The sequence below is a fragment of the Hyalella azteca genome, unplaced genomic scaffold (genome assembly GCF_000764305.2).
Source record: "Hyalella azteca isolate HAZT.00-mixed unplaced genomic scaffold, Hazt_2.0.2 contig12180, whole genome shotgun sequence".
NCBI classification, from domain to species: domain Eukaryota; kingdom Metazoa; phylum Arthropoda; class Malacostraca; order Amphipoda; family Hyalellidae; genus Hyalella; species Hyalella azteca.
The window spans coordinates 1-63,359 of NW_025942144.1; the positions used below are offsets into that span (position 1 = coordinate 1).

Genomic DNA, 63,359 nt, shown 5'->3' on the forward strand with positions numbered 1-63,359 from the left:
GACCTTTGAAAATACCATGTGACTAAACTAATTAAAAATGAACTCGAAAGAATTATGAATGTTCGCGTTTAGAAAGGTGCAGGCATGATTACAAACAAGTTAAAAGTTATGTTGAATTATTTGAAAATATGCAATCTGCTAAAACTGAGAAACATTAATTGGTCCATGACGATTATTTTTCGGTATCTCAGATACTATCTTACTCTAGAATCGAGAAACGAATCGACAGAAAACAAAATCAGCAGTGAAAGCAGTACATCGGTCGAATACATTTGGCCAAAAATGAAGCGCGTTCAATATAACTCGGATCGAAGGAGTCGTCTTCTAAGAAAGTCCAACAGGAAACTAAATTTCCCTTGTGTCCTGAAAATGATCACTCGAAGCCTCTGCACACACCAAGTGCACTTTTCGCTTGAGACCGCCAACTAGCTCGACATCTGGGGACATCTTGGTGTGACGAAACCGGACAAACTACCAAATGAATTCAAGTAACAAAAAGTGTCTCGTAAACGAAGAAGGGAAAGACTGTTTGACACAGGTTTGCGGACTGCCTGTCCGCTTACCTGTGGCTGCCGTCCATTTCGTAATTACGTGCCGTAACCGTCAACGTTCGTAACGTCATTACGTGCCGTAAAGAAATATTTGCCAGGACCCCAACAGAGTGTCCCTCAAGAAACAAAAAAAAGAAATTGTGTCACGGCGGCAGTAAAATCGAGATCTTTCAAGTGATAACGAAAACATTTTGGAACCAGTGGAAGAGCAATATAAAAAACGCAATAATTTGGACGACGCTAACGCAATGACTACAAAAAAGTAGAAAACTGCAACTCCTGCTCCAGAGAAAGTCGTTATGAAGACCGGTTACGCCATCAATTACGCCATCAATTCTGGACCGGTTACGCCATCAATTCTGGACAAAGCAAAATTAAAAAATGATCTTCATGATTCTGGCATTGAAAGCAGTAGCTCAGAAGTGATGCCACAAGAAGCCCCCAGGAAGAAGCAGCTAGAGAAAGAAACTGTCGTTCCTCCGCATGTGTTACAGGAAGCTGCTGATGAAATAGTGCGTGATGTTGAAGATGAAGGAGATGATATTTTTGAGCCCCGTCACATGAGAGACAATGACCATGACAAAGACGATGGTCATATTGGAATTCACTCATACCGGCATCTTACTGAGAGCCTCGGTAGTTCTGACACCTTACCATCAATTGACAGCCCCTGCAGGAAAGACACCGCTCGCCACACCCTGCAGCAGACGGTGTAGCACGAGCTCGTGCATGATCATGATGGACGTGAAGAACGTGAAGAGATCATTGAGAGACAGGAAATGGTCTTGTCATCAGACCAAATGGGAGAGCCTGGGATGCGAAAAATCTTCTATAAATTCAAAAAAGAAGGCGGAAAAATTTCGAGTGATGATATGTGAAAACGGTTTTTAACGGAAGAATTGGAAACCTGAAACAATAATTGTGATCGTTCCTTGTCAATGTTTGTTACTTGTCTTGTAGTGGAGTGATATTTTGACTTACTAAATTGCCTAAATTTTAATAAGTGGGGCTATGAGGAGAACCGTGTGAGTGCATTAATTTTAAGTTGAATAACCCCTTGAGACCTAAATTCGTGCAAAAAAATAAAAGTTTCGAATGTCTCTTGAGTGTTTGTATCCTTTACTTAGTCGGATTTATCATGTTTATCATTTATTGTTTATTTATTCACTGTGCTATCTTCATTTGTTAGAAAGCTAGATTTATTTCAATGGTCGATGTACGTGGAAACCAATATCGAGTAAATTAATGTGTGATTGGCAGCAATAACACTGGCTATAAAAATAGCATCTAGATCTATTATTATTATTGACAACATTGAAATTTTTTGGATTGGAAAGTAATAGCAAATTAAATTTATGTCCAGAGGTGAGCGTCACTTTAAACGCAACAGGAATGGACCTCGCGCGCCTCGTGTTCATTACCCAACAACCATGGATATGAGTAATTATTCGCAACCACAGATATTGCTATTATATTATCACCACTGAAATGAATAGCTAGTGTAGTTCAAATTGTATGAATTTCTTAATACTTATATCATAAGTCTACTTAAATAAAAATTTAATCATGCATTTATAAGAAAAAAATCGATGCTAATTCAGCAAATCGTCATTGAAAACATTTAAGAGACCAGCTACGTCATCAATTAGCGAGACAAATTTTACAATGTATGTATGATCAGAAGAGAAAAAAATAAATAAACACGAAACTACAAAGCCAAGCTAACAAGAAAATGACAACGGGACATAAAAACCTATTGACTCACAATAACAAGAGGATAAAAACTGTACGCGCATTTAAGCCAAAGTTCAGCTTTAAAATAAACAACGATTTTTAAATTCTTAAATCCGAACTTTCAGTGGAACCTAGTTTCTTGAAATCATTCTCAGCCACAGCCACGTCGCACTGTTAAGCATGACGGCGCGTAGTATAGACTGAAAAGGCTCCAGAATAACAGTTCAATAATTTTAGCAACTATCTGATCGTTTTGTATTCTAAAAATTTTAAAGTAACGATGAAGCTGGACTCTGCAACATATTTCTAAAGGGATGATAATTTATTGTGGCTTATTAGAACATAAATTTGCATTTTAATTTTATTGACAATTCGCTTATTTTCGTACAGGAGTAATGACAGAGGCCGCCATGAGAAGGTGGGTGAGGCAGAAATAAGTGCGTCAGAAGTTTTATTTTCATTTGATTGGGTTTAGGAAGCAAGTATTTTTTCTGAAGTTCCTTTTTTGGAAGCCTCATGAAAAATTTTTCGGCTGCTGAATTTTATACAAGCGAGTCATTCGATTATCTTTGCATTCTCGCCTTACTCGTACAATTATACCACAACCAATGCAAAATTTTATTCTATATTTATGGAAGTGTATGGCAAAAAATTGCATGCAAAGACTGAAAACACGTCAAGTTACAATGGCTTCACGACAAATTTATTTGCGTGTTTTTGCGATCGAAGGGACCGGACGAGGTATGACTCCCAGTAATAACTGAAGAGATGTACGAGGATCAATACACCGGCAAGTGAGAACTCGCGACGTCAATCTTTCGTGCGGTATCGGATTGCGGTAATCTTTGTGCGGTATCTGATTGCGGTAATCTTCCGCGCGGTATCTGATTGCGGTAATTTTTCGTGCGGTATCGGATTGCGGTAATCTTTCGTGCGGTATCGGATTGCGGTAATTTTTGTGCGGTATCGGATTGCGGTAATCTTTCGTGCGGTATCTGATTGCGGTAATCTTTCGCGCGGTATCTGATTGCGGTAATCTTTCGCGCGGTATCTGATTGCGGTAATTTTTTGTGCGGTATCGGATTGCGGTAATCTTTCGTGCGGTATCGGATTGGGGGTGCAATCTCAGCAATTAATGTAGTCATCATAGCGTTGCCTACGATAATTGAACGATTGCACCTCTTGCCGGAACATTGTCTTTGTCATGCAGATTTTTGAGTTATGGTTTAAATTAGATTTTTCAAGAGTTTGTTATCCAAAAGGCTGTTTCATTTCCTTATAACATTGGAGAGGCATTCTGATATCAATACGATTACTGCATTATACTGTGCATTCGAAGCAGCAACTGAGTTTGATCTTTTTTTTGCATATTTGGATTTGCTTCTTAAAGACTTTGGCAGCGTGAGGCAAGTCGATAATTGCGCATTTAATGTTTTGAAATTTTTGAAGCTTCGCCAAAGATTCCTCGTAAATTTTGAGTGAAATCCTGAATTTATTTGAGGATGAGTTGATATTCCATAACGGCAGCTAAAAATTCGAAGCATTTTCAACGAAAAGTGTATGCTGCTCCTCTACTTTGTTTACTTTTGAAAATATTTGCCAATTCTATTCAACCATAGATTTGTAGATTTAGCACTAAATTCATCCTTGAAAGTACATTTCAGTGATATCAAAATTACTTCAGAAAATTACTGAGCACGGTTTTCTGTCACTATAACGAACTCGAGAATTAAATTAGTTTCCGTTTATTAACTAACCCGTTATTAAAAATAATGGCAGAGTCACCTCGGGAAATTGAGACAACACAAACAGCTAGAGCGCTACGAAATTTGTATGAAAAAAAGTTTTATCGCTAAGCTAAATTATTAATCGGCGATTATTGTTTTATGAATAGGGCAACTATTTAAGTCAAAGAAAACGTCACGTAAATTCTTCGTCAAGTCTTCGTCGAAAATGTTGCGGGAACTGCTCCATCATCTGTCTCCATAAACTAGCAGTTTAGGTAAAATAGTGATATTGTGACAATAATACCAGTTAGCTCAGTACTAATACAAAGGTCCGCAAAATTTTTAGATCTAATTATAGCTCTTTCGAACCCGAAACTCACTGCTCCAATCTTGTTGTTCATAACCACCAAACGACGTCACTGATTTCGACTCGAATTGTCAAAGCTTGGCATAGGCTTGAACCTCAGCAGGTGATGTCAATCACTCGGCCATCCCACCGATACCAATAATTGTACAATAATGAGTCAGTTAACCTCGATGTAGCTCCTGCCGCCTCTCGAAATGCAAACGAGCTGTGGGCATAATTCTTTCTGCCCAAGCTGATAAAAAAATAATACTGATGTAAAAAGAAGGTTATGGATGAGCTTTGATAAAATGGCCAACTTCTGCAAATAACATGTGGTCGTACGAATGAGTCTTGGCTAGGAGCGAATAAACAATAAACGAAACTGACCAACTTTGACCAGTTTCGAAATTGATCTACTGGCGAATGCTTGAGGCACTCCCCCAAAAATTTAATACATTTGATCTTCTTAGTGCTTTCCTAAATTTGAAAGCAGAGCACCCAGCTATCGCACGTTATAAAAACCTTTTTTGTATCATTAGTGTTCAAAGTTGAGCATTTTCTATGGCTATTTATGCAACAAAAGTTTTCGTTCATGTTCAGCTGACTCAACTGTCAAAGTTTGGCATAGGCTTGAATCTGCGTAGGCTCGAACTGTCAAAGCTTGGCAAAGGCTTGGACCTCAGCAGGTGATGTCAATCACTCGGCCATCCCACCGATACCAATAATTGTCCAATAATGAGTCAGTTAACCTCGATGTAGCTCCTACCGCCTCTCGAAATGCAAAGGAGCTGTAGGCATTAATTCCGTCTGCCCAAGCTGATAAATAAAATAATACTGATGTAAAAAGAAGGTTTTAATGAGTTTTAATAAAATGGCCAACTTCTGCGAATGACATGTGGTCGTACGAATGAGTCTTGGCTAGGAGCGAATAAATAATAAACGAAACTGACCAACTATGACCAGTTTCGAAATTAATCTACTGGTGAATGCTTGAGGCACTCCCCCAAAATTTAATACATTTTATCTTCCTAGTGTTTTCCTGAATTTGAAAGTAGAGCACACAGCCATACCGGGTTATAAAAGCCTTGCATGAATCATCAGTGTTCAAAGTTGAGCATTTTCTATGGCTATTTATGCAACAAAAGTTTTCGTTCATGTTCAGCTGACTCTAAAGTTGCAATAACTTTCAAAAATGCTCTATATATCAGTTATTTATACATACGAAGCAACTTGCTATATTGGTAGCTCGGATACGTATTCAACACAACGCTGTAAGCCAGCACCACTGTTTGGTTACGACCGACTCTTCCGGCAGCAGATGTGCGACTGGGACACTTGTTGCGCTGGGACTTTACTTTCGAAAAAAGTTAAGAGATCGTAAGTTCATCAGCCAATCATTGACGGCCTTTCAAGCAAAATCCACCAATCATAGACAAGAAAATAGAGCGTAAGTACTTACGTTCACTTAGCGAGTTTTGAAAGTATGGCCCCTGGAGTCTGGACAGGTAGAGACATGAGCGCGGCAAGCATCTTACATGTTACTGTTGCAATCCATCTAGTTTCTAGCGAAGCAGTAAGCAGTCTCTTCCATTAGATCTAAATTAAAATTTGTTTGCCAAGTACCTACATCAATTAAAATATTTATAGCATTTGTAGTACACAAATGCACTCTAGCGAAGCGGTCCACTGTCTCTTACATTAGATCTAAATTAAAATTTATTTGCCAAGTAACTACACAAATCAAAATATTTATAACATTTGTAGTATACAAATGCACTTGAATCTCTTTTGCACGTTTCTGCATTGCTTCTACAAGGAATCTTCTTCGAGATTGCATTGAAGTTCTAAAACTGAGAATAAAAACTGGAGAATAACTAAGAAAATACTTTAGGTTTTACTGAAGTACATAGTAAATATCACAGAAATATCTAGCAATTCATAAATAACGTAAAATTAATAGCCGCAATCATGGACCGTAAATACAGACTAAATTGCAACAAAATAAAGGATTGCACTTCTGCAGAAATTTTCTTTATTCCACAACATTTTTGATGCTCGATCTATTAATCACTTATGAAGCCAATAGCCAATGTTTCAAAACAAATGTTAGGGGAATAAACATTTTAATCGTAGTTTGCATTAATAACGCGCTTGCATTAATAATATTCAATTTTTTCTTCGACAAACTGAACTGAATTTTGCATCCCGTGAAGCTCTAATACGGGATTTTGAAGACCTGCTGATATTTATCGGAGGATTTGAACCCTACAGCGACTTTGTCTACGTTTAATCGTCGATTTTTGACGAATTTCCGACGGTCACTCATTGTCGACTTATGCGCAATTTGTTCGACAAATTGCGTTCAATAAACGAACTCTTAAACTCTAATGTATTTAGATTAATCCTTGAACTCTCCTTGCGGTTCAATTCGGCTCCATATAAATATTCCATTAAACAGAAATCTTTTCAACCCGAGTTAACCATGATTTTTACTGTCTTATACTTAGTAAATCTTTGATTGTAGAAGATTCTCAAAAAAATACAAAGAAACACCCGAGTTAACCATGATTTTTACTGTCTTACTTAGTAAATCTTTGATTGTAGAAGATTATCAAATAAATTTTGCAAATAAATACAAAGAAATTTTCTCTGAAGACAGCCAATTTATAAATAGTTTACACAAAAAATATACGACCGGTCATGACAGTAAATAGTTAGAACCGATGATGAGTGGAACGACATGTCTGACGATCGGCTGGAGGAAAGACGAAAAAACTTCGAGATTGGTAAGTGAGAAAATCCACTTACAGTATAATGAAAAAAGTCATTATGAACCTTCAACAAAGTGGGAAGATGGGCAGACACGGAAACGGACGGAAGGTTACGTGTTCGGACGGAATACGTGTTTTATCACTGCTATATGTGCCGTACGATTATACTTATAGCGTAATGCAACGATGATATGTACATATATGTTCACGGCTAAAACAAAACTTGCAAAATAGATCATATGCTCTGACACATGTTGGATTACAGACATTGATTAACAAACTTTAGAACTAACCAACTAAGAACTTGATAATTATATTTATTAAGTTCAGTGAATAGTGCATAAGGCCCTGTAAAAATATTATGTAGGTATTTTAACTGAGGGCTGATAAATACATGTGCGTAATATGCACGCTCTTCCCTGCAGAGTTCACAAGGAGAAATTTGCCCTCGCTGCCCGTGCTGGCGAATTTTTTCACCCATTAATGTTACATAAATAAGTAACATAAATTAAATTTCGTAAATATCGTACTAAATACAAACCCTTCACTGTTCAAGTGAATGAGTCACAATGTAATTAAAAATTTCCTCCCGTCATGATTTTGAAATATTCAGCCAAAAATTCTTCATCAGAGATTGTAAATGATTTAAGCTATTCGTACATTAGGGACGAAAGTACAGAAAACTCTGGATATTTGGTAACGGAATGTTTCGATTCAGCATAAATTCGCTTTAACAGGCAAATGGCCATAAAATGCCAAGTGGTGAGTGCGTTGCTTCCAATGCACGCTAGCAATGAATCACAGCATGAAATCTGGGATTGATCTCAGTGCTGAAACTTCAGGCCCACTCGATCCAAAGGCATGGGGCAAGCGTCATGCGCTCACCTTAATGAATGTTTAACTTCTAATTGATTCATATGAAATTTTTGAGAAAATTCTTTACGGGTTTGCAAACAAAATAACTTCATGCATGATTGACTTTAACGTGGAAGTTTTGCTTCTAACTGAAATATAATGGCAATTTATTCGGCTGCATTCGGTAACGCTATTGTGCATTTCAAGAGTGCAAAAACATTCTAACCCTCAAAAATATCGTGGCCAAAGTTGATATAGAGCTTGTACATTTTTTCTGGTGTTCTTTACCATGTGCACACTTTCATTGATCCAAACGCAGGTTACATTAAAATAAACAATAACTCAAACGCTTGTTTTGCACATTATACGGATTGCAAGGTGTAAGATGCACAGTATTTCATGGCGCTACTTTTAGTTAACAAATNCTCTAACCTAACAATACCTAACGTTAACACAAAACAACGATTTTTCAACACATATGATTGCACATCTAAAATGCTTTATTGAACGTTATGATTCACGCCTCAGCGCTGGAAAACCGGGCATTCAAAGGTCAGCGGACACCAAATTTCAGTTTATAAACTCATCCAGGAGGAAAAAATGTCACTAAAATGTTGCGATTTAAGGTATAAAATAACAATTTGGATTGTAGTTTACAAAAAAGGAAATGCAATCAAATGAAAAATAAGTTAAAGCGAAGAAAAAATACTAAAGAATAGAAAATCATAAAAATATGATGTTCGAAAGGAGAAAACGAAGAGGTAGTGAGAGCATAAGAAAGAAAATTTTTATCAAAGTATGGCAAGTAAATGTAGCGTCACTCAATCTGCCTGCTGTTTCAGTTATGTTTGTAGTTGGGTGTTTCATTATGGTTGAAAAAATTATGGATAAAGACAAAGAAACAGAATTGCATTTGAAATAGCCAAATAAAACGAAGGAGTGTAGCCAGCGACCAGCGTTCTTATTTTCGGTTGGTCCTTGGCGGTCTGCTGCGGTCGACGGGTGGGCGGCGGCGCCCCCCGGAGTCGTGGTCCCGAGCGTAGCCCGTGCGGGGTACAGACTGCGACCGAGCCTTCGCGCGCCTGAAATTTAAATTACATTTGCTAATACATTCCATTTTGATAATTTATACAAAAACCTTCCAACTTATTATATGACAAACTAATTTTTGTAGGTGACGTTTCAGGAAGATTTTTAGCCATAATTTCACAATTCGTCAAATTCATGTTTGACTGACTCTCAGCTTAGCTGCAATTAAGGGTAACGAGCGACATAGGAAGTTCGTTATAATTAAAATTCATGTTCGACTCTCAGCTTAGCTGCAATTAATGGTAACGAGCGACATAGGAAGTTTGTTATAATTAATTCATGCTCTACTCTCAGCTTAGCTACAATTAAGGGTAACGAACGACATAGGAAATTCGTTATAATTAATTCATGTTCTACTCTCAGCTCAGCGGGAATTAAGGACAACGAGGGCATTGGCCTTCACGCCGCCGACCTGCGCGCGTCCGACGGCGTCTTCGTGCGCGGCGTCTTCTCGTCGCCGGCGCCGAAGTCTTCACTCTGGCGGCGGCTGAGCTCCTTGGCGGCACGAGTCCTGAAGCTCCCGCCGCTCCCGCCACTACCACCGCCTTTACCGCGGCTGCTTCCACCGCCGCTACCGCCGCTGCTGCTGCCGGCACCACCAGTGCCTCGGCTGCCAGCTGAGCTCACCGTCAGATCGTTCAGGCTGGCGGCAAACCATACATTTTATAAGAATAAATTGATGTCCAGGGCGTATACTTTTGAAAAAGTTAAGAGATCGTAAGTTCATCAGCCAATCATTGACAGCTTTTCAATCAAAATTCACCAATCATAGACAAGAAAATAGGGCGTAAGTACTTACGTTCACTTAGCGAGTTTTGAAAGTGTGGCCCCAGGAACCGAAATATTAAAGCACGCTTAATTAAGTATATTTAATGGCCTAAGTGCAGTTAAGGGTCAATTTCTCGTCTGTGATTGGTGGGCTAAACTGTTGAAGCCGTCAGTGATTGGCTTAGGGAGTTAAGGACTCCTTACCGTTACTGACCATACGGTCGTGCATAATTTTTAAAAAGATTCTGACTATTAAATGATTCGTCAACTAATAGCACGAGCTGAAGAACAATAATCACCTTCACAGAGGGTTATGTATTAGGGTGTGGAGTGCACTGCACAGGAATGATGACCCTGCTTGATTTAATATTCATCATTTTCAGAATCATGACTACTTGAATTGTGATTTTAGTAGCGCTTCCTGTTCGAATATGTAGTCAGTAGCCAACCAAAAATCGATCAAAATTTGTTTCTGCGAATTTCACTTAGTATAGTAGTAGTATAGTATCTTCGGCATTGAAGAATAGGCCTGGATAGGCCTGTCGCCGATTCTTGTACTTTTTTTGGCTAGACTGGCCTCTTGATCAAATCTTTTCAACGGACGGTTGATTTAAAATCGCTTCCAGATTTCAGTTGTTCCGTAGGATACGAGGCATTTTAAGACTGAGGACTTCATCGAAAGTTAATGCCTAAGCGCCACTTCAGATGCCTAGGATAAAATAACGATTCAGTTGCGCCTTAATAATGACACTAATAAAGATTGACTTAAATGCACCGTTTCTCTCACCTCTTACCGATGCGTCGCCTCTCCAGCTCTCTGTTAACGGCGTCCGGCACCCCGCGACCTCCGCTGCTCTCTCCACGAGACGGCGTCTGTTGGTAGAAGACGACTAGTTAACAAATTTAGAGACAAAAAAATAAAGGATGTGTTTAAAATGTGTATTCATGTTTAAAATCTATTAGATACAATTTTATAATCTCAATTTATATTTTCTCAAGTGAGATCTGCAAGTCATTATTTTTTTTTGAGTCTTAAGTCTCCAATTCTGCAGTGCGCAAAGACGTGATCTCATACCTTGCGGTGGTTGCTGATGGTGAAAAGGTTGACCCAGACTGACCTTATTATCGTCACTTATAGTGAGCGGGTTGACCCAGACTGACCTTATTATCGTCACTTATAGTGAGCGGGTTGACCCAGACTGGCCTTATTATCGTCGCTGATAGTGAGCGTGTTGACCCAGACTGGCCTTATTATCGTCGCTGATAGTGAGCGTGTTGACCCAGACTGGCCTTATTATCGTCGCTGATAGTGAGCGGGTTGACCCAGACTGGCCTTATTATCGTCGCTGATAGTGAGCGTGTTGACCCAGACTGACCTTATTATCGTCACTTATAGTGAGCGGGTTGACCCAGACTGACCTTATTATCATCACTGATAGTGAGCGGGTTGACCCAGACTGACCTTATTGTCGTCGCTGATAGTGAGCGGGTTGACCCAGACATCGGCCCCTCGGGCCGCCCCCTCCCCAGGCCCGCCCCCCGCCAGACGGGCTCTGCTTCAGAGTGAGAAGGTTTGAGTGAAGCCTTCCTTGCATGCTAACAATTCTCAGGAATTATAGGTATGGAAAAATTTAGTCATGATTAGGTATATATATTTATTTATCATGGGTGAACGAAAGAAAGAGTTCTTTGTGTACCAATGTTTTTTCGTTGTATTCAAATATTCATGTAAAATTTATCATTGTGAAAGTTTATTACAATTAAATAGAAAGAAGTGTTTTGGTTTTATTACGTATTAGACACTCAATTTCTTATATAGTCTGCTGATAATTTTAGATTTGGCAGTATAGTCGGTAAATTTATCAACACAGACTATCAATAATAACCTATTGTTGATTTAGCCAAGTCTCCAACTTGTAGCACATGTAACAGCTCACATGGCAATGTCTTGCTTCTTATAGTTTAAGTAGTTACATAGGTTATTAATTAGTTGAGTAAGAGTGAAAAGGGTATGTATCAAATACTACACACGATAAATTCAATAAAATCCTGCTCGAGACAGATATCAGCTCATAATTCCTGAAACAAAAGCTAAGCCTCAAACACCATAAGCTCAAAATTTTAACTCACTCAACTACACAAAATCTCTTAAAATCAAAGTGTAAAGAATCAATTGCTATCTATAATAAAATTGGTAGCAAAGAATGAAAATCATGCACTAAAATTATCAACTACACCAAAAGCACGAAGAAAATACCTTGGGGGAAAGGCGTCAAAAATTAACAAGCAGACGTTCTAAACACCACAAGAAGAACGAGCGTGCGACACAAGAAAGTTCGGATGCGCACAACAGCAAGCGGCAATGTTGAATAAAGTTCAATGTGTATGCGAAGGAATCTACAATTGAATGATCCAAATAATCAGATGAGCGTCATTGATCAGCGGCAACGATCATTATTGCTTGACGTATTAAAAATGTCTCAAACCAGATATGGGACCATTCCCTCTGTGACTCAGTAGTTCAAAGGTTAAATACAGAGTATGAATCACATGGAATCAGAATATGTTAACTGAGAGTGAATGAACAATTATATCCTATGAAAATATTACGGAAAATGTTACTTGATCATACTCGTAATTTGATAAGCATCAGACACTGATCACACGAACCTCAAAGTTTACTAAAGTTTCCCACAAAATGTACGAAAATGTCCTACAAAACGCAAATCAAAACGAGTTTACAAAAAGGGAAAATTAACTCACAGAATGTTGCTTAAAGTTTACTATTGTGGATTTGAACATAAAAAACCCAATGTGATAAAAAATCTGAGAATATAATTCTAAATGCAGTTTCATCAAGGTAAAAAGTATTTATAAATTAACAAAGACATAGTAATATATTTGAGTGAGAAAGAGGTATAGACGAGGGATGGCTAGTAAGTTATATGATAGCTTTTAATTTAACTCGGACGAAGAATTTAGCTTATTTTTAATTAGGAAAAAGAGAAGTGCAACAATTGAAAAGTCCAAATATAAAATCATAATACAGCATGCAAGAATGAAAGGATCAGATAAAATTGGATTTTAAAAAGAGCTCGCAAAATATTTAATAGATGCAAATCGTCAAAAAATTTAGGAAATTTTTCATTTACTCGGGCTGGCTGAAAATTTTTTCAAGACATCACAACTTTGAGGAACTAGAAATTATGATCATTCATGATCAAGCATGATCATTCATGATCAAGCATGATCAAACATGATCAAGCATGATCAAGCATGATCAAGCATGATCAAGCATGATCAAGCATGATCAAGCATGATCAAGCATGATCAAGCATGATCAAGCATGATCCAGCATGATCATTCATGATCAAGCATGATCAAGCATGATCCAGCATGATCATTCATGATCAAGCATGATCGAAATCTCGTATACGGCGGTACGCTGACAGAAATATTCAATGGGAGAGCTAAAAGTGAACCAGAATTCGAAAGAAACCAAGAATTTTTTTAGCCCGTCAGAGTTTGATTGCTTTGAAGTTTAACAAATTTTTAACTAATATTACTGTGGTCCAACTCAATAATGAGTTTCAATAAAGAATTTGTCTAGAGATTGATTGACCGGAGAAGGTTCAGATTCCACTGAATAAGTTACATATTTTAGAGTTGTCAGACCATCATAGGAATACGATGATTTCAAGACATTATAGGATCACCGAGCTGCATTTATGATGAAGACAACAGTATCCTATAACAGGGAGGATTGTCATTGAGACAAAGCGTCGTTTATTTAAGATGCCTGCACACGGGGATAATTTTAGAAGAAATTTCCAGTGGCTAATAGTATCCGCTTCTAGTTTTATCGGCCAGTGGGCGTATACACGAGGCAACTTTTAGCTTACAGTGTTTTTTCATCGGTACCCGCCAGAGCGTCGTTAGGAGCAGTCGAGTGAAGTCCGCACTTGGTGAAAAAATTTGGAACATGACTATGACAATGAGTTTTAGGACGCTTATGAAGAAGCAGTTGATGCAGTTGTTTTACTCCAGCTGAGGTCGCAAAAAACTTTGTCAATCAACATAGACTGTGGGTGGAGACCGAGAAGGATATAGAGATGACTTAGGAGCAACATCGATTTTGTTTCGTGCACAGTTACTCACGGCCCATTCAGCCCAGCTAGCTACCTGCAAGCGCATATAAGTTAAACTTTTTTGACTTCATGCGTGCGCGGCCGCTCACTACTCGCCCCTGAGGCTGGGGGCAATTAGGATCTCTACACACAAGAAAATTAGCCCCAAAATTACTTTCGGATAACATTAACCGGAACTTCTAGCCGCTAATATTATCCCCGTGTACAAGTACCTTACCCAGTTAGAATTTTGAGCCGAGACCGGCGCCGGGTTTAGCCGGGCTGGTCGCGCTTTAGCAGGAATAATTTTAGAAGAAATTTCCAGTGGCTAATAGTATCCGCTTCTAGTTTTATCGGCCAGTGGGCGTATACACGAGGCAACTTTTAGCTTACAGTGTTTTTTCATCGGTACCCGCCAGAGCGTCGTTAGGAGCAGTCGAGTGAAGTCCGCACTTGGTGAAAAAATTTGGAACATGACTATGACAATGAGTTTTAGGACGCTTATGAAGAAGCAGTTGATGCAGTTGTTTTACTCCAGCTGAGGTCGCAAAAAACTTTGTCAATCAACATAGACTGTGGGTGGAGACCGAGAAGGATATAGAGATGACTTAGGAGCAACATCGATTTTGTTTCGTGCACAGTTACTCACGGCCCATTCAGCCCAGCTAGCTACCTGCAAGCGCATATAAGTTAAACTTTTTTGACTTCATGCGTGCGCGGCCGCTCACTACTCGCCCCTGAGGCTGGGGGCAATTAGGATCTCTACACACAAGAAAATTAGCCCCAAAATTACTTTCGGATAACATTAACCGGAACTTCTAGCCGCTAATATTATCCCCGTGTACAAGTACCTTAAGCATTTAACGTCTGTTTGTAGATGTCACTCAAATGGCCCAATAATCACAATACAAGAGTGACCGCAGTAATCATATACCGGTAACACGTCTGAGACTCGCTTGGTTTAAAATTAATTTTCTATAACGTATAACATAGGATTTTAGTTTTTATAACTGGTAAAGCTCTATAATACTTTATCGCAAATACATAAGCATAGAGACAAAATTGGGTTTAATGAAAGAACCGAAGAGAATTAGGGTGGCTGTACAAGGTTTAGAAGCTACTGTTACGTAGGAAGCAGGATAAACAAGTTGTCATGAGAACTGCTCTGTACCTATAGGGCAACTTGGCGCTATCGATGGCTGGTGACACTCGGAACAGATGAGAAACTGGGGGAGGGTGTCGCGCGATACGCCTGGGGGAGCTGAGAGTGGGAGTCCACAACATGTTAAATGAAGTCGTATGTAACGAGGAGAATTACGAAGACAGTGGAAGGGGAAGAGAATGATAGTAGCTTAAAACTAGGAGAAATACATGATCAAATGTAAAAAAAAGAATAAAGGAAAGTGTAGGAGGACCATGTAAATTTTATAACACGAGCGTACGGAAAACGTGTTGGTAGCTGGAACCGAATTCATCTTTTAAACCGAAATCATAAAACAAAATATTTTGGAAACAAATATGTTATCCAGTAATGGGCATCGAGGGTCATGGTCATTCGACTAGCAAATGGAGAGTCTCAGAAATACAGCGAGAGATACAATCCTAGTGCGAGATAAATTCTATAAAATAAGATTTAAGATGAATCACAGATAATGTGACCTATGCTCATGTGTTTGGTAGGAAGATAAGGCAGAAGAGATGCTCGAAATGGTACCAGGAGATCAACGATGAGCCTCAAAGAGACAAAAAATAAATATTCAGACGTGAGTTTCACACGAGTAACAATAAGTTGTGAGTAACAAATACATGAAATACACGCAGTTTGACTGAAACTATGTTCGACAGTCAAGTCGAGTAAACTTTGTCACTCAAAATTATTTTGCTCCACTCGGTCGTAAAAATTGAGTTCAGTCACACAAGAACATATCAGGGGACCTGGACTGCAACACACCCACAACTTCACTGTTGCGTTGTTCAATCTTCCTCCAGGTTCTGATCTCTATAGCCTGCCTATTGCTGCTGCGGGTCTTAACACAAGATCAGCCCTGAATTAAAGCCATATTAACAGCACAATCCGACGAGTTCAAGCACTCGTTATAAATCAAGCATTTCCATAATATTTAAATAACCCAGCACATAATTATAAATCCCTAATTAAGTTCACACAGTGCAATAAGATCATCGAATTCTTCATGTCCTGTGCCCACACATTACTTCGATCAACGCTAAACTTATATTTTCATATGGGAATAATTGTGATCATGTCCTGTGCCCACATACTACTTCGATCAAAGCTAAACTTATATTTTCATATGGGAATAATTGTGATTACCTCGACAAGTCCTCAAGTTTCTTGAGCAGCCGCTCGTTTTCTTTAGAGACGAGTTCCTGGTCTCTGACCAACAGAGTTGACAGCTCCTGCAACAAAACGTACACAAGAACGCGAGTGTGGTGTCGTTCGAACAATGCATAGTGACGGTAATAATTTGTAGAGAACATACAAAGAGTTAACAAGTTTGGACAAATTTACTACGGAAAAATTATACAAGACTTTTGCTAGGGAAATCTTTTTACATTGTGGAAGAAACCGATGCCGAAGAGATCCGTTATTCTGGCCCCTAACATTTATGCAGTATTACACATTCTTCACCTCATTGTTTATAGCTGTGGGCCTCCTTCAGTTTAGAGAAGACCGGAAGAATGGTTTATCCGTAAGAGGTACATAATTTTAGAACTAATATACAATCATCTTTACCCTTACAGACAAGTTTCAGCTTGAACTTGACCGACTAACGGACGTTTTCGTGGGTAATGGTCCAAAACTATTCATGCTTCCTACCTAACATAGCAAACGACAAATGCTATAGTTAAATGTAGTTAACTATAGCATTAAATGTCTATTAAATAACATTAAATGTATAAATTATATATTAAATGTCATTCCGATACCCTCGAGGTCATTCACTACAATATTCATGGTGATCCTCATATATGATTTTACATCCCGTCAATCAATTTTGAACAATCTCTCAATTTGAGATAGGTGCCTAACATGTCAGACATTTTATTGCTTTTAAACTGCTTCTAGGTGGTTCCACCATTATTAAAAATTTCGATATTGTTTAAAATTATTCTTGCTTCCCATTGGTCTCACCTCGAGTTCTTTGATCTCTTTCCTGGCCTCATCGTGAGCCTCCATGTAGTGCTGCACGAGCCCCACCAGCTCGCCAGGCTCCAGCTGCTCCAGTTTCTCCTTATCCAGCTTGAAGGAGGCGCGTCGTGACAGCGCCTGGGATTGCGAGCCTGCAACGTACGTTAGGAAGTCTCAGCCTAAATAAGGAGCTGCCCCACGATATGAACCAAAGTAAGACAGTCGCCTGCAACGTACGTTAGGAAGTCTCAGCCTACTAAGGAGCTGCCCCACGATATGAACCAAAGTAAGACAGTCGCCTGCAACGTACGTTAGGAAGTTAGGAAGTCTCAGCCTAACTAAGGAGCTGCCCCACGATATGTGTGTGCGATAAACCAAAGGAAGACAGTTGATTAATTTTTGAAGATGACAACCTACTGAAGCGATGAAAATTTTCTGATGAAGAACGTATAAAAATAGATTGAGTTTCGAGTAAAATCTCAGAGAATTTGATAGAATAAAACAACAATAGTTGTAACCTTGAGAATCAGAAACTACATTCCTAATTTTATATATATTTTTCAAATACTCAGAGTTTTGAGACCCTCAGCGTAACATTTTGGTTCAGACCTTTAATTATTTGTCCATTTTCTTACAACCGAAGTTTATGCGTCATTTCACTCCTTAGCGATAGTTCTGATGTGCTTTTGGAGCGAAATATTTCAGTAAGTTAGTTTCATGTTCCAACCATCAGTAATGCAATCTGAATTATTATTGGTATTATCTTGACTCAAAATGCTTGCTTTAAATTATATGTTTCAGTGCTTAATATTCGTGATTTACACAAAGAAAAATTACGTTGTCAGAAGTCTTTCTGTGAAACAATAGTAAACTAGGTTTTGGAAATTTCGCTTAAGACTTGGGCGAAATACCGTAATACATAATAAAATTAAAATTTTTAGGAAAAATTAGGAATTAGGATGAATATTGATTGTTTTTGGAATTCAAACGGTGCAGACTCGTACATTGTGCAGCCCTGTAAACTCGGCAGAGCCTTTGACATTAATAAATCTTGTCACAACCAAGCCATAATTTCGTTATTAAAGTACGACTAAACTGAATCTTTAACCTAAAGTTAAACTCAAATAAGTATTTTGCGTCAGAACTCTCATGGAGACAAGAAGCTGTGACTGTGAAGCACTGACCTTTGGTCCCGCTGGCAGGTTCAAGCCCCGGGGCGCCGCCCCCCGCGGTGGCAGAGCTGGGGTACACCACGGGGACTCCATCTACACCGAGCGGCATCTCACCTTCACATGAAGCTTAATATCATCGAACAAATTAATTCAAGAGTTTATCATTGGTTATGGGAGTAAGAAAGTTAAGCCCAATGAGAGTTTATCATTGGTTATGTAAGCAAGAAAGTTAAGCCCAATAGTTTGCTCATAAAATTTTATTGTTGAATTTCGAAACAAATTTCATTCTATGAAATACAATGATTATAATTTAATATTACCCTTCCAAAAATATTATTGATTCAATAACATTTTAGTTATAATGATGTTCATTTGATCAGCAATAAAAGGATTTTAAAATATCACAGAACGTTGATCAATATTGACGAACCATTTTTAGCGGCGAGGTCGAGCAGCAGCCGCAGGTGTTGGTTCTCCTCCTGCAGCAGCTGCACGTCCTTCCTCAGGTTCATGATTAGCTTCTCTTTTGGCTCCTGAGAATAAATAAATAATTCTAATATTTTTGTATACTTTAGAAGCAAATAAATTTTCAGAGTTCTTAGTATATTAACAGTAAATATTGAAGACATGCGTGAACGAATACAACGTAAATTTCTTTTAGCCATTGATGTTATGAACAAAAATAAAGATGCATTCGAACTTTATTTAAGCGATCTTAATTGTGAAAAGTGACAAGAAATCAAAAGTTTGTGAAATTTGTATGATAATATTTTTGTGCTTATTATGTCATACGTAGTCGACGCAGTGAATTTACAGTTATTGTGGCAGCGCCGTAGGAATAGCTAGAGTATAAAACTCCTTCATAACTAAATATGTTATATATTACATTAATAAATTCCAAAATTAGTGTAAGAAACATCGAAATGTTTACATTATAAAAAATTTTGAACTAGTTGAATATTCTTTTAACGAATTTTTTTTAATTCATCAAATGCATTTAGAATAACTTATGAACAGCATAAGTATAAGTTCGGTCGTGCATTGAATTCGTATGAAAGTATTGGGATTCCCATTTAGCGCTCTCTCTCACGACGTGCAAAGATCCAGCAAATTTGCTCATTGTAATAAATTAATGCGATGCCCTGAAAGTATAACAAAAATTGTCGAGTCTCCTTAACCGTTATACAATCATGTTGGTACAACTAAAAATAAAATAATAATGTCAAGTAATGTGCTGCATTTACGTAATTCCTTTGATTGTGTTGAGCAGTAACCAAACTGAGTTGAAATCGGTCGAATAGGTTCAGAAAGATTTGTTGAAAAAGATTCATGAGGGTAATTAAATAATAAAATTTACACTTGGATTTATAATGGTAAATTTAAATCAGAACAATCAGTGACTGATATCGATTTGACATAATGATACCCGTGTGATTACAATGAGGAATAGTGATGAATACCAGCGCACATGAACTGTTATGTGCTCCTATGTTTTGCAGATGATGGTGGGCTTCAAGGGCATTATTCATTTACTGATGGAGATCTCCACTCACCATTACAATGAAGAGCTTCATGCGTGTTAAAAAAGTCGTAATGTCATGATGATTCTCACCATTATGATGAAGAGCTTCATGCGTGTTACAAAAGTCGTAATGTCATGATGATTCTCACCATTATGATGAAGAGCTTCATGTGTGTTACAAAAGTCGTAATGTTATGATGATTCTCACCATTATGATGATGGGCTTCGTACGTATTCGCTTGGCGCGCGCCGCATAGCGCAATGTGTTGATTGTCTCGCTGATGTTCGATCGCGCCGGCGACACGCACGCTATCTGCCCACCAAAGATTATTTTGAATGTCAGAGGTAAATGCATGAGTAATGTTTAAATGCACGAGGAATGTGTCTAATTTATTTATTATTTTTTTGTTAGTAATATGCAGCTGAAGCTGGAATATCAAGGTAAAGTCTACACAAATTTTAGAGGCGTTGTTTAATGACTTGATTGAAAAGAACAGATCTATTTTTATTTTAAACTGACGCAAGCTTAATTTGCATGAAACGAATCTGAATAACTGATTTATACCATGTAAATAAAGTGAATAATTTTTAAATTTTCAGCTGAAATAATCAAGGCTTTGGTATGAAAATAACAGTTTATTCTATCCCCGCAAAATTTGATTGCACAGATGACGTAACAAAGACATTTAGTATAAAAATAACAGTTTATTCTATCCCTGCAAAATTTGATTGCACAGATGACGTAACAAAGACATTTAGNGTATGGGATGTGACCGTCGCGCTTACGTGGGTCAGACAGCGCAGAGATGCATGTCCCTGGCAAGCCAATATACTTTTAGCTGACACGACTTATGAAGAGCTGTTGCCTTCAGTAAATACATTAAGAAACGATAAAAAAGAAATTCAACTAACGTAAAAATCGAGCAAAGTGTAAGAGAAATTCATTTGGCTGAGTTTAAGGCTATGTAACTGTTAGATACGCTTTGAAAAAGCAAACATAATCAGAATGTACGACTTGATAGATGAAATTTCATCAGTAAACTCATGAAGAAAAAAAAGAAAGCCTATTCCGCGCTTTCAAAAACAGCATAAGGATTGCATGTCATCAACAAAATCCACGGATAATAAAACTAAAATTCAATTACTTTGATGCAAATTCCAAGCAAAAAAATGTGATATAATTAATGTTCATATATGTTTGTTGATTTGATCAAAAGCTCCATTATAATCAATAAAGAATAGAAAATATTCAGGAAAGTTTGAAAATATTTTTCAGAACCACCGAACGGAGCAAGAAAATTTAAAATTTCCTGTTCAATGTAAATTTACTGTGTTCGATCCTGCATGAATACGAGATAAAGAAACTCCCAAATATTTGGTCATATTAAAAGCACAGTCAGGAACTTCACGCTGTGTTTACTTCTTGGCCAGAATGGAAGCTGAAAACAATTACCAAAACGACGGCCATCGAATGAGTGTTAGCTAACTCATGAATAACTCTAAACCTTAAAAGAACATTGAGCATAAGTGCATAGGAATCGCTGACTGCAATGTTCTGCATGAGAAAAACACAAATAAAAGAAATTAGAGTAAAGGAAAAAAAAATTTGATGAAATGAGTTCTGTACATTAGTACAGTAAATTAGTAACTGTCCAGCACGAAAATACCAATGCAAGTTTTGATCACTCGACACCTAAAAAAAGTCATACGACAAATCTACAGATGCAAAGTACGAAAACTTATTGCGATTACGCTTAACTAATAAAATTATGTTAAATACAAAGACTTACATTAAGTATTTTCTTTACATTTTGAGCCACAGTGTTTCACCTCGTGAGGGAGAGCGAAACAGTAACGGTTTTGTCATTGATAACGAGTTATAAACTGTGACATGACAAATTATAGCTAACTTCAATTGGCACTTCATCTGCTAACAAGACATCAATCCACGATGAAAACATTGCCAGTCTTCCGCGCCTGAGACGGACAAGTTATTTGTATCTGCCAATGCTATTCGTACGTATAATCCTCCAACGGAACGAAGAAAGATCGAGTCTAGCGCAGTAAACAGAGACAGGCCCTGTGGTCGATAATGCCAAAAGAGGTGCAAAGAAGACTTGCAGTCGCATTTTATTGACTGCAAATAAACTAAACTAAATGATAATGCGACAACCTTTGTGAAATTTAAACATATTTTCCGCTCAAAACTCACCAAGAACCATTAAGCTTTTATTAATGTTATTCGCCTCCTCGAGAGTCTTGCCCTCAGAAAGCGTCTTCTTTGTCATCTCAGAGCCCGCCAAGTCGACGAAGTTCACCTTGCCCGACTTTGTTATGAAGACGCCGTCGTCAGCCTGGAGATTAAATTTTAAATCTGAATGGAACAATATCTCTGTTCGAAAAATCCATATATGGTATAATGTTGATAATTAGATATTGCTAGGAATTTTTCCCCGCTTTACGATCACTGAAAATTTTTTTAGTGCGCTCCAGTAGTAATAGATGTTTTTTTTCATTCATTACTTAAGTTCAAAAAATGGTTTTGGTCAAGAATTTCTCGAAGAAAAATCGATATTCTTGTAAGAATTTATCTCGAATATATGAATTTTTATATCCGATTACGTTGTTACAACAATATTCCAAACAATTTTTTTGACCGTATTAACAACAAAGTAATAGTGGTCAAAAATTTCCCGCTGAAAAATCTATATTCACGTAAGAATTTATCTCGAATATATGAATTTTTATATCCGATTACGTTGTTAGAACAATATTCCAAAAAATTTTTTGACCGTATTAACAACAAAGTAATATTAAGAATCATCAGCATGATTTTTTCCCGTAGGATTCACTCATAACTAACAGAGTTTTATACGGGTCCGCACCTTTTGTTCGGTTTTTTGACCTAACAAAGTGCGTCGTAGTGCGACGAAAGTAATATTAAGAATCAACCGTATGATTTTTACCCCTATAATTCAGTCAGAATTGACAGAATTTTATACGGGTCCGTACCTTTTGTTCGGAGTTGATGGTGACGGTGAGGATGGTGTGGCTACGGGAGCTGTACTCGTTCATGTTGTGGGAGGCTACAGCACGATTCCGTAAACCTGAGTTCATAATAAAGACGCTTATAAATTAATTATATTATGATGAGGTTTCCGCAAATGATGCATACATGATAAAGATGGAGCTGTCTAAGTAATAATTATAGCAGATAAACAAAGCTGTAAAGAATTTTACTGAACATACTTCTCCCGTATGCATAAGGTTGGGACCTTTTAGGTAGGACCAGAGTTAATGAGCTCGGACAAAATTCATTTTGGACCAAACTTGACCGAGGTTGTTCAGCAATTTGGTATGTTATCATTTACTTATGTTATGATCCTTTTCTTGCTTGTTAACCTTGGCTATTTTCTCTATATTGTTTATAATCTCGAATAACCTCAATATGTTTTCAAATTGTTCATTCTTTGTTTTCATAAACCGTTACAATCCACAACTGAGTTTTCATTCTGAACGATCCCCTGAACAGAGCCATATTCTTTATAAAAGCGATTTGAAAACATTAGTTAGTTCTCTATGATGATCAGCGATGATGAATGCAGGACAACGACTGAAAATGACTTTGTAAAAATGACGATTCGTGGATAAAGTTAACAAACCTGAAATCAATCATTTCGCTTAGTTGCGTTTCCTATTTAAAATAATTATAATATCAAAACAATTACCAACTAACAAGCAAACATCGTCTTCAAGTGTCGACGTAAGCGTACCTTCTTCCAGCACAGCGAGCAGATCGTCCAGTTCGGAGCACTCGATGCTGAAGAGATTCTCGACGAAGAAACCGCGACGCTTCTTGGACCAGCGGACCTGCAGTGGCTTGTTGTTCGTCCCGATGTTGAGCAGGTCTATCACCTGGAGGCCGGACATGTTACGTGTAATTAACTTTAATGATGGAAGAACTCGAAATCCAAAAATCGACAATCGATAAAAAAAATTGCGCTGTTGGAGCATGTTACTCAGCATACTCCTTCGTGATTAGATGATACTGACTATACTCCATTAGTACTTTACATGCAACGGAAGGCGTTTATCTTCTTTTGAAAATAGAGTAATAATGAATTTAACCTATTTAGAATGTTAATACTATTCTGAATACTATTTCATACCTACTTATTTTTGTATAATATCTCTAAGAATAGGAGAAAACGCTAGTCAACTCGAATTCAAATATTTTCATGCTCCTTATGTTACCTTTTCGTTGTAAATTTCGAGGTATGATGCCTGTATGGTGAACTCTTGCTCCGGCCGTGCTTCGAGTTGATTGAAGAGATACACGAAGGAGCGAAATATGAGACCATGGTCTTCCGACAGCAAGTCAGGCTCTTTGTCGAACTGCTCACGAAAAACAGGTTTTTTCGTAAGATCTCGCATTAAACTTCAGTAGTTATCAATTTAATTAATTATTAAAACTAAAACCAATTGGTAATTTCAGAGTAGGGAGGCTCTAAGTAGTCCTTGAGTCCTAAAAAAGGGACGTAGGATGAGGCTTTATAGAATACGGAAGACGAGAGCACGTCAGTGACCATGACACTATATAATATGTGTCATGCATCCACGCTGTTACACGTAGTCAAGATAGGCGTAACTATGAATTATTTAATTCTGAACATGATCTGCATTATTAAGTACGGTTAAATGTAGGTACATTCTCTTCAATACTTTGACATTCCCTGCTAATTTTCTAATATTACATGAACGTTAACATATACTGTTACTACATAATATAAAATGTTACACTGACTAATATTAATTATTTTATGCGCATTCATATAATTACTTCATTCTTTTATACTTATGTTTTACTTCATGCCTTTTTTTATTTGTTTGATTTAATACATAGTTTGTGCTATGTATTAAATTAAACAAATAAAAAAAGGCATGCATGAAGTAAAACTTGTCCTAAATGCCAATTCTCACATAACAGGCCAATTTGAGTTCAGATGCACGGAATGGTTAACGGATTGTTGGAGGGAAGTGAAATCTTGCATTGACGTCAACTTTTTTAGAAGATGAAACCTCTCACTGCCTGCCGTTGACCATAGCAAGCACTTATCGATTTCTTTAAGCTTGTATTCCCTCCCAATGCGAGAAACTTTGCAGCGAACCGCCGTCTATTGCCTATGATTTTGATATAGGTTTATCATTAACTTGCACGAGTGGATGATCTACCTAAACATTTTGCCAATGTAATAAAAGGTGGAGGTAAATTTCCTGAAACTGTCCAATTATCACTTCTAAGCAGTTGTGTTAAATTCTAACACTTTTAAGCCGCTGTGTTAAATGACCACCAATAACCGACATTAATATCACGATTATTGTTGTAGAGGTCTTGAATTAAACGTACTATCCTAATGACATTGTCTCACCAGATGCGGAGGTCCAGTGAGAGTGTGTGTTTTGCCAGAGCCCGTCTGTCCGTAGCAGAAGACCGTGCATGAGAAGCCGTCTAGCGCCATGTCCAAGACGCGCGTGATGCCCGAGTGCTCCAGAATGTCGGCTTGCACGGCCTCCATCTCAAACACGACGTTGTACGTGAACATCTTGGGCTTCTGGATCACTTGACCGTTCACGCCGTCCATGTTGATCTGACCAAGGATTAATAGCAATCAAATCTTAAACACGACGTTGTACGTCGTGTGGCTTCTGGATCGCTTGACCGTTCACTCCGTCCATGTTGATCTGACCAAGGATTAATAGCAATCAAATATTGATGGCGTCTCGCCATGTGGGTACGTTATGGCCCATGATCCAAATATTGAAAAACAATGTACGCAACGACGAAAATTTAATTAAGTCTTGAAAGATCCGTCTGCCCAATTTTCATTTTATGTTATTTATGCATGCAGCCCACGCGGATCTGAAAAAGAACATGTGAAGTAAACCTATACGGGCAAAATTTTATGATGGATTCCTCAATATACCGATCAGTATTCGTTGACGAGAAATGAAAAGCAGGTTATGTTGATAAAAACGATGTGTATCGCTATTTTCTAATTAATGTATCAATAACAAGGAGTTAGTGACATTTTAGTGCACACCGCGAATTTCAGAAGAGTTTGTGTCCGATCTGATTTGGTGTTTCGTGAAAATATATATAGGCAAATCTCTGGTTTACATTTCACGGTACAATCCGGCTCATTTTATGCAATGTTTTTCTGCGATAATACTGAATAGATTTGATGTAGTTGAACAAAGAGCCCATCGTTGTTGTAGCCTTGCAATAGGAGCATTAGCTTCTAAAAGTTCCTACCGCCTGTGAGCTCGGCAGTTGTCAATAGCTATTCTTTGACACTCATTAGCTCGTTACTACAGAAGTAACAATGTAACCTCCAAAAGTTCACAGGGTACGCAATAGTGAGTGGTCGAGTTGTATGCGTATGCAAGAGACAACCTACCGTAGCACCATCATCGATCGCGTGTGTAGAGTGAGCATACGAATATATGAAATAAGCAAGCAGCGATAGAAGCAGCACACACTGAACAACAGCAGCGTGTGACGTCAAGAGCAACAGCTCGCCGAGCATGAAGTAAGTAATATATGAAGTAAGCAAGCAGCGATAGAAGCAGCACACACTGAACAACAGCAGCGTGTGACGTCAAGAGCAACAGCATCGATTGCTAGTGACTCGATCGCGCGGTGTTTGAGCAACGCTGCCTTGGGAACCGCAGCACGGCTTGCAGCCAGCGCGCCTCTTCCATTCATGTGCTTAGAGTGAACGCGCATGTATATTTAATTTAGCGTCGTGGATGATTCATTTATTTAACTTTCAGTTCTTTATTAATATGAATTAGTATCGAATCTTTATTTAGCTGGAGAGAGACACGATGTGAATCAAACAAGAATATTTAAATTTGCACCTTAGAAATAATTTTTAGGTACTGGTTTTATGGAAGTCATGAAACCACAACCTTAAGCTATACAAACCAGCTTATTTAGTAGTCTAAATGAGAATGATTTTACTTCCCACAGCAAAAAGTAACAGAAATAGAAGAAAAATGTTAACGTATCACAACGATTTATTTTTTATGCGTATAGAAGCCCGAAGACTACCCATAAAGTGCATGTAAACGGACGCTCAGAACGTGACACCGATAACTCCAGGCGGCCCAGATTATTTGCAATCAATAAAGCAGCATCGTTCTTCTGATTGTAGACACGACTGCTAGTTTGAGACACAATGCCTGACGTTTATGCTAAAAATTCTTTCATTAAAAGATTGCTTCCTAAGATTTTTAGACTTAGAATTTAATATACATGTCATCAGAATCAAAAAAGTTCATGTAAGGGTCAATAACCGCTATGATTTTTGCGGTCTTAAATTTAGGGGTCATTCTGAGGTATTGGATAAGTCAAAATTTTCAAATTCTAATGAGAAATAACGATTTTGAGCTGATGATTCCCTGTAAAATAACTTCCATAAAACAAAATTATGCTAATGCATGTAAATTAAAAAAAGAATATTCTCATACCCGCATTTTCCATGGTACAAAGAATATCAATTTTACTCTAGTTTCAACGCATTAAAAAAATATTTTGCGAGTTTCAAATTCAACTTATGTATATTAATTTAAAATTCTAATTGACATTTTCAGTTCAGTCCGTCCCCTTCAGTTCGGCAATGCCTTACTATTTTCTCACTTATAAATTTTCAAGTCCAGGTAACATCCATAATTCACGAGTATTGTGAATACGCGTCCGAACATTTCAAACATTTTTATGGCGTCAAGCTCCCAATACACACACAAAAAACATTGAACACTATTTAAAAGATCAGCTTGAGAATATAGCTAAAAAATCTCAAATTCTCAAAAATCTCAAAAAAAAATCAGCTTGAGAATATAGTTAATAAAAAAATAAAAGATCAGCTTGAGAATATGACACGAGATAAGTTATAATGCGCAGAAAGAAGGTTGCTATGGTCCACACATGTGAAAACATATAACATGAAACATTCATTAATCCATTAGCGAGACATTAAATAAAGAATATGCTTCAGTAAAATTTGTTTAAAGTATCAAATGAACTTTCTAATTCCTTGTGAAAAGAGAGATTACAAGAGAACCTTACTGCTCCTCTAAATGCGTACACATTAGGGCCTATACTTTAAAAAAAAGTTAAGAGATCGTAAGTTCATCAGCCAATCATTGACGGCATTTCAAGCAAAATCCACCAATCATAGACAAGAAAATAGAGCGTAAGTACTTACGTTCACTTAGCGAGTTTTGAAAGTATNTGACTACGACGTGACCCACCTGACTACGACGTGACCCACCTGACTACGACGTGACCCACCTGACGACGACGTGACCCACCTGACGACGACGTTGATGCTGTCGCAGTCATCGGCCTCTTCGTCACACAGAGAGCCTCGGGAGCCCAGGTCCCGGGACCGGGTCATCGTCTGCGACAGGTCCAGAGAACTCGCCGACCCGCCGAGGCTGGGAACAAATAAGTTCATTTTTCATTTGCCTCATTTAAGACAAAAAAATTTTTTACTCTAAAAAGTGTTTTAATAAGTTCATTTTTCGTTTACCTCATTTAAGATAAAAGTATATTTTACTCTAAAAGTGTTTTAATAAGTTCACTTTTCATTTGCCTCATTTAAGACAAAAGTATATTTTACTCTGAAAAGTGTTTTAATAAGTTCATTTTTCGTTTACCTCATTTAATCAAGACAAAAGTATATTATACTCTAAAAAGTGTTTTAAACTTTCATTTAAAAGTATAGAAATGCCACAGAGTTAGTTTAGTCAGTTAGTTAGTTTAGTAGCACATAAGTTCATTTTTCATTTGCCTCATTTAATTAAGACAAAAGTATTTTTTACTCTAAAAGTGTTTTAAACTTTCATTTAAAAGTATGGAAATGCCAGAGGGATAAAACAAATTATTTAAAGGAATTATCATTTCTAGGCATGAAGAATCAAGTACAATTAAATCATCATCTCGACTAATTATAAAGAGTAGTGCGCATTAAAGGTTTTTGAAACAAAAATCAAACTTAATCTGTTGGCTGACGTTACATATCCCTTTATATTCTTGCTCGTGTTTGTTGGAATGTCAACCGTTCATGCTCAGTTCATTTCATTAATGAGTCTCTGCTGTTGAATTCGATTAAAACTCATTTAGACTCAATTATTGTTAATATTAGCATGCCTAATATTATATTATTTGCACTTGCCTTCTAATTTAGAAGACAGTATGCGGGAAAACAGTCGATTTGGGACTGTCTCGAGTCGAGACAGTCTTCGAGATACAGTCGAAGACTGTCTCGAGAGACAGACAGTCTTCGAGATACAGTCGAAGACAGTATGCGGTTTAGAAGACAGTATATCCAGGGCAACCAAGGTGAACATGCTTTATTGAGAGTTGGTTGCATTGGTTGCTAGAAAAAAAGGCTCACAGTAGAAATACGTGCAATAAAGCATGTTCACCTATAGGTTGCCCTGGATATAACTGTTAATTGCCGTTGATTATTGACATCTATGATAATAAAAATGATTTAATTTGGCATCAACAAATCATGACAAATATGGCATCGACAAATGATTTAATTTTACACCTACAATGAGATAAATGTAGATAGCATAGCAGATAAATGTTTCCTATATTCAGAGTAAACAAATCAGCAAAAAGAAATACGAATTTTATATGTGCCAAACCTTATAATACAAATGCTTCGCATTGTATAATAAAACTTTTTTGTTATAATGGGTGTAAAAATGAAGGATATAGAACGATCGGTTACTTTAAAGAGGCATTCTTNTTTATTGCAGAGTTGGTTGCATTGGTTGCTAGAAAAAAGGCTCACAGTAGAAATACGTGCAATAAAGCATGTTCACCTAGGTTGCCCTGGATATAACTGTTATAAATAAGTTTCCCATTGATTATGCAATAGTTTTATAACAGTTATATCCAGGGCAACCTAGGGGAACCTACTTTGCACGAAGTTTTATATTTTTGTTAATAACTCCGGTAAATCTCGATCGATTTTTTTCAAACTACACCATTTTGTGCAACGATAAATTGCGATTCTATTGGTATATATATATCTTTTGTCTCTCTGAAAAATTTTCTTACGCACAAGATGTGTACCGCAAAGGCCAGTTTCGGAGCGTCCCGCAACAGCGCTACATAAACGATGGTGACTTGATCGCAGTCCGCGTTCACGGAGCGAAATTAGAAAGCCGAGCTTGAACCAGGGTTGCCAGATGGTCTTTTTTCCGGACAAATTCCACGATTTAGATTTTTTTTAATTGCGTTGCCCGGTTAAAATTTATGATAGCGGTACTTGCTCAATAAATTTTAAAAGTGCGAAAAAAAGGAAAATGGAATTTTTATACTGGAACCTGCAAATATACTGGTATATATTGAGTTAAAGGCATTTCTTTGCCCGCGTACAAAAGGCCATCTGGCAACCCTGGCTCGAACGTAGTACGAATCTTGTTCTTTGAAGTAAATTGCAATAGTTTCCTATATTTTAGATGCATGATTTTTCACAGTGTTTTTTTTTTTATCTTTAGGATGTAATATGAATTGACAATGTCCATAGCAAGGTAAGTGAGAATTGTAAAAAAAAATATGAAAAAGTATCAGAAAACGAGCCTAAAAAAAGATGCTAAACCATAAATGATACTTCGGTATTATTTAATTCATAATTATTTTGATTTAGGTCAATTTAACTTCATTTTCATTCATAGTAGCCGCAGGCACAAATTCGCGTAAGCTGTCAAAAAGAAAATGTTTTCTCATTTGTTTCCTCTTATTTGTTTTCTATTCCAATATCCGAAGAAAACCTTTGATGGTAAACTACAGTAAACGCACTCAACTCTGAAGACGTCAATTTACAGTATAATCGCCAGCCTTACTATCAGACTCAACTCACAGTTCACATATTCGAGACTCGACAGGCCTGGGGCCATACTTTCAAAAACAAACAACAAATATAAACAAAAAAACACGCAGTTTAGAAAGGCGACGTATAAGTTCAACTGGGCGCCCAAGGGCTACCGGTACTTCAGATTCGCGTATTTTAAAATCATTCTACATTTTCAAACTTAGGCCCAGTTTAAATTCAGCGGTTAGCTCCTATCCCCTTGAAATTGTGAATAGATCGTTTTTTGTGCCCTATTACTTGTGTCCGGTGCTTTTCGGTAGAGCATATACGAATTAGTTATAATTCGGAGGGTCTAAAATGAGTTCTAAAATGTACAATAAATACAAGGAGGATAATAATAGAATTCCTTTAGTTTTCCTTAATACTTATTTAAGGTAAGACACGGGGAGCCTAATACAGATAAATGAGTTTAGTACAATGATTGATAACGGCACTGTGTGGAACACAGTTGCCGGAGACGGCTTGACGTAGTCGGCTTATATATATAGCTATAGCTATATATATATATAGCCATAGCTATATATATAGCTATAGCTATAGCTATATATATAAGATAAATACGTATAAAATAGAAATACGTAAAATAAGTAGTAGAAATACGTAAAATAAAGTAGAGCTAGGGCATGAATAGGAAGTACCTGACACTTGTAAATTTAGGTTTTTAATTGTCATGGTTGAACTGGTACAAGGTTGACCCATCAGAAGCTCATTTTTGCTGAGGTAGTGTGTTGTTCGCCTGTGACGTCACTGATCTCAATGACGTCACTGGCATTAACCAATCACCGAAATGCGATCAAACCCGTCAACCAATCCGTCATGGGAATGACGAGTTTGTTTACGTTTCTCGATCTCAGTGACGCAACAAAAAACTAAACTGAAAGGCGGAACTTCTCGTGGGTCAACCTTATATAGTTCAACCATGTTTAATTGTGTTCTGTGCTTTCAATTGTACTAATTTGTGACTTTCTATGTAAATTCTAGATTCTACGAACTGACGATGGAGCTGGACTACGAAACGTTTTCTATAAAGATAAGAATTTTTGTGGACTATTCTTTGCCTTTTTTAATCTTGCATAGATCGACTGGTTTTTCAAGGTAGAACGGTTTCAGGCGAGTGCAAAAAAATGTATTAGGGCAATTAATAAAGAACAATACAATAATACACAGGATATAAACAATAATTATACAAAACACAAGCGGAGTATAGCTGCTATACGTGTTGCGGCAGAAACTCGTCAAATTATTGAGGTGAAGCTCGGACCGTAAGACTAGGGGTCATACTATCAAAACTCGCTAAGTGAACGTAAGTGTTGTCTTAAAATGCCTAGCAAATTACGGACCAGGCAATAAGTCCAGACGAAGCTATGCAGGAGCATATGTTCAGTATTAAAATGCCTAGCAAATTACGGACCAGGCAATAAGTCCAGCAGCTATCTCAATCAATCGTCAGTTATGGAAAGATCGGGTTCCAAAGGCCGGATCCCTTGATGTATACTGACAACATAAAAGTTTGTAATAAAGCTATGGTTAAAAAAGTCTAGTTGCAAGATGATCTTGATAGACTACACTCAGAGAAATATGTGAGACTTTGTTTAAAAGTTGATGTACTTGTTGCGTGTGTGCAGCTCATTCCGCCCAGTTTGTGCGGCAAAAGAACCTATCAGTGCTGCATGCAGAGAGTGTATCATTATTTGGACATATTCATTACTCCAAGCGTAATTGACTGGGCTTATACGTGGCAGCTGCGTTTTATTGCTGACAAGTGTAAAGTACTTCGCTTAGGGACACTGTTAGGAAAAACGGTGAAAAAACGGTCCCACTGGCATTCTAGTGGCCGGTCGCCCCGTGAAAATAAACTGTTTCACAGTTTTTATCAGATGTTTTACGGCTTTCTATTGTTAAATTAGAACAAAAACGGCGACACGGTGTTTCTTTTCACGTGCCGACCGGCCACTGAAACGCCGGAAATACCGTAAACGGTAACTTTTCTAACAGTGTGATAGGAGACGGTGAACAGTCAAGTCATCGGTAATCCTATCCCTCAACAGATTCCACTACTTTACAAACAACACTTGTGGGACTGACAGGGCGATAATTACTGGGATCAACTTTTTTAACAGAGGTGTCACTTGAGCTTCTTTCTAATTGGCCGGCTATAAGCTCCTTAATTCAAGGACTTTTGAGAAAATACAGTCAAAGGGTCGGCCAGGACGGCTGCTAATTCTTAGAATAATTAAGGGTGGAAGACCCTTAGGTCCACATGACTTGTTTGGATTCAGAGTGACCAGGCGCTTGAGAACCTCTTCTTCGTGTTTCAAAACTTGTTAAATTCAAGCCCAATGAGCGTTCCTCAATAGCTGAAATGCTGTTCAAGTCCTCGTCTGTGAAGACGTTGCTAAAAAACTGATTAAAAGTCTAGCACTTCGAACTAGCGTACAAGAAGAAGGCTTTCGGGTCCCCTTTTGCATTTTTGGTAATATTTTTTCAATGTTTTTTCACTGCGGTGCTCAGAAATGACCATGACTCGGCCACATTAATTTTCTTAATACAGTTAGAAATATTCGCATTCACTGCTTCACGGAGTTTTACATGGTCGCCTTTCGCAGAGTTCAAACGTTCACGCTTCTGAGGCATCTTTTCTGTACAGCACTTGATAGTGAAAAACAATGATTGGTGGTGGCTTTTGCCCAACGGAGCCTCGTGATGAAGCTCATCTAACTTTGATACATCACTAGTGCACACTAGGTAAAAAATATTGGGAGTCTGTTCACCCCTATAATGCACTGGATTGGTAACGTGCTGGATTAAAAAGGAGTCTCTCACAGACTCCATGAACAAGGATGCTGGGTGATTCCCATCTCTTGGAGAGGATCCTTCTGTCCAGTCTAGTTGTTCTGGATGGTTAAAGTCAACAACGATCAACGCGTGTGACCTACGGAAAGTCATGCTTTGTAAAAGGCAGTTTAATATCTTATCATTTTCAGAATTTTCAGATGATCTGTTTGGTGATCTATAAACGACACATGTTAAAAGGCTATCCTTGCCTTATTGAGAAATTTCACACCATACTGATCCTCTAGCTGATTGATGCTCTGCAGATAACTTGATTTGCTGGGCCCCATAAGAGGTTCTAACCCCCAAAGCTACACCTCTACTGCACTGCTCTTCATTTAAGTTATGAAAACAATTACAACCTGGCAACTGAAATTCAACAGGTACAATTTTCCCCCGTGATTTTTAGGGAGTGTTTAGCTGATAGCCGCTCAGCAGACAACTCAAGTGGCCGAGCCCCTTTAAGTGTTCTGACCCACAACGCTACACCTTTGTTGCATTTTTCTTGGCCTAGGTTTGTAAGAAATAATCATCACCAGAAAGGTTATGAAACGAAAATCAACTAGTATAATCTTCCACCATGATTTTTTGGCAGGGTTTCTGTAATACAAATTGTTTCAATACTCACTCTCCATCACCAATGAATGTTCGATTCTTTTGTTCAAAACTAAATCCGAGCTCATGCAACAACGTATTAAAACATTTTGTCATTTGCTGAGATGTCTATAACAACCATGATATCTATTTAAACTAGAATTTTTATGCACATGACCTATCTTATTCAAATGTGTTACGACTGCTATGACTGAGCATCTGCAGTCAGTGTCATCTTGGCTTTGTCGTTCTATCTCATATCCATGCTGTAACAAGCGACTGCCACCTCTCATCCTTGGTGGCAGTGAGTGCCTTGGGTTAGGTACTCTACATAGCTTGGTCCTGTTGCCTCAAAAGATCAAATGTTCTGTACTTGATTCCTGTGTAAAGCTTACAACATTCACATGCATCCTAACGCCTGGGTCACTGAAGCAGTTTCTGATGGCCTGAGAGCAGATGCTGTTCAAACATGCATTGTCGACACACATATCATCACACTTGGTGCACAGATGGGTCTTTTTCTGTTGAATGCCTGTGTACAAAATGTTTTTTCAAGTTCCCATTTGTGGGGGAAGCATAATCACACTTGGAGCACTGAAAAGGTTTTTCTGTTGAATGCTTGTGTAGAAAATGTTCTTTCAAGTTTCCTTTTAAGGGGGAAGCATAATCACACTTGGAGCACTGAAAACGTTTTTCTGTTGAATGTTTGTGAATAAAATGACTTTTCAAGTGCCCTTTTGTGGTGAAAGCATGATCACACTTGGAGCACTTAAAAGGTTTTTCTGTTGAATGTTTGAAAAGATGTCTTTTCATGTCCCAATTCAAAATCTCTTAATTGTCTCAACAGAAATTCAAACTTGTAACAAATATTTTACAAATCTATAAACTTTTGCCCAGTATGTTCTGATTTATGAATAGATTACTCAACATTAATAGTTTGCCTAAGCATATAATAGAACTACCATTACTGGGTCTCAACTTCAGTCATAGATTATGGCTTTGATTTAATGCTGATAAAACTGTAATGGAAATTACTACTCATGTAGAGTACCTAGATTAGATGCACCTAGATTAGATTTTATATTATCTCAGATACATTCATTTCTTAAATTTGGAATATGATTTTCAATGGGGTTACAGTGTTGCAAATGAGTTGTGACACTTTGACAGCAAGGCAATACACAACTTCTTCACCGAAGTCTCAACATCACTATCACTAAATATACACTCAACCTTATAAAACCACAAACGTTGTACAGCCATTACCACCCTCATGTCAAAATCAATAACCAACACCTTATGCTTGAACACAACCCGAAAATCCTTGCCTAATCTTTGATGTCATGCTCGCTTTCACCGACCACCAAAAGTCACAGCAGCTAAAGCCTTAAAATGGGATGACATACTAAAAACCCTCTCGTGAGCACCAAATGGACGCTACCAGGTCTACAAACACCAACAACAAACCTAGTAACCTATCTATCATCTCATAATCAACTATGCTTGATCAATCTGGCCTCCTATCTCCTCTTCCACTAACTCAACTGGCCTACAAACAGTTCAACATATCACCTTGCATACAATAACTGGTTGCTGCAACACAACAGCCAAAAAACTTCTCCACTCTGAATATCAAATGCTTAAAAATTTAAAAGAGAAGGAAATTCAACACAAATTCACCATATCCCTAATGAAAATGTTTTGGAGTCCAGCTCCATTGCCAGTTAAAAAAATTTTGAACACCGATAAAATCAGAAGTTAATGCAAACAAAATGAAAAAAATTTAGAAATTAAAATCTAAATTTACAAACAAATGACAGCGTAAAAAAGTTAAAATATGAAATATAAAAAACGGAATAACCTATCTATTCACAATTTTTTGTGGATAAGAGCTGAAGGCTGCATTCAAAGGTTGCTTGGCTTATCAATTGCCTTCTTGATTTTAAGCAAATGTACTATAACAGATTTGTCAATAACACCTTCCTTATTTTCAAGCAATCCTCTCATGTTAAACTTGCCTTTGATCACCTAAACTTGCGAATTAATTTAATAAAATTTAACATGGAGCTTGAATCTAACAATAGTTTGTACTTTCTCAACTGTAATTTTATTAAATCTAGTGACTGTTTTCAGACTCAAGTTAACAAAAAATTGACTTTCCTGACCCTTAGCACCAGCTGCTTTCAGTTTTTTCTTCTTGTAGCACGGGCCTCAAACACTATTACACTGGGGCTTTTGTATTTGTTATACTTTTCATGTCATGCACACTGAATTTGAATTTTTCTGCAATATCTTTTTGCTTAACGGATTTACTTCTGGCTTGTTGTTTTCCCAAATTAGAGAATTCATGTCCAAGCAATACAGTGAGGTTGTTCCAGAGTCAGATAATAGAAATGTTGATTATTGTTCTTTCCCATATTTTGGCCATGCATCTAAAGCTCTGTCACAAGAATTTAAAAGATTTTTTATGAAATACTTCCCAAACATTAATCTTCATATTTTATTGAGGAACAAATTCTAAATATGTTTTTTTTTTCAGTTTTTATAAACAAATATACGTTTTTATAAGCAATTGTTGCAAGTTTATTAATAGGTATAGTATTGCAAATTGTGCATTTGCAAAAGTTGGGATAACCTAAGGCAATCTTTATTCTAGAGTTGCTGAGCATAAAGGGAGGAGTTGCAGGACTGGGCAGTCACGTACTATGCGCTCTTATCCACTAGAAATTATGAATAAATTGGTTTTGCCTGTTTTTTCTTTCAACCTTCTTGCTCTGTCATATCTTTGAAAGTTTAGGTTTTAACTTCCCTGTTTATTATTAATTTCAACTGCATTAACTTCTGATTTTATTTGTATTCTAGATTTTTTGAACTGATGAAGAAGCTGGACTCTGAAATGTTTTCAATAGAGATATGGTGAATTTGTGTTTTTTATTTGCTTTTAAATTTTTAGTAATTTTGCAATTCAAGCAATCTAGTGTTATTAATATGTGTGTACAAGCAAATGCCTACTTCCAGATTACACACCAACCTCCTTTCTACCCAAAAACTATTGCAATGTCTCCATCTGCAACACCCTTGCCACCAAATAACATGACAGAACCACCAATCCTACAACTTGGATGACATTCTGTACATCATTCTGCCAATCCTACCAAACAACATGACCAGCAGGTACTCTTAAACCAGCCAGCAACAGCCTCCACACCAATGCAACAAGAGTGATTCATCACCTCATACCATGGACCCAAGCAATCCGTTTTCCGTTCGTCCCATGCTGTGTGGTGTTAATTATTACCCATTCCATCCGTTCTTGGATGTGATCTCAGATACATGAGGAGTGTAAGGATGTTACATTTAATGTAACAAGTTCAAGTGCATTCCCTCATCTTCCTTCTGAACTAAATGTTTTGTTCCAGGTTTAGATCCTTGCTTAGGGGAAATGAATTGTCATATATTTTTGAAGACCAAAAATTGTTAGGTATCACTAGCAGGATTAAATGCATTGGGAAAATGACATTTGTTCCTAGTGTCACTAACAGCACCTATTAAATCATCAATTTTATCATTAGTAAATACCCACAAAAAATTGAAACATTTGCCATCTTCAGGAACTGGTAAAATGTTTCAAAATTTTCAGTTATAGTGTATAATAGTGAAAGCTAAAATTATGTATATATACCTGATTCAACAACAAAGCAGAAGTGTTTTGTGAGGAGTTTGGATGGGCGTCGTGAGTCTCAACTTTTGCTTCTGTCTTGCATGGTACACCAGGAAGATGTTGATTTGAAGAGGCCTGGGGAGAAGCGAAGTGGAGGAAAATATTAATGTGGCTGACAGTGATACGTGCATTTTTAGATAGGATGTAATGTACAACTTCTCATAGAATTATCTGCAAGTTCCAAATTTCCTCAACACCATATGGATGTCGTAGCATCAAAATTACAGGCTGTAAAACGTTTCCTCATTTTGATGCTTCATGATACAAAGATTTTGCTTGCCATATCTTCAAAATCTTGCCATACAAAGATTTTGCTTGCCATTTGCTTGCAAGTAAATATGAAATTGAGTGGCAATTTCAGAAGCAAATGCACTTTTAGTGCGATTTTGTTGAATCCAATTGGCATACATAAATGTTCTCAGCACCTCTTTCTTTGCATTGTATGTGGACAGTTTTTCATGGTTCCTGCCAATAGTGGCCACCACATTTCTTTTTATTTCCGGAAAATAAAAGCCATCACAAGTCATAGTTATTGACTACAGACCACTATGAGACAAAAGTAAGGGTTTGTTTTTAGAATATAAATCCTAATGCAAGTAATAATAAATCAAATTTCCCACAACTTATAACCAATTGGGACTGGAGGGATAATCAGGATGAGGGTTAGGGTTCTTCATACCTGATTATTATTGCTCAATATTTCAGACTAAATACTTGGTTAAGATATGTCTCCTGATGCATAACTTGGAGATTTTATTACAGAAACAGCATCCTGCTGTTTGTTTATTGAAAATTTACGTGGGAATTTCTAATACTTTGCCAAACATTTATTTGCATATCAACTCAACATACCTTATTTCCATCTAAGAATGGTTCCTCTTTGATGGATACTTCTTCAGTTTCATCCTCAGGCTCCTCTTTGATGGATACTTCTTCAGTTTCATCCTCAGGCTCCTCTTTGATGGATACTTCTTCAGTTTCATCCTCAGGTTCCTCCTTGATTTAGATAGCAGGAACTTTGAGGACTGGTGGAGGATCAACCTTTTTCAGGGCTGGAAAATATATACATTGGTGTACTGGTACCTTGGGCTACGGAGCAAGATATCTCATAGTAACTAAAATGCTCACTAAATTAATGAGTCATGTGAGCTTTAGACAAAATAGTAATATCATTCAGATGAATGAGACACACGAGATGGCATATTTCAACTCGATGTGACCAGATATTGCACTGAAACTCCTAAGAAATAATTACAGATGAGAATTAATTCTGACAAATTTACACGAATTCAGTTTCTTCTCTGAATAATAACAACTGATTAGCACAAATGATATTTTCCATACCTTCAGACTTTACTTTGCTGCCACCAGGAGCCGCTTGAGTGAGGCTCTGCTCAGGGCATCTGCCACTCCTGACTGCAGCATTGGAGAGTAGGCGCAGCAAAATACTGCCTTCTTTGGACGCCATCACAAAATGTGATGAGAATTATGAATAAATTAGGTTAAATTTTTTTAGTAAATAATGTTTGCAGCAATGGGAATAACACTGGAGAGATAAAGAAAATTGTACAGAGTGCAGTAGAGGCTCATAAGAAGGCCTTAATTTCGACATTTGCAACAAAACTCACTTGTCCTAAGTTACAAAATTCACTTGTCCTAAGTACACAATTGTTTGCTTGATGTATCAACAATCTTTGATGCACACATATTATCTATATTTGAATATTATGTTACGTGACACTAAGTAAAATGAGTTGCTGGCCTGGCAGTGTGACTGAGGGCGTTTTTTGCAATAGGGTTCAGGAAAACAATGGTTCACTGATGGTCTCCACCTCGCATACAATCATCTTACCCCATCTTTTTATTCAAACTTTTACTGTGTTTTTATTATTAAATAATCAGGAAACAATCACAACACAAGAAAGAACATAGTATGTACAGGGTAACAATACAAGAAAAACAGACCAGCGCAAAAGCAAGGTATGGGGTTCCACTTAACCTTGAATGACTTGTATATCAGTTTACTAGCTTTAACCTAGTCAGAAAGGCTGAAGCGTTGCTGCTCAGAGTGTGATTCAGGTTCATCAAACCTAATGAACCTAAGGAGTGAACTTAATACACTACCATTACAGAAATACATGGTTAGATCTATGAATCATATTTATGCAGTGAACTAAGAAATACCATTCTGAGTTATACTCCCATGCTAACTGATAACATGCGTTTGCACCTCAGGAAAGGGGGTTTGCAAGGACCCCTAGTAGGTATGACCTACTTCCTTGCAGAGCAACTAAAAGAAAGCTTCCCACATCCAAGAAAACTCCCCATCATAGCCTGGCATTGATGAGAATCCTCTACTAACAAGCCAGTAAGGAAGTGCTAATCAATCTCAATTATTTTGTTGAACTCATAGGTTTCCCTTAGCTTACTAGTCACTTTAGCTGTTGCTATATAGATTTATCATTTAAATTCAACGCCATTCTCAAATGGAACTGTTGCAATTTTTCATCCATGGGTATCAAAGACATCCAATCACACATTAAAACCTTTTATGAATTGTTCAAAATTTCTGCAACTTCTTTAGAGATAAGTTATTCATCCTTTACATAGAGAAATGGAATCTCATAAGATCACCCATTTTGTGCTTCCCAACTTCTTGGTGCAACATATGGAATAATTTCTTAGTTTACAAGAAATGCAGAATCTATATTATGGATAAAAAGTCTCAAAATTTGAATATTTTTATTATGACTCACCCAAGAGACATTCACATTCTATAGAGAAAAAAATATTATGACTACATTATGTACCACATAAAGTGTTAAAATTGAACTCCAACAAATGGTCTGTTTAATTAATATCAAGTTTTTTCATGTCCATGCCAAATGTAGAGATAACTGACCAAAAGCCAAGTCCACAGACATGGCTTGTGCCTGAATATCTTTGCATTAATTTCCATCTAATGTCTGGGCGTCTAACTAATGTCTAACATAACTAATGTCTGTCTAATGTCTAACGTCAGATTAACCTGATACATACTCCGGGTCAAACTCCTACATGGTCCGGATCAAGCGATTCCATAGAACGGTTCAAGCTTCTACGCAGTCAAACTGCTCCATACGCAGAGTTAAGCTGCTGTGTATGGAAGGTTAAGCTGCTACGTATGCCAGGTTAAGCTGCTACACATTTCAGGTAAAGCTGCTATGTAATCAAGATTTGAACGGTCAAGTACAATCAAAAAACAAACACCCTGTTTTAACAACAGGTAAATGCGGTCATCCAGACAGCAACAAATGTATTGGTTGTGAGCGCAGCAGGAGGACTACTGCGCGGTTACAAGGATTGGACACAACCTCCTTCCTGACCATCTGTTGATTGAGATCAATTGTGCCGCCCAGTTTAAGGGATAGTATAAAAGCTGCCATAGAAATAGGGCTGTCTCTTATACACATCTAGTTCTGTATAAGAGACAGACGCAGGGCTATNAGTTATCTTTTCTGGCACAAGCATAATCACACTCGGAGCACTGAAAAGGTTTTTCTGTTGAATGCTTCTGAAGAAAATGTCTTTTCAAGTTTTCTTTTCTGGCACAAGCATAATCACACTTGGAGCACTGAAAAGGTTTTTCTGTTGAATGCTTCTGAAGAAAATGTTTTTTCAAGTTTCTTTTTGTGGTGTAAGTATGAACACATTTGTGCAAAATTCCATTGCATTCATGAGCAGGTTTACTAAGAGAATATTTCTGTGCATTTCTCAGAGAATGCTTCAAGAAAATTTGTGGTTGGGGATCAACTTCATTGGCACACAAATTCAAACAGGAGCGGCTTTGGTGTTTACTTTTGGGCAAAGGTTTGGATCTAATATGCTTTTGCAATGATTCACTTGTGGTACAGGATTGTTTACAGTCTGGGAACTTAATAAATGTTTCTATTGAATGCAAAGCATAATTGTGCTGCTGTAGACCAATCCCTGAACTAGAGGAGTCTTCAGAGCAGTGATGGGATCCTGAAGCAGGATACTCCAGATCAATGTTCTGCTGTAGACCACTCCCTGAACTAGAGGGGTCTTCAGAGCAGGGGTGGGGTCCTGAAGCAGAATGTTCTGAATCAATGTGCTGCTGTAGTTCACTTGCACCTGCAGACACCAATTCATTCTGGTGACATCCAATCCTGATGTGTTGCTGGGAGCTGGACGCCTCAGAGACGTCTGCGTCGCCATCAGCGTCTCCTGATGCCGGTGCTGACCCACCTTCACCAAACTAATGATAAAAATACAAAGTATAACAATCTCCCGTATTATTAACAGCTACAGTAAACTGTTGAATTTCAAGATTGATCCTCAATAAAATGCATTAGATCTTGCAATAGAAATTAAAAACTGTTACAAAAATTTCCTTAATTTGTGAACTTTTGCAGAGATAGTCCTGGTTTATGCAAGGATTACTCAGTGGTAATAATTGGTCTAAGCAAATAAATGAGTTACAATTACCTGGTCTCAACTTAAATTGTAGATTCTTGCTTTACCAATTCAAACACAAACAAAACTGCAATGCAAATGATTAATTGTGTTTTGAGTTAGATACATTTATTTTATGTTATTTCAGGTATATTAATTCTAAATTTGGAAAGTGATTTCCATTAAGGCTATGGTTTTGCCAATGACACTGACAGCAATGATGCCCCAGTTTTTTTGATCACCAAAACCTAGAAACTTAGAGCACCAAATTGATAACCACCATCATAATACCACACACATCCCAGTACCATTACCACTCTCAAGTCAAAATATAAAACTAAAACTTCTTCTGGTTGAACACAACCTAAAAATGTTTCATGCCATGTTTCCTTTTACCGCCCACAAAAAACTACCATAGCAAAAACCTCAGAACGCAATAATACAGCAAAAGCCCTCTTACATCTCGTATGGACACAACAAGGACTACCTCTATTACAAACCTACTAAACCATCTGTTGTCCCATGATTGACAGCTTGTCCAATATGGACCCCTATCACTTTTTCAACAAATCGACAACTACAAATAGTTCAAAATGTCAAATTGCAGGCAATAACTGGTTGCCACAACAAAACAGCATACAAGATCTTCACTCTGAATATCAAATCCTTGATCCATGCTTAGGAGAAATCAAATGGACTGCCATCTATTTCAAAAAATAAAAAATCAAAAGATTTCACAAGCTGGATTGATATTTACAGGGAAAATGGCATGTGTATGTAGTATCTCTACCAGTACTTATTTTATACAATACTATTTAATACAATACTGTCCATTTTATTTTATACAATACTATCAACAATAAAAAAACAATGGTGGTGAAAAAAGACTTGGGAGTACCTCTAAAAAATTTATTGTTCAATGTAAATTTGAGAAATCCTAAATTACCTATGCATACCTGATTTGGAAACAGAACAGGAATGTTCAGTGAAGAATTTGGGTAGGCATCATGCACCTCAACTTGAGCTTCCATCTTGCACGGCACACTAGAGGAAAGTGCAGGTGCAGGGCTGAGATGTGCAGTGGAACAGGCCTGGGAGGATGTGGAGGACAAAGTTGATGTGGCTGTAGTGATGAGTGCATTCAATGAAAAAAGATATAATATACCACTCCTCATAGAATTCTCAACAAGTTCCTAATTTCTTAACAGCACATGAATGTGGTAGCAACACAAATTACTGGCTATAAAGTTTCTTGTCATGTCAGTACCTAATAAAGCAAATATTCCACTTGCCGGTTTTCAAAATTAACCGGATATATAAACATAAGTGGCAATTTCAGAGCCAAATACACACTTTTAGTACATTCTTATTGGATCAAATTGGCATTAATAAATTGGTTAAAAACTATTTTATTTGTGTTGACGTCGCATGGCTGGAGTTAAGAACTTATATCAATTGACATTAATGTTCAACAGTACTATTCTTGCAATTGTCTGCTCTATTCTCATTTATTCACTGACAAGCAATAAGAAAAATTTTGAGTTCGCCATGGTAGGGCCATCACATTTCATTTTTTCACAACAGATAACTACAAGGAGAGGGATGAGTTTGGAAATAGAATAGTGAACCTAAAGCAAGTAATTATAGATCAAATCCTCCATAACTTCTAACCAAATATTGAATCAAGATAAGGGTACTTCATACCTAATTATTATTGTTTAATATTTCAGACTTGATACCGAGACCTTTTTCTTTATGCCTTGAAGATTTGATTATGGAAATAGCATCATACCAATTTTTTTCTTGAAAATCTATGTTGTAATTTCAAATGCTTTTCTAAGCATTTGTTTGCACATCAACTCCACCTACTTCATTTTCATATATGAATGGTTCGTCTTTGATGGATACTTCTTCAGTTTCATCCTCAGGTTCCTCCTTGATGTAGATAGCAGGAACTTTGAGGACTGGTGGAGGATCAACCTTTTCCAAGGCTGGAAAATATATACATTGGTGTGCTGGTATCACTGGGCTATGGAGCAAGATATCTAATAGTAAATATAATGCTCACTAAATTTTTTACTCATGTGAGCTTTAGACAAAAGCCAATATCACTTGGATGAGTGAGACTCATGAGGTGGCATATTCTAACACATTGTTATCATATATTGTACTGAAACTACTAATAAATAATTACAGATGAGAAATAAATCTGACAAATTTACATGAATTCAGTTCCTTCTATGAATAATAACAATTGATTTGTGAGGCACATGAAATCTGGCTTACCTTCAGACTTTACTTTGCTGCCACCAGGAGACGCTTGAGTGAGGCTCTGCTCAGGGCATCTGCCACTCCTGACTGCAGCATCGGAGAGTTGGTGCAGAGCAACACTGCTTTCTTTGGACGTCATCACCAAATGTGATGAGAATTGTGAATAAATTAGGTAGAAGTTTTTTAGTGAATAATGTTAACAGCAATGAAAATAACACTGGAGGGATAAAGAAAATTGTACAGAGTGCACTTGAGGCTCAAAAGGAGGTTTTGATTTCAACATTTGCAACAAAATTCACTTGTCCTAAGTTACTTAAATACACAATTGTTATCTTGATATATCAACAATTTTTGATGCACACAACTTGGCTACATTTTAATATGTGTTATGTGACACTAAGTCAAAAGCGTTGCTGGCCAGGCAGTGTGCCTGAGGGCGTTTGTTGCAATAGGGTTCAGGAAAACAATGGTTCAAGTTTCTTACTCAAGCTTTCTATTCAGTCTTTTACCATGTTTAATATAAATCATATAATATAAATAATCATGAAGCAATCGCAACAAAAAAGAACATAATAAAGACTTGATGTCACTTGTTTGCTTAAATTGAAAATTAACTAAAAAATTTAAAAGCAAAGAATAGTACACATAAATTCATATCATTATAGAAAACGTTTTGGAGACCAGCTCCATCGTCAGTGCATAGAATCAGTAAAATGTAGTAAAGGGAACAGTGAAAATTTTCACTGTTTAACTGACAATGTTTCACAAATTTTCACTGTTTGACTGAACTGACAATGGAGCTGGTCTCTGAAACGTTTTCTATAAAGATATGAATTTTTGTGGAATATTCTTTGCTTTTAAATTATTACTAAAGAAAGAACATAGTATGTATTGGGAATGATATAAGAATAAGAGACCTGTGCAAACCAATGTATGGGGTTCCACTTAACCTTGAATGACTCGTATATCAGTTTGCTAGCTTTAACTTAGTCAGAAAGGCTGAAGATAATCAAACCTAGCGAACTTAAGGTGTGCACTCAATCCACTTCCATTACAGGAATACATGGTTAGGTCTATGAGTCATTTTTATGCAGTGAACTAACAATTACCACTCCGAGTTATACTCCCACATTAACTGATGACACGCGTTTGCACTTCAGGAAAGGGGGTTTGCAATGGCCCCTAGTAGGTATGACCTATTTCCTTGCAGAGCAACTAAAAGAAAGCTTCCCACATCCAAGAAAACTCCCCATCATAGCCTGTCATTGATGAGAATCCTCTACCAAGGAACCAGTAAGGCAGCACAAGGCAATCTCAAATATTTTGTTGTACTCAAGGGTTTCCCCTAAATTTACTAGTCACTTTAGCAGTTGCTATGTAGATTTATCATTTAAATTCAATGCCATTCTCAAGTGGAACTAGTGTAATTTTTCAACAATGTGGATCAAAAACATCCAATCACACATTAAAAACTTTTGTTTTAAATTTCTGCAACTTCCTTATAGATAGGTTTTTCATCCTTTACATAGGGAAATGGAATCTCGTTAGATCACCTACCTATTTTGTGCAACTTGCAGTTCATGGTGCAACATAAGGAATAATTTCTTAGTTTACAAAAAAATGCAGAACCTATATTATGGATAAAAAGTTTCAAAATTTGAATATTTTTATTATAACCCACCCAAGAGACTTTCACATTCTATAGAGAAAAAACATAATATGACTACATAATGTACCACATAAAGTGTTAAAAGTGAATTCCGACAAATAATCTGTTTAATTAATATCAACTTTTCTAATGTTCATGGCAAATGTAGAGATAACTGAGCTTAAGCCATGTCCACAGACACTCCTTATGACTGAATATCTTTCTATTAATTCCCATTGAAAGTCTGGGCCAAGCAATGTTGGTTTAAGCTGATACATACTCAGGATCAAACTCCTACATAGTCCGGATCAAGCTCCTTCATAGTCCGGACAGGGTTGGCAATGATTAAATCAAAATGATTAAATCATGTGATTAAATCACTTGATTTTTTTATAAAAAAATCATGATTTTTTTTTATTTTTTTCGATTTTTTTTTATTTATTTATTTTTTCATATATTTAAAAATATTGAGTGGCAGTCTTTAATTTATGTTGAGGTATTGTTATTCATGGTTTAGTATAAATGTACTATGAATGACAAATTGGTATATAAACTTGTTGCCTTTAGTGTGTATTAGGTTCCAATAAATGGAATGTTTTTGGTACAGAGGCATCAAGAGTGCAATACATTGTGCGTAGCTAGCGGCTTAGCTAATTCTTATAAGGCTATAAGTAGTCTAACTATTTGACTATTTGTTATATATTGATTACAATATACATTTTAAATGTGTTAGCTAGCTTATATAGGGTGGGACAGAACTGATTGAACAGTTTTGAGGCAGAATAAAAGAGTAATGGAGGTACATAAAGAAGAAAGTTTATTTTCCTCACGATTAGCATAACATACCATTTGAAATACTTATGTTTTGGAAACAATATCAGGAAGATGAGGTTTGTTAGCTGCATCACACTGTTGGAGTTGTTCTCGGAAGTTTCCTACAGCACGTTCACACATATGGCAAGGTATGGCCATAACCTCTGCTGCAATAATCTGTTCCCTTAGCTGTAGTAGGGTGTGAGGGCGACTTCTGAACCCCTTTCTTTTAGATGTCCCCAAAGGAAGAAATTGCAAATGCTCAAATCAGGTGACCTCGAAGGCCACTGTAAATCACCCCTCAGAGTCTGGGAACATGCATTTCAAAACATGGAGTGACATTCAAGCTGTGTGAGCTGTAGCCCCATCCTGCTGGAACCACACGTCTCCCAATGATCCATTTTCAACAAGGTTTTCCATCATGGGCTGCAAGAAATTTTGCAACATTGCAGCATAGCGATCGGAATTCACTGTCATGGTTACTCCCTCCTCTGAGAACGACTCCCAACAGTGTGTTGCAGCTAACAGCCCCCATCTTCCAGATATTGTTTTCAAAACATAAGTATTCTAAATGGTATGTTATGCTAACCTCTAGGAAAATGAACTTTCTTCTTTATGTACCTCCATTACTCTTTTATTTTACCTCAAAACTGCTCAATTGGTTCTGCCCACCCTGTATATTGAGAGGTTGAGATTGTATTAACCTTCTAGGCAATTAGAAAGATTTTCCACCCTAATATGAGTATTCTAATTAAAATATTTGATTTCAATCTTTAAATATGTGAATTTAAAACTAGAAACAAAACAATTACAATTACAAGACTATATATAAAATAATTAAATGCAGTGAATGGATATAAAATATTTGAATTGTGCACATGTTTATTTCAAACAGTTTTAGCTTTTCTCATAACTTAAGTCTCGTTTCAAGTCGTATGAGGTTTGTTTGGTTTTTGTTCAGTTTATGTTTAGTATTGATTTATTGGTCTGACTTAAATGGGAACAGTGCAGTCAGTCACTCAGTCAATACTAGTCAATGTGTATAGAAGGTAGAGTCTGGTTGATTTATAGGACATAAAACTAGTAGATCTATTGATAGTGCTGTGCACTGTGCTATCAGCTACCTATCTGTTATGTGACTCTTCAATGTTTAGGAGATCTGCATTCCTGAAGTGTTTTTGTATATTGAAGCCAGTTAAATGGCCAATATTTAGGTCATTACCTTGCTCCATATAAACTTTACAAAGCTAATGAATAGACTTATCAATAATTGTTTACCCAAAAATCCCAAAAAGGTAAACACCACCTTGGCCTGTTGGCCATTATTGAAGGCAATGAGTGCCCTTTTTAGCCATCAATTATGATCCATATACTGCTATTGTTAGTAGGCCAGTTGCAACATAAAAAATAACACCTCAAAAAGGCAAAAAAGCTGAAAAAATCAAAAAAATCAAATAAATAAAAAAAATCGTGTAAAAATAAAAAAAATCATTGATTTTTTATTTTTTTTATTTTTTTAAAAAAATCAAAAAAATTGCCAACCCTGAGTCCGGATCAAGCTCTTCCATAGTACAGGTCAAGCTCCTACACAGTCAAAGCTGCTGCATACGCAGAGTTAAGCTGCTAAGTACATTGGGTTAAGCTGCTATGTATGCACCGTTATCCAATCAAACAAAATCATTCAATTTTGCTACAACAGCATGATTTGGATAGTCAAATACGATCAGGAAACAAACACAATGTTTTAGCAACAGGTAAATGAGGTCATCCAGACAGTAACAAATGTATTGGTCAATAGCACAGCAGGAGGACTACTGTGCAGTTACAAGGGTTGGACACTACCTTGTTCCTGACCATCTGTTGGTTGTGAATGGTTGAGAGGCCTAGTTTCACTGGTGGAATAACAGCCAAAATAGGTATGGAGAACATTTTGTTTAAACTGAAAGATAACAAAATCAAGTAATCAGTCTTAAAGCAGTGAAATTCAACACAAATTAACCCTGATTTATGAACAAGCCATTTTCTGGAAATACGCAACTTATAAAAATAAGAGCACTAGTCTCAAAATTAATATCATTACATTGGGGGTAGCGTTTACTAATCTTATTCAGTAAAATCTACAAAATAGTATGCAAAAAATGTCGACACTATTGAAAGATATGAAATTTAGTGAACCAAAAACATTGCTATATTCAAACGAGAACTGAACTACTAATAAAGTAAATTCATGCAACAATAAAAGGGTAATATGTTGTCAGAAACACCATCAGAAGAGTTAGAAACTGCCAGTTAGCAAACCTGGCAACAACAGCAACACTGTTATCCCTAGGAGCATGACTGCCACTCTCACAACACTGACGCCTGCCAACCCCTCAAGAAGGTTTCAAGAAAAATGGCTGCTGATATTACATTAAAGTAGCATTCAAGCCCCAATGAGCAAAAGCACTTGCTCTCCGTCACCATTAAAAGTTTCATTTTATATTCAAAACGAAATCCGAGCTCACACCACAACATTTTACAACATTCTGTCATGCGCTGAGATGTCTATAACAACCACTATATATATTTCAACTCCTATTTCCATATACATGACCAATCTTATTCAAATATGTTACTACTAAGACTGTGCACCTGCGGCCGGTTTCATCTTGGCTTTGTTGTTTTTCATATCCACTCTGTAACAAGCAACTGCCACCTTTGAGGGACATTGAACGGCTAAGCCTCTCATCCTGGTTGGCAGTGGGTGCCTTGGGTTAGGTACTCTACATAGCTTGGTCCTGTTGTCACAAAAGATCAAATGTTTGGTACTTGATTCCTGTGTTAAGCTTCCTACATTCACATGCATCCTCACACCTGGATCACTGAAGCAGTTTCTGATGGACTCTGGAGAGCAGATGCAGTTCAAATATGCATTATTGACATACATTTCATCACACTAGAGCACAATTGGGTCTTTTTCTGTTGAATGCCTGCGTAGAAAATGTTTTTTCAAGTTTCCTTTTATGGCACAAGCATAATCACACTTCGAGCACTGAAAAGGTTTTTCTATTGAATGCTTGTGAAGAAAATGTCTTATCAAGTTCACTTTTGTGGTGCAAGCATAATCACACTCAGAGCACTGAAAAGGTTTATCTGTTGAATGCTTGTGAAGAAAATGTCTTATAAAGTCACTTTTTTTGGTGCAAGCATAATCACACTTAGAGCATGGAAAAGGTTTTTCTGTTGAATGTTTGCAAAGAAAATGTCTTTTCAATTCACCTTTTCTGGTGCAAGCATAATCACACTCAGAGCACTGAAAATGCTTTTCTGTTAAATGCTTGGAAAGAAAATGTTTTTTCAAGTCACTATTTTTGGTGCAAGCATAATCACACTTGAAGCACTGAAAACGTTTTTTGGTCGAGTGTTCGAAAAGTAAATGTCTTTTCAAGTTACCTTTTGTGGTGCAAGCATAATCACACACGGAGCACTGAAAAGGTTTTTCAGTTGAATGCTTTGAAAGAAAATGTCGTTTAAAGTTGTCTTTTGTTGTGAAAGCACAATCACACACGGAGCCACAAAACTTCTTCAATGATGAACGTTTAGAAAGGTGACACTTCTGCAAAATTTCTTTGCATTCATCAGGTTTTTTACTTAGAGAGAATTTCCGTGCGATTCTCTGAGGATGCCTGGACTTGATATGTTGTTGCAGATCGACTTCAGGGAACTTAAAAATGTTTCTGTTGAATGCAAAGTATTATTGTGCTGCTGTAGACCACTCCCTAAACTAGAGGCACAATAACTCCCTAAAAACTCCCAACCCTAAACTCAGTCATTCATCCAACTCTGGTTGATAAATGAGTACCTGGCTTGTCCAGGGTGTTGTGTAATGCAATAAAATGGTTCTGGCGGGTCAGCGAGCCAGTGATTGTCATTGAACTACCAGTGGCACCAAGTGCCCAGAAAAACTGACCTATCACCCCCCTCCCTAGTTGCCACTACCAGGATGGGCAATTACAACAACACAACAACAACATATGCCGGGTTAAGCTGGTACAAAAGCAAGATTGACCCTAAGCCCCTCTTCCTTGTTGATAGTGAGTGCCTTGGGTTAAGTACTCTACATAGCTCGGTCCTGTTGTCTAAATAGATTAAATGTTCTGCAATTGATTCCCGTGTCAAGCTTCTCACATTCACATGCATCCTCACACCGGGGTCACTGAGGCAGTTTCTGATGGATCCTGGAGAGCAGATGCTGTTCACAATTGCATTATGACACACAGATCATCACACTTAGAGCACAGATGGGTCTTTTTCTGTTGAATGCCTGCATTGAAAATGTGTTTGCAAGTTTCCTTTCATGGAACAAGCATAAACAGACTTTGAGCACTGAAGAGGATTTTCGGTTGAATGCTTGGAAAGAAAATGTTTTTTCAAGTCACTTTTTTTGGTGCAAGCAAAATTACACTTGGAGCACTGAACAGGTTTTTCCATTGAATACTTGCAAAGGAAATGAGTACCTGTGTCAAGCTTCCAACATTCACATGCTTTTTAACTACTGGGTTACTGAAGCAGTTTATGATGGCCCCTGAGGAAAAGATGCTGTTCAAATGTGCATTTTCAACACACATCACACTTAGAGCACAGATGGGTATTTTTCTGTCAAATGACTGCGTAGAAAATGTCTTTTCAAGTCCCATTTTGTGGTGTAAGCATAATCACACTCGGTGCACTGAAAAGGTTTTTCTGTTGAATGCTTCCGAAAAAAATGCCTTTTAAAGTTTCCTTTTGTGGTGCAAGTATAATCACACTTGGAGCACTGAAAAGGTTTTTCTGTTGAATGCTTCTGAAGTAAATGTTTTTTCAAGCNCGGAAAAGGTTTTTCTGTTGAATGTTTGCGAAGACAATGTCTTTTCAAGTCACTTTTTTGGTGCAAGCATAATCACACTTGGAGCATTGAAAAAATTTTTCATTTAAGTGCTTTGAGAGCCAATGACTTTTCAAGTTCCCTTTTCTTGTGAAAGCACAATCACACTGGGAGCAACAAAACTTCTTCACTGATGAACGTTTAGAAAGGTGACCATCAGCGCATTTACTTAGAGTGAATTTCCGTGCATTTCTCTGAGGTTGCCTGGACATATGCTGTTTGAGATCAGCTTCAGTGGTACACAAATTTAAACAGAAACTGCATTGGTGTTTACTTCTTGGATTGTTTACTGGACAGGTACAGGACTTTTTACAGTCTGGGAACCTAAATGATGTTTCTGTCGAATGTAAAGCATTATTGTGCTGTAGTCCACTCCCTGAACTAGAAGAGTCTTCACAGCAGCGGTGGGGTCCTGAAACAGGATGTTCTAAATCAATGTGCTGCTTTAGTCCACTCCCTGAACTAGAGGAGTCTTCACAGAAGCGGTGGGGTCCTGAAGCAGGATGTTCCAGATTAATGTTCTGCTGTAGTTTGCTTGCACCTGCAGACACCAACCCGCGCTGGGGACATCCAATTTTGATGTGTTGCTGGGAGCTGGACGCCCAAGAGACGCCAGCGTCGCCATGAGCGTCTGCTGTTGCCAGTGCTGACCCACCTTTCTCTAACTAATGATGAAAATACAAAGTAAAACAATCTCTCATGTTACCAACAGCTATAGTACAGCATATTAATAACAGCTACATTACAGCATATTAATAACAGCTACAGTACAAGTACAGCATATTAATAACAGCTACGTTATTTCATTAATATAATTTTTAATTTTGGAAACTGATTTCCATTAGGGTTATGATTTTACCAATGACACTTTGACAGCACTTTTTTCAATCATCAAAACCTGGAAACCTAAAGCACCAAATTGACAACCACCCTCATAATACCACTAACATCCCAGTACTGCTGCCACTCTCAAGTCAAAATATATAACTCAACTTCTTCTGGTTGAACACAACCTAAAATGTTTCATGCCATGTTCCCTTTCACCGCCCACAAAAAATTACCACAGCTCAAACCTCAAAAAGCAATAACATACCAAAAGCCCTCATAGGAACTTGTATGGACATGACAAGGACTACCTGTACTACGAACCTACTAAACCATCTGTTCTCCCACGATTGACAGCTTGTCCAATATGGACCCCTATCACTTTCCCCCAAATCGGCACCTCCAAATAGTTCAAAATGTCAAACTGCAAGCAATAACTGGTTGACACAACAAAACAGCAAACAAGATCTTCACTCTGAATATCAAATCCTTGATCCATGCTAAGGAGAAATCAAATGGACTGCCATATATTTCTAAAAATATAAAATCATAATTTCACAAGCTGGACTGATATGTACAGGGAAAATGGCATGTGTACCTAGTATCTCTACCAGTACTTGCTAGGTGTCTATTTTATACAATACTGTCAACAATAAAAAGAAACAATGGTGGTGAAAAATGACATGGGAGTATCTCTAAAAAATTTATTGTTCAATGTAAATTTGAGAAATCATAAATTACCTATATATGCATACCTGATTTGGAAACTGAACAGGAATGTTCAGTGAAAATCTATGTTGTAATTTCATATGCTTTTCTAAGCATTTGTTTGCACATTAACTCCACCTACCTCATTTTCATATAGGAATGGTTCCTCTTTGATGGATACTTCTTCAGTTTCATCCTCAGGTTCCTCCTTGATGAAGATAGCAGGAACTTTGAGGGCTGGTGGAGGATCAACCTTTTCCAAGGCTGAAAAATATATACATTGGTGTACTGGTACCCTGGGCTATGGAGCAAGATATCTCATTGTAAATATAATGCTCACTGAATTAATGAGTCATGTGAGCTTCAAAAAAATGGTAATACCACTCAGATGAGCGAGACACATGAGGTGGCAGGCATATTCCAACACAATGTTGTCAAATATTGTACCAAAACTCCTAAGAAATAATTACAGATGAGAAATAAATCTGAAAAATTTACATGAACTCAGTTCCTCCTTTGCATAATAACAATTAATTTGTGATGCACATGGAATCGGGCTTACCTTCAGACTTTACTTTGCTGCCACCAGGAGACGCTTGAGTGAGGCTCTGCTCAGGGCATCTGCCACTCCTGACTGCAGCATTGGAGAGTAGGCGCAGCAAAATACTGCTTTCTTTGGACGCCATCACAAAATGTGATGAGAATTATGAATAAATTAGGTTAAATTTTTTTAGTAAATAATGTTTGCAGCAATGGGAAAAACACTGAAGGGATAAAGAAAATTGTACAGAGCACAATAGAGGCTCATAAGAAGGCCTTAATTTCAACATTTGCAACAAAATTCACTTGTCCTAAGTTATTTAAACACAATTGTTTGCCTGATGTCTCAACAATCTTTGATGCACACAACTTGGCTACATTTTAATATTCTGTTCTTGACACTAAATACAACCTTCTTACTCCAGCTTTCTATTCAACTTTTTACTGTGTATTTCATGAAGCAATAAAAACAAGAAAGAACATAGTATGCGGTATGCACAGGGGAGTGATACACGAAAAAGAGACCAGTGCAAAACCAAGGCATGGGGTTTACTTGTATATCAGTTTGCTAGCTTTAAACTAGTCAGAAAGACTGAAGATAATCAAACCTAATGAACCTAAGGAGTGCACTCAATCCATTACCATTACAGCAAAACGTGGTTAGGTCTATGAGTGATTTTTATGCAGTGAACTAACAATCACCACTCTTAGTTATACTCCCACATTAACTGATGACATGTGTTTGTGCTTCAGGAAAGGGGGGTTTGCTAGGACCCCTAGTAGGTATGTATGACCTACTTCCTTGCAGAGAAACTTAAAGAGAGCTTCCCACATCCAATAAAACTCACCATCATAGCCTGTCATTGATGAGAATCCTCTACCAACCAGCCAGTAAGGAAGTGCAAATCAATCTAAATCATTGGTTGGACCTACAGTTTTCCCTAAATTTACTAGTCACTATAATTCTTGCTATATAGCTTCATTATTAAAATTCAGTTCTATTCTCAAGTGGAACTGTCATAATTTTTCACCCATTTAGATCAAAGATTTCCAATCACACATTAAAAACTTTTATGAATCATTCTAATTATCTGCAACTTTCTTAAAGATAAGTTTTTCATCCTTTAAATAGGGAAATGGAATCTCATTAGATCACATATGCTGTGCTTCCAAGTTTCTAGGTGCAACATATGGAATAATTTCTTACTTTACAAGAAATGCAGAATCTATATTATGAATAAAAAGTCTCAAAATTTGAATATTTTTATTATGACTCACCCAAGAGACATTCACATTCTATAGAGAAAAAAACATTATGACTACATTATGTACCACATAAAGTGTTAAAAGTGAACTCCAACAAATGGTCTGTTTAATTAATATCAAGTTTTTTCATGTCCATGCCAAATGTAGAGATAACTGACCATAAGCCATTTCCACAGACATGGCTTGTGCACCTGAATATCTTTGCATTAATTTCCATCTAATGTCTGGGTCAGGCAACGTCAGATTAACCTGATACATACTCCGGGTCAAACTCCTACATGGTCCACTCCATCACCATTAAAAGTTTCATTTTATATTCAAACGAAATCCGAGCTCACACAACACATTTTAGAAAATTCTGTTATGCACTGAGATGTCTATAACAACCCCTATACCTATTTAATATACTATTTCTGTGTACAAGACCAATCTTATTCAAATATTAACGTTACGACTGCTATGACTGAGCATCTATGCTCGGTGTCATCTTGGCTTCATTGTTCTATTTCATATCCACGCTGTAACAAGCGACTGCCAACTTCGAGGAACAATAAACGGCTAAGCCTCTCATCCTTGGTGTCAGTGAGTGCCTTGAGTTAGGTACTCTACATAGCTTTGTCCTGTTGCCCCAAAAGATAATATTCTGCACTTGATTCCTGTGTCAAGCTTCCTACATTAACATGCATCCTCACACCTGGGTCACTGAAGCAGTTTCTGATGGACTCTGGAGAGCAGATGCTGTTCAAACATGCATTGTCGACACAAATATAATCACACTTAGAGCAAAGATGGGTCTTTTTCTGTTGAATGCCTGCGTAGAAAATGTTTTTTCAAGTTCCCATTTGTGGGGGAAGCATAATCACACTTGGAGCACTGAAAAGGTTTTTCTGTTGAATGTTTGTGAATAAAATGACTTTTCAAGTGCCCTTTTGAGGTGCAAGAATAATCACACTCGGTGCACTGCACAAGTTTTTCTGTTGAATGCTTGCGAAGACGATGTGTTGTCAAATCCCATTTTGTGGTGCAAGCATAATCACACTCGGTGCACAGAAAAGGTTTTTCTGTTGTATGTTTGAAGAGGATATGCCTTTTCAAGGTTCTATTTGTGGTGCAAGCATAATCACACTCGGTACACTGCAAAGATTTTTCTGCTGAATGTTTGTGAAGAAAATGACTTTTCAAGTTCCTTTTTGTGGTGCAAGCATAATCACACTTGGAGCACTGGAAAGGTTTTTCCGCTGAATGTTTGGAAAGAAAATGATTTTTCAAGTCAAATTTCGTGATACAAGCATGATCACACTTGGAGCACTGAAAAGGTTTTTCAGTAGAATGCTTCCTAAGAAAATGTCTTTTCATCAGGAAATTCGTGGAACAAGCATAATCACACTCAGAGCACTGATAAGGTTTTTCTGTTGAATGCTTCTGTAGAAAATGTTTTTTCAAGTTTCCTTTTAAGGGGGAAGCATAATCACACTCAGAGCACTGATAAGGTTTTACTTCTGAATGCTTTGAGAGCGAATGAATTTTCAAGTTCCTTTTTGTGGTGCAAGCATCACACTTGGAGCACTGCAAAGATTTTTCTGCTGAATGTTTGAACGATTTTTCTATGTTTTGCTTGGAGTTGGACGCCCCAGAGATGCCAGCGTCGCCAGCAGCGTCTCCTGATGGGTTAGATGCTGACCCACCTTCGCCAAACTAATGAAAAAATTACAAAGTAAAACAGTTTCCTATATTAATAACAGCCACAGAACTGTATACTTTCAAGTGTTGATCCTTATTTAAATCTCTTAATTGTCTCAACAGAAATTCAAACTTGTAACAAATATTTTACAAATCTATAAACTTTTGCCCAGTATGTTCTGATTTATGAATAGATTACTCAACATTAATACTTTGCCTAAGCATATAATAGAACTACCATTACTGGGTCTCAACTTCAGTCATAGATTATGGCTTTGATTTAATGCTGATAAAACTTTAATGGAAATTACTACTCATGTAGAATACCTAGATAAGATGCACAATAATTTTATATTATTTCACATACATTCATTACTTAAATTTGGAATATGATTTTCAATGGGGTTATAGACACAACTTCTTCACCTTCACCACACAACTTCTTCACCACAACTTCTTCACAATACACAACTTCTTCACCAAAGCCTCAACATCACTATCACTAAATATGCACTCAACCTTATAAAACCACAAACGTCCTAGAGCCATTACCACCCTCATGTCAAAATCAATAACCAACACCTTATGCTTGAATACAACCCGAAAATCCTTGCCTAATCTTTGATGTCATGCTCGCTTTCACCGACCACCAAAAGTCACAGCAGCTAAAGCCTTAAAATGGGATGACATACTAAAAAACCCTCTCGTGAGCACCAAATGGACACTACCAGGTCTACAAACACCAACAACAAACCTAGTAACCTATCTATCATCTCATAATCAACTATGCTTGATCAATCTGGCCTCCTATCTCCTCTTCCACTAACTCCACTGGCCTACAAACAGTTCAAAATATCACCTTGCATACAATAACTGGTTGCTGCAACACAACAGCCAAAAAACTTCTCCACTCTGAATATCAAATGCTTACAAATTTAAAAGAGAAGGAAATTCAACACAAATTCACCATATCCCTAATGAAAATGTTTTGGAGTCCGGCTCCATTGTCAGTTAAAAAAATTTTGAACACAGATAAAATCAGAAGTTAATGCAAACAAAATGAAAAAAACTCAGAAATTAAAATCTAAATTTACAAACAAAAGACAGAGTAAAAAAGTAAAAATATGAAATATAAAAAACGGCATAACCTATCTATTTGCAATTTTTTGTGGATAAGAGCTGAAGGCTGCATTCAAAAGTTGCTTGGCTTACCAATTGCCTTCTTGATTTTAAGCAAATGTTTTACAACAGATTTGTCAATAACACCTTCCTTATTTTCAAGCAACCCTCTCATGTTGAACTTGCCTTTGATCACCTAAACTTGCAACATAATTTAATAAAATTTACCATGGAGCTTGAATCTAACAATAGTTTGTACTTTCTCAACTGTAATTTTATTAAATCTAGTGACTGTTTTCAGACTCAAGTTAACAAAAAATTGACGTTCCCGAACGTTAGCACCAGCTGTTTAAAGTTTTTTTCTTCTTGTAGCATGGGCATCAAACACTATTACACTGGGGCTTTTGTATTTGTTCTACTTTTCATGTCATGCACACTGAATTTGAATTTTTCTGCAATATCTTTTTGCTTAATGGATTTCCTTCTAGCTTGTTGTTTACCTAAATTAAAGAATTCGTATCCAAGCAATACAGTGAGGTTGTTCCAGAGTCAGATACAACATGACCAGCACTACTCTTAAGCCGGCCAGCAACAGCCTGCACACCAATGCAACCAGAGTGATTCATCAACTCATACCATGGACCCAAGCAATCCATTTTCCATTCCCATGCTGTGTGGTGTTAATTATTACCCATTCCATCCGTTCTTGGATGTGATCTTAGATACATGAGTAGTGTAAGGATATTACATTTAATGTAACAGGTTCAAGTGCATTCCCTCATCTTCCTTCTGAACTAAATGTTTTGTTCTAGGTTTAGATCCTTGCTTAGGGGAAATCAATTGTCATATATTTTTGAAGACCAAAAATTGTTAGGTTTCACTAGCAGGATTAAATGCATTGGGAAAATGACATTTGTTCCTGGTGTCACTACCAGCACCTATTAAGTCATCAATTTTATCATTAATAAATACCCACAATAAATTGAAACATTTGCCATCTTAAGGAACTGGTAAAATGTTTCAAAATTTTCAGTTATAGTGTATAATAGTGAAAGCTAAAATTATGTATATATACCTGATTCAACAACAAAGCAGAAATGTTTTGTGAGGAGTTTGGATGGGCGTCGTGAGTCTCAACTTTTGCTTCTGTCTTGCATGGTACACCAGGAAGATGTTGATTTGAAGAGGCCTGGGGAGAAGCGAAGTGGAGGAAAATATTAATGTGGCTGACAGTGATACGTGCATTTTTAGATAGGATGTAATGTACAACTTCTCATAGAATTATCTGCAAGTTCCAAATTTCCTCAACACCATATGGATGTCGTAGCATCAAAATTACAGGCTGTAAAACGTTTCCTCATTTTGATGCTTCATGATACAAAGATTTTGCTTGCCATATCTTCAAAATCTTGCCATACAAAGATTTTGCTTGCCATTTGCTTGCAAGTAAATATGAAATTGAGTGGCGATTTCAGAAGCAAATGCACTTTTAGTGCGATTTTGTTGAATCCAATTGGCATACATAAATGTTCTCAGCACCTCTTTCTTTGCATTGTATGTGGACAGTTTTTCATGGTTCCTGCCAATAGTGGCCACCACATTTCATTTTTATTTCTGGAAAATAAAAGCCATCACATATCATAGTTATTTGACTACAGACAACTATGAGACAAAAATAAGGGTTTGTTCTTAGAATATAAATCCTAAGGCAAGTAATAATAAATCAAATTTCCCACAACTTCTAACCAATTGGGACTGGAGGGATAATCAGGATGAGGGTTAGGGTTCTTCATACCTGATTATTATTGCTCAATATTTCAGACTAAATACTTGGTTAAGATATGTATCCTCATGCATAATTTAGAGATTTGATTACATAAATAGCATCCTGCTGTTCATTTATTGAAAATTTATGTGGGTATTTCTAATACTTTGCCAAACATTTATTTGCATATCAACTCAACTTACTTCATTTCCATCTAAGAATGGTTCCTCTTTGATGAATACTTCTTCAGTTTCACTCTCAGGTTCCTCCTTGATGTAGATAGCAGGAACTTTGAGGACTGGTAAAGGATCAACCTTTTCCAAAGCTGGAAAATATATACATTGGTGTGCTGGTACCACTGGGCTATGGAGCATGATATCTCATAGCAAATATAATGCTCACTATATTAATGAGTCATGTGAGCTTTTGGCATATTCCAACACTGTTATCAAATACAGGGTCATCAATATTTAGCGTGATAGTGTTTTTCCAAAATCAATACACTCGCAAAACAGTCAAATGTGTTGTATGAAACCATGTTAACTGTTATCCGGAAGGACCTAAAGTTGTCCCCCATTCAAGCATGTCAAAAAACACCAACTGTCTGCTCAAGTTGTTGACAAACGCCTCCAAAGATCCAAGATTCTTCTTTCCCGCATTCATGATGGCATGCTGCCAAACCTCTTTTTGAGTGATGAGAAGATATTCAATGTTGAACACCACTTCAACTCCCAAAATGATCGAATTTGGTCGAAGAATGGGACGAAGGATCCCGAGTGGTGACTAGGAAGCAATGCCCGACCTCAGTGATGGTATCGGCCGCCGTAACAGAGTCCTCAAGGGGTCCTCTTTTTTTGTTGACAAAGGGGTGAAATTGAATCAGAAGAACTATCAAGATGCCATCCTTGTTGGTGCATTGTTGCCCTGGGCACAAAAGCACTTCAAAAAACGTCCCTGGCCGTTCCAGCAGGACTCTGCACCATCCCATGGGGCCAAATCGACTCATGAGTGGCTGTCCGAGAATGTTCCCCACTTCATTACCAAAGATGAATGACCCCCATCGTCACCCGATGTGAATCCCCTGGATTTTGGGATCTGGTCATACCTTGAGAGCAAGGTCTCGAAAGTTCACCATAGCAGTTTGGACTCCCTAAAAGTCAAACTGCTGAAGGAGTGGGCCAAAATCCCGCACAGTGTCATTCGTGACTCGTGTAAGGCTTTCTCTAAGCGTCTACAACTTGTTATTGATGCAGATGGTGGACATATTGAATGAAATTGCGGGAATTGTATCTCTGAACCTCTGCCTACATAAATAAATTTTCAAACATTCACAATTGTGTTTCATTTCATAGTTCTAACCACTCAAAGTTGTAACACTAAATATTGATGACCCTGTATTGTACTGAAACTCCTAACAAATAATTACAGATGAGAAATAAATCTGACAAATTTACATGTACTCAGTTCCTCCTTTGCATAATAACAATTAATTTGTGAGGCACATGGAATCCGGCTTACCTTCAGACTTTACTTTGCTGCTACCAGGAGACGCTTGAGTGAGGCTCTGCTCAGGGCATCTGCCACTCCTGACTGCAGCATCGGAGAGTTGGTGCAGAGCAACACTGCTTTCTTTGGATGTCATCACCAAATGTGATGAGAATTAGGAATAAATTAGGTTAAAGTTTTTTAGTGAATAATGTTAACAGCAATGAAAATAACATTGGAGGGATAAAGAAAATTGTACAGAGTGCACTTGAGTGGCTCAAAAGGAGGCCTTAATTTCAACATTTGCAACAAAATTCACTTGTCCTAAGTTACTTAAATACACAATTGTTATCTTGATATATCAACAATTTTTGATGAACACAACTTGGCTACATTTTAATATGTGTTATGTGACACTAAGTCAAAAGCGTTGCTGGCCAGGCAATGTGCGTGACAGCATTTGTTGCTATGGGGTTCAGGAAAACAATGGTTCAAGTTTCTTACTCAAGCTTTCTATTCAGTCTTTTACCATGTTTAATATAAATCATATAATAATAAATAATCATGAAGCAATCACAACAAGAAAGAACATAATAAAGAATTTATGTCACTTGTTTGCTTAAATTGAAAATTAACTAAAAAATTTAAAAGCAATGAATAGTACACATAAATTCATATCATTATAGAAAACAATTTGGAGACCAGCTCAATCATCAGTTCGTAAAATCAGTAAAATGTGGTTAAAGGGAACAGTGAAAATTTTCACTGCTCCCTTTACCACATTTTACTGATTCTGCAAACTGACAATGGAGCTGGTCTCTGAAACGTTTTCTATAAAGACATGAATTTTTGTGGAATATTCTTTGCTTTTAAATTATTAGTTAAGAAAGAACATAGTATGTATTGGGAATGATATAAGAATAAGAGACCTGTGCAAACCAAGGTATGGGGTTCCACTTAACCTTGAATGACTCGTATATCAGTTTGCTAGCTTTAACCTAGGCAGGAAGGCTGAAGATAATCAAGCCTAATGAACTTAAGGAGTGCACTCAATACACTACCATTACAGGGATACATGATTAGGTCTATGAGTAATTTTTATGCAGTGAACTAACAATTACCACTCTGAGTTATACTCCCACATTAACTGATGACATGCATTTGCACCTCAGGAAAGGGGGTTTGCAATGGCCCCTAGTAGGTATGACCTACTTCCTTGCAGAGCAACTAAAAGAGAGCTTCCCACATCCAAGAAAAACTCACCATCGTAGCCTGGCATTGATGAGAATCCTCTACCAACAAGCCAGTAAGGCAGCACAAATCAATCTAAATTATTTTGTTGGACCTACATGTTTCCCTCAATTTACTAGTAACTATAATTGTTGCTATATAGATTTATTATAAAAATTCAATTCCATTCTCAAGTGGAACTGTTGCAATTTTTCATCCATGGGTATCAAAGACATCCAATCACACATTAAAACCTTTTATGAATTGTTCAAAATTTCGGCAACTTCCTTAAAGATAAGTTATTCATCCTTTACATAGGGAAATGGAATCTCATTAGTTCACCTATTTTGTGCTTCCCAACTTCTTGGTGCAACATATGAAATAATTTCTTAGTTTACAAAAAGTGCAGTATCTATATTATGGATAAACAGTCTCAAAATTTGAATATTTTTATTATGACCCACCCAAGAGACATTCACATTCATAGAGAAAAAGCATTATGACTACATTATGTACCACATAAAGTGCTAAAAGTGAACTCCAACAAATGGTCTGTTTAATTAATATCAAGTTTTTTCATGTCCATGCCAAATGTAGAGATAACTGACCATAAGCCAAGTCCACAGACATGTCTTGTGCCTGAATATCTTTGCATTAATTTCCATCTAATGTCTGGGTCAGGCAACGTCAGATTAACCTGATACATACTCCGGGTCAAACTCCTACATGGTCC

The 63,359-nt window shown here is 37.2% G+C and overlaps 2 protein-coding genes and 1 long non-coding RNA gene across 3 annotated transcripts; 1 reads left to right on the top strand and 2 right to left on the bottom strand.

Annotated features, from left to right (window-relative positions):
* Positions 1-9: 9 nt before the first annotated feature.
* LOC108669297 lies at positions 10-1,622 on the top strand. Its single transcript, XM_018156604.2, has 2 exons — positions 10-858; positions 892-1,622. The coding sequence occupies exons 1-2, from the start codon at positions 851-853 to the stop codon at positions 1,265-1,267; spliced, it is 384 nt and encodes a 127-aa protein (XP_018012093.1). The 5' UTR covers positions 10-850; the 3' UTR covers positions 1,268-1,622.
* Positions 1,623-8,672: 7,050 nt separating this feature from the next.
* LOC108669298 (kinesin-like protein KIF12) lies at positions 8,673-28,542 on the bottom strand. The gene is made up of 18 exons (XM_047883172.1): positions 28,538-28,542; positions 28,126-28,315; positions 25,243-25,461; positions 24,068-24,208; positions 23,587-23,728; positions 22,826-22,920; positions 22,026-22,167; positions 20,556-20,629; positions 20,022-20,126; positions 18,722-18,824; positions 18,304-18,405; positions 17,123-17,271; positions 16,301-16,386; positions 15,140-15,229; positions 11,304-11,394; positions 10,629-10,714; positions 9,486-9,716; positions 8,673-9,066 (listed from the first exon to the last, which is right to left on the bottom strand). The coding sequence occupies exons 1-18, from the start codon at positions 28,540-28,542 to the stop codon at positions 8,946-8,948; spliced, it is 2,172 nt and encodes a 723-aa protein (XP_047739128.1). The 3' UTR covers positions 8,673-8,945.
* Positions 28,543-56,808: 28,266 nt separating this feature from the next.
* On the bottom strand, positions 56,809-60,144 carry LOC108669299. The gene is made up of 3 exons (XR_001930649.2): positions 60,115-60,144; positions 59,222-59,335; positions 56,809-57,042 (listed from the first exon to the last, which is right to left on the bottom strand). It is a non-coding gene; the product is annotated as an uncharacterized LOC108669299 (long non-coding RNA).
* Positions 60,145-63,359: the final 3,215 nt, after the last annotated feature.